General features: G+C 35.8%; 1 protein-coding gene across 2 annotated transcripts; it reads right to left on the reverse strand.

The window, feature by feature from the left end:
• Positions 1-4,796: 4,796 nt before the first annotated feature.
• On the reverse strand, positions 4,797-27,914 carry LOC105051300 (actin-related protein 3). Of its 2 annotated transcripts, XM_010931655.4 has the most exons (10): positions 27,643-27,914; positions 24,551-24,785; positions 24,241-24,465; positions 20,416-20,562; positions 17,797-17,889; positions 14,502-14,621; positions 10,297-10,407; positions 10,084-10,209; positions 9,868-9,966; positions 4,797-5,153 (listed from the first exon to the last, which is right to left on the reverse strand). In XM_010931655.4, the coding sequence occupies exons 1-10, from the start codon at positions 27,687-27,689 to the stop codon at positions 5,073-5,075; spliced, it is 1,284 nt and encodes a 427-aa protein (XP_010929957.1). In that variant the 5' UTR covers positions 27,690-27,914; the 3' UTR covers positions 4,797-5,072. The 2 variants fall into 2 exon arrangements, with proteins under 2 accessions (XP_010929957.1, XP_029122347.1); XM_029266514.2 differs by lacking the exon at positions 10,297-10,407.
• Positions 27,915-72,089: the final 44,175 nt, after the last annotated feature.

A 72,089-nucleotide genomic window follows, 5' to 3' on the forward strand; every position in this document is an offset into this window, starting at 1 on the left:
GGTTTGATCGAATGTGTAATGAATAGATCTGAAACCAGTGGAGGGAAGGTGCCTATATCCTAGTTGTAGGCGCCTACAACCAGAATGTGGGTGCCTACAATTAGTCGTCTTTTTTCTGCATTCATGCAATTTCAGATAGATTTATTTCATCCAATTTGATTAAATTCATCAAATTTTTAAAATCTCGACCAACATCTTAGCTCCTATTTATCTTCTTTCTATCCTGGCTCATGTTCATCTTCTTCTTTCCCATTGTAGGCACCTACAATCATAGGTGCTTTCTTGAAGGCATGAATGATTCATCGAAAACTTAACCATCCCTATTAGTTCACGGGTAACCGCTCCTGTTAAATCATGGGTGCCTTTGACATATAGGCATATAGACAAGAAGTTCAGCTATGCACGTACATCCAAAGATGAACCGAAAACTTCTCGAGATAAATACTTCAAACTATCGAAGATAACATAAACTCTACATAATAAATAGAAACTGCGAATAATAAATACAAATCAAGAGATAAATACAAACTCTATGCAGATAAACAGAAACTATAAATAATAAATATAAACTGTGAATAATAAATACAAACCTTATGCAAATAAACAGAAACTATGAATAATAAATACAAACTCAGTGTCGATAAATAAAAATAAATACAAACTCATGATTAAAAATTAAGTGATCCTAGATCCACCCACGACAAACAACAAGGATAACATTAAGTCCTGCAAAAATAAACATAAAGCAAGAGGATAAACATAAACTCTGAATAATAAACAGAAACTGCGAATAATAAACACAAAATCTGATAAACAAAAAAGCTACGAATGATAAATAAAAATTATAAATAATAAATATAAATTCTGTATTGATAAATAAAATTTTTTTGAGATAAATACAAATTCGTGGTTCAAAATTGAGTGACACAACCTCGCGGTTCAAAATTGAGTGATCCTAGATCCACCCATGATAAATAATAAGAATAAAAATAAATCCTGAAAAAATAAACATAGACTATCGGAGGATAAGCATAAACTCTAAATAATAAACAGAAACTGCAAATAATAAACACAAAATTTATGTCGATAAATAAAAATTATAAATAATAAATGCAAACTCTGTGCCGAAAATAAATATAAACAGAAGGATAAATACAAACTCTAGATAATAAACAAAAACTGTGAATAATAAATACAAAGTCTATGTGGATAAATAAAAACTATAAATAATGAATAAAAACTGTGAATAATAAATACAAACTTTGTGTTTAAAATTTTTCAAGATAAACACAAACTCACGGTTCAAAATTGAGTGATCCTAGGTCCACCCATGATAATAACAAAATAATAAAATTTTAAAAAATATAAATTTTAAATAATAAATAAAAATTATAAATAATAAATAAAAAGTTCATGCTGATAATATTCGCAAACTCTGTACCTAAAATAAACGTAAACCAAGAGGATAAACACAAATTCTGAATAATAAACAGAAACTGCAAATAATAAATATAAAATCTACATGGATAAATATAGATATATATGTGTATGTATGTATGTATATATGTATGTATGTATATATATTGTATGTATGCATGTATATTTATATATGTATATGTATATACAGAGATATATGTGTATGTATGTATGTATATATGTATGTATGTATATATATTTGTATGTATGCATGTATATTTATATATGTATATATGTATATGTATATATATATGTAGATATATATGTGTATGTATATATGTATATATGTATGTATGTATATATATTTGTATGTATGCATGTATATGTATCTATATATACATGTGTGTATAAACACACATATAAATATACATACATATATATACATACATACATATACATATACATATATATACATATGCATACATATACATATATACATACACATGCATATACATATACATACATACATTCATATATATGTATATACACATATACACATGCTGATACATATACATATACAGGCGGCGCGCACATACACATATATACATACACACATATAGCAATATATGTATATAAATAGAAACATATATATTTACATATGTATATATGTATATGTATATGCATGTATGTATGTGTGTCTATACACACACATATATACATATACATATGCATATATATAAACGTATACATGTATACATAGAAATTGTCCATTTTTATAGGCTATCCCAAACCCTCAATAATCCAAGATATTATCCTCACTAAAGCTGTCTTGCAATGCCCACAACTGCAGCCTTCAACAACTCGATATCAGAACTAGAATTCTTTAGGTGTATCATCATGTCATCGGTCTTTTGAACTTTAATCTGCTTTCTCTTCCAATAGAAAATTTGTTTGCACAAATAGCCGATGAGGAGAGCACCACATAATACACGAAAGATGGAGCCCATAATAACTCCTACGGACTTCTTACTTCCGCCATCGTCAGCATTCCTAGAATCTGAAGAATCCGTACCTGGACTACCACCATTCCCAGCATCTTTTTCAATATTCGGGTTCCCATCCATGTTCACCAAAATATTTCTACCAAAAAATAGAACCTTTCTCCCGAGTGCATTATTAGAAACATCCAATTGTTGAAGATATTTTAAATTGGTAAGCTCCGACAGGATATTGCCAGTGAGATGATTACTGGAGAGCACCAGCTTCTGCAGCTTAGGCAGCAACTGAAAGTCCGACGAGATCGTATCATTCAAACCAAATTTTTGCAACATGATAGAGGTGATGTTACCATCAGGATCACATGTAATATCCGCAAAATCTACAAACAATCCACACTTCACTCGCCCACTCATTTGCTCTTGCGAGTGAGAAAGATGGAAAGCGACGGTACTTTTATTTATACGTATATGTATGTGCGTGTGTGTGTATATGCGTGTGTGCGTGTGTGGAGGCCATAGATTCGAAGCCTTTGAATCTCTCAATCTTCCGATTGATGATAATTTGCACTAAAATTGATCCGTCAAATCTAAAATCAAGAAGCTTGAATTCAAGGACCTTTTTAGGTTGGATTAAGGGATCATGGCCTTGGATTCGAGGATCTATGGTGTCATTCATGGCCCACGCAAGTTGATGTTTCTCCCCTCTTCTCTCTCACCACCCTCCCTCTCCCTCCTTTGGTTCCAATGAGCATCCTGTGCATGCTACTCATTCCTAAAGTTGCCAATCCAAAACTCCTCAGCATTCCCATCTCTAAATTGATGATGATATGTACTAAAAGCAACCAAGCTGTCAAACCTAAAATCAAGAAGCTAGGATATATTCGAGGACCTTTCTAGGTTGGGTCAAATGATCAGAAGCTTGAATTTGAGGGAGGCATTATTTATGGCCCAAGCAAGTAGATCTCTCTCTCATCTCTTCTCTCTCTACCCTCTCCCACTCCCTGCCTCTAGTTCTAATAAGTATCCCTCATGGATTGCACATTCCTAAAGGCCATAGATCTAAGGTCCCTTGGCCTCCCCATCTTTTGATCGATAATAATCTACACCAAAGAAAAACCAAGTCATCTAGATCTAAAATTAAAAAATAAAAAAAGTTTGGATTCAAGATTTTTTTTTGGATTAGATGGATGGATCGAGACCTTGCATTTGAAGATCTCTCTGCCCTCGAAGGAGGCATTGTTCATGGTCCACGTGAGCTACTCTCTCTCTCTCTCTCTCGCCCCTCTCTTTGCCCCTTTTAATCTTTCCATCCTAGTTCCGATATACGTTAGACCAATAGAGTATATACTAGTACACATCATGTTAGTATATTGCATTGAACTAGTTGACGACCAATACGATCTCTGATACCAATTGAACAAATTTTGGCAAAAGATATTCTTGGATGTAATCATAATTACTTTTGTTATTATCTTATCATTCTATAATTTGGCCTGCACTTGTTGCTCAATTTTTGGTTGAATCTATATCTAGTAATTTCTTTCTTGTGAGGCTTTAGGCTTAGTTTCTTGGTTTCTTTTTTGAATGATAGGATGTCTATTTTTTTCAATAAAATATGCATATATATATATATATATATGTATGTATGTATGTACACACATATGTGTTAGGTGTGTGTCTTAGATGGATGATGGGAACCAACTTCGTGCCAACACTAAATGTTGATACATGACGTGAATGAATAATAACTAAAAACCTTTGTTTTAACAAAAAAATTGGCTATATTCTTAGTAATCTCATGTGATTCCTTGGCCTCAAGCTATTTATATGTGATGCGATGGACAAAAAACCCTGATTATTTGATTTATTTTATTTTATTTTTTCTGTTGTGCATTGGTTGCACCTTAGTAAGATTACAAATGAGTTGGACATCTGGCCTGTCCATTCCCTGCGATTTAAGTTGGTTAAACCAAAAACAAGGGTAAGGCAGTGATATTTCTAGACCCCCACCCAATCTACCATCGGAGATACTCTTAAAACCATTAGATCTGCTCCTAATACTGAATGACATCTTCCAAAGAAATTTGGCGACAGATATCAGCAACCTGCATATATGTGTGAAGACAGTCTTGTATTTGAGATACCATCCAGCAATTTTTGCAATATTGATCAAACATTATGCAATCCAGAACAGTAAAGATCACTTGATGCAAAGGCCGGTGTTGTTTTCAAGAATGTGGATTAGGAGTCCACAAAGTTCAGCTGGTTGTTTAGATTTACTTGCAAGAGATATACTGAAAAAATGGTGTTGAATTAGCCATGCCGTGCGCTAAAAAGCCGTCCAGCTCGGGGTTCTTGCTCAGCATCTAGTAGTTCAAAGTATTGTACCTGGATACAAGTGGGAACTTCCCCTTGTCTTTATCTTCATCTTCATTTTCAAATATATAAATACTTCCGTGAAATCAATACACAATCAATTGACAGCACTAAACCTGAGGCTTTCTACTGATACAACATGTATAATATTGTACAGCTAATATGAAGGCCCTCCGTCCATGCTCTTCTCAGCTGTACAGATGGGGATGCACCTGGGAGCTTCGGAGGAGAGTAATGTTGTTTGCCGTGGCTTCACAGAGAAGAGATGAACCTTCTTCTATTTCAATACATTCCTCTGAAGACCGGATTTGTTCGACATATGCTTGCCCCATATTCTTCATACTCTGCTTTTGTATGGCAAGCCTGCATAAATACAAGCATCCTGATTATATCCAGCACTATTAACAACAGAAGCAGGCAAGTGGGAGGATCAAGAAAACAAAGCGCAGCAAGGATGTAGTAAGGAGAAGTTTGATGTTCCGCAATGGAAAGCAAAGGCAGACTGAACTCCTAAAATTCATAATAACACATTAAACATTTAAACCTTGGGAGCCAGCCCAAACATGAACGACCATATGTCATGATGTTGATACACGATATAGCATTGAGTGTTGCAGCCCCTAATAAATATTAGGTTTATAATTACCAGTGCCTTTGTCAGATCAGTCTTTGTAAGTGTTGCATTTTAAATCAGAAGGTTTGCTAGTAACCAAAAGACAATATATATCTGACATGATACCATATAGGTTTCTATTGAAACTAGCTTGCATCAAATTCACATAGAAAAATCATTCCATACAAACTTGTCAGGAAATTTGAATACCCTCCTTAGGATGGTTGATTATGGTAGTTTCATCCTACTGTGATGAACAATCATATAACCCCACAACCTCAGTTGAAAGTTGCAAACAAGCAAGAACTGTAATGGCTTGGCTGGGTTGACATAAGTAGTTTAGCAAGATCCCTCTCACCAGGCCTTGGGCCAAACAATATATGGTCTGGGTTGGGCCCAGGCCTAAAAACTAAGACCAGAATCAACATTAGACTGGTTCAAGCAAGCCTGGGCCCAGCTCAAAGCCCAAACATGACAGAATATCTAATATGTTAGACATATCATATACACCATCAGTAGATGTCATGAATTGAATCCTGGCCATTAATTGAATGGATGGCTAAGATTGTCCTTAGCCCTAACTGCCTCATTTTTTGCCCCATTCCCATTCCCACCAGCCATGGTCATCCTTACTGCTCTGATCCCCATGACAAGGGAAACCCAGTGATTCACCACTTATCTAAGATACCAATGGCACCACTTGCCCAACATCCTTCAGCCAGTATGCTTGCCTTCACAATCTTGCCCACCCAAGTCCACGGGAAGGGGTGATTGTAATATTCCCACCGGATCATGATGTTTATAGATTTGGAGATTCATTGGGCATTGTATGTAATGTCAATGTCCCCATGTTCTAAACATAATCAATGATAGACAGCTCCTTGAGCCTAGTTTCTTCTCTCCCATTCAAAAGAAAACCCTATTTCTCAATTTTTGTTTCTATTATCCAATCTAGAATTTGACTAAGAAGGATCAGGGTTAGGGATTACAATGAAGAGGACCAGTAGAGTAGGACATGGGATGCAACAAAGATGCTAATTCTCCCTTGTCAGGCTCATTTGGGCCTCTGCTGTGGCAGCAAGGCCTTCCAAAGATTTTCAGGCTCAGTCCTGGCCACAGACTAATTAAGTCGGCTCATACTTGGGTAATTGGTGGGCTGATCCAAACCAAGACCATCAAGAGCTTCAGGCTCAACCCTAACCTGGTGCTCCCTAGCATACAGAGTTTGGTCTTAGCAGACCAAAATGCTGCAATACAACTTAAGTAATAGTATAAACCAAGATGTATATCAAACTCTTATTAAAATAATCAAAAATGTGGATGCAAAGATTCACTGTATGCAAGTGTGCATTCACATGTATGTGCCTATGCATCTCTAAATATTTTGTTACATTTGCCTTGGTTTATAGCATCATTTTCCCTCTCTCTCACGTCTAATAAAATTTCAAAGTTTCCTCTAGGTTGCACATGCTCAAGTTTTTGAAGTTGCTTCGACGATGCACACGCTAAAGTGAGTCTCCCTATCCACAATTTATCCTCCAAAGTTTCATAGCAGGTCCTTGTCTTACCCAAGGCACCATTTCGTAGAAGGTTGATGACTTAGTCATGAAAATAAGAGCAACCAATCCAATAGAACCTCCTCCTCATCCTCAAGCTCATCATCATGATGATGACGATGACCACGACGACAATGACAACGATGATAGTGATGATGATGATGATGATGTAGGTCTGATCTATACACAGCTCAATGAAAAACTATGCCTGAATTACAGACATGGCTCAAGCTATCAGTCTCTAGTTGACAATCCATACTTGGCTGAAGAAAGGCTAGCCCTAGAAACATCTCCAGTCATCGTAATCCACTGACATTCCTATTATAAGTGGTTTATGTTTCATGCAATAGTAAAGAATAGATAAAAACAATTGATTGACACAAAAGATGACTCAGATGTACAAAAGGCAAAAGAAAACATTTGTATTTAAAGTATTAAAGGTTTTCTATTAGTTAATATCTCAGCTCTACAAAATGCAAATCAAAATGTGAAAAGATTCTCCATTTAATTGTTTTTGTAGAAGACAAATGAATAGATGGTTATTTGAGATGAATTGATGGTGATTTAAGGGTTTCCTTAGATACCTACCATACATGTATTTCATTCTAATTCAAATATAAATAAGTTATCCACCTGGGGAAGCATTTCAAGAAATTATTATTCGATCAAAGTTCCATAAATTTTATTACTACTACCCATAATCAAGCGCACATACGAACTCTACAGATTTTTATAACATGAGCTACATTATATTGTTTTAACCTACAAATTAGGCAAACATAAACATGGGTGGAATTTCTCTCCCCTTTAATATCACCATAACATCAAAATGCCACGAACACTAATCAATAACCTGGAAATGACATCTTTATCACTAAAGTTTATAAAAGTTGATGAGTTTTCTCCTTTTCTCTTACTTTCTTTTGCTCGCCTCTTCTATTTTATGTCCCATCTTCCTTCTCATCACGGTTTCTCCATCATCCCTCATGCCAATGACAGCCCAGTTTGATATTGTACCAAACTATACAGTGCCAAGTTAGTAAAATATCTAGCCATGCATCAAGGCTCATAACAATATAACAATGTGCTGGTTTTATGTCTGTCGATGTTGATATTGCTGGGAAGGGACATACCTAGTATCATGCCTTAAATGTTTTGATACAGTACATGTCATACAACAAGGACTATCATGTCTCTTCAATCCATGATCCCATACCAGTTACCATCTCAAGTTCTCTGAGAGTACTAATGCCCCCTTCTTTCATCTAAGACACTGTAGAAATTGCTATCAAGACCTGGCCTAACAATCAGCTCCTCCACTCTTATGTGATAATCGGCTCCATTAGTGCCCTCAAACTCTAGGTCAGTGATTTCGTGGTCTTTCCAATCTTGATTTTGCTTCTTCATTTTAAAAAAATTGGGCTCTCCGAAGTGAGTAGGATAAGTAGAAATTGTTGTTTGGTCAATAACCGATGGTGATCATATTTGGGCCAAGGCTTCAAATAGATCTAGGTAAAGGGCTTGGGGTCTGTTCAGCGAGAGATTCCACATGAATCTCCTACATTTCCTCCATACATTTGAGATGGAGAGGTTTTGAGAGGTTTCTGAGTAATGGCCAGGTATAATGCCGCACTTGAAAGGCAAGCCAATGAGAAATGAGGAGAGGAGAACAAACATGCCCATTACAGTCAAAGTGTGAAATTCTAAATATTGTATGTGTATACCTCATCATTAAGGAATGGAAAACTATAACTAAACAATCTTCATCTTTTACTGATAGTATATGAGTGCAAACAGGAGATGGATGACAGAGCAAAATGAAAGAGGAAATGAGTAGAGCAACTTTCTTTTAGGTTAATTAGGAGTAGAGCTCTTAGTCACTTCCATACTGTTGAATGGGATGGTAGCATATTTTGATGGTACAATGATGGCATAGGTAGGAAACAATTAAAAAATACAAAATATAAAATTCTATAAAATCTTATTATTATATTTTTGACCTATGCGGGCATGTGTCTAGTCCCATATTGGTTGTGCAGTATGAAAATCTTAGATACTTATATAAAGTTAAGGAACTAAAGTAATACCTTCTAACTAGTTTTTTTGAATGAGATCTTAAATTGTTATAAATGGTACTAGAGTAGACCTAGCCTGACCTATTTATGACTAGGAGACATTGTAACACAAGCTCTTTTTGGAGCTGAGCATAGAACAATCATAGTGTTTGTGATTGGATTTGCTTGGATTTGGATCTTTAGACTAACGAGGACATCAGGACTCAAATGAGAATTTTTGTGAGGACCCAGGAGGGCATGTGTTTAATTCTCTATTGGTTATGTACCAGGAGGATTTTGGATACTTATAAAGGACCAAAGAACCCAAATAATATCTTCCAACTTGGGTGAGGTCCTATTTGTTACACTAATGAAACAATAAAATTCACAAAAACTTCTTAGGAGCATCCAACTTCAAGATATGTTCATTCCAACCAAGTGACAACACTACCTCATGGTCACTTAGATCAAGATCTAGGAAATGGGAAGTTAGGACAATCACTTGGATCACAATTGCATCATGGGGGAACTGTTGACCCATGACCTCACCATGGAAAAATGTCGGTTCAGTTTGATGGTTTTAAAACACTGATTCAAATTTTTTGATGCTTAAATTTTATTTCTTCAAGAAATATTTTAGGACTACGAACATCATGTTCAATGTTCATGCAGCAACATATCTGCAACATAAAGCTTGTAATCTATTTTCCTTTTTCTACTAGGTTCTATCAGTAATTAAAAAACATAGTGAGCCTTTATTTCCCCCTCACAAGGACATACAATTCAATATATTATAGCAATATGGAGAGAAAGAGGGGGAGAAGATAGAGAGAGAAGGTGGGGGGAGAAGATACCTCATAAAATTCAGGTGTGGATGCAAGTACTGAACCTCCAAACCAAACGGCGAATCTCTGGATAGGATGGCTGACTACATTAACTTCAATGGGCTGAGACTGGAACAAAAAGGTTAAATAATCAGCCCAGCTCACGCACATGCACGCATGCATGCGCGCATGCACACACACATATATATAGTGAGAGAGAGAGAGAGAGAGAGAGAGTTTGCCTACCTTAACATCTCCACCAAATCGAGCATCGGATGCAACAATTCGTGTATCCACTATCCTTTTTACATCTCGCTGCAATCTTCTATGGAAGTCCTTGAACATGGTTGATCCTCCAGATAACACTATATTCTGGTACAGTGATTATAAAGACAGTTATGAAGAACATGAACGCTTAGATATAAGACTATGGTATGATGGTATTATCATCTCATATACCTTATACAAGGCCCTCCTTGTGTCTATTGGGGATGACTGGATGCACTTATCAATTACAGCAGGTAAAGGAGTGGTAAAATCACTACTGTATATCTCAGGATGGAAGAAAAGCTGCATATAATATAGAACATTAAAATATTTTGTGTTGGAAATCGTTAGCAAGCATTATAATTTGTGAGTTTTATAAATGTAAAATCTAGTAATATTCCGCAAGTAAGATCAAGCAATAGAAAATAAAAATGATTGCTCAGCTTAATGGTCCACTTATATGCTTACGCCAATGACTGTTTCTCTTTCGCAATAGCAAGTGCAATGAGCAAAATGATTAATTGATAGCTTGATACATATTTTTGGGAGAGAATTGTTAGACATACTTGAGAAAAAATTCTGAAAATGATTGCAGTGTACTGGAAATATTCTTAATCAAGATCAGGACCTACCTTGAAGGGTCTGCTCTTGGTGGACAATGTAAATAACCTAATCTCTTCCTTTATATATTAATATAAAGAACAACCAAAGGTTGTCATCAACCATGCAGAAAGGGGTTTTGGTAAAATTTTAAAACTTCATGTCAGAGACATATGCCTAGCATATTGGGCAGAACACATTCGTTTAAAACCAAATTGTTTTGGTTTTAGGTTACAACTTTGGCAAATTTAATTTTTTTGTAACCTCCAGACTAGGAGAAATTTCTAAAACCATATAAAATCAAGAAAATTAAAAGAAAACATATAACAATGTTTATATGATTTGATGATGTTTTGTTAAAAGAAAACATATAACAACGTTTATATGATTTGATGATGTTTTGTAGGTTCTAATTGCATGAACCGTAATACAAGGCTTCAGAAATACCAAGTATTAAAAGTTTAGGATAAGAATTATAATTATTATGTATCACAATTAGAAATATGTGAAATTACATGGATGCCTTTTCAAATCATTATTTACTTGTGTATCCTTAAAATGATTTTCATTTTGCATGTCTATTCCCACCATCACAATCCATCAAGCAATGCTAGTTAATTGGGTTTTAACGGGGTTCAAAATGAACAGAAAATTTGAATGACCATTATACCCTTGATATGGGATTTCAGTTTGACCTTTTTCCTTTATATCTTTCCACAGCTCCTTAAACTCAATATCCATGACCTTCCTCAAACCCTCCATCATGATCATTAGCCTTGGAGTTGCCAAAGCCAGGAAAGGATGGAAGTACTAGGGAAGGAGGAATAAAAGAAGGGGGACTTGGGTTGAGATTAGGACTGGATCTGGCCTGGTTGGATAGGGAGAAGACAGGGATGACAAAGGAGGTGGTGGTGGGAGGTGCCACTGAGGGCGGAGGAGAAGGGGTGTGAAAAGGATTAGGAGACAACAGAAGGAAAAAAAAAGACTTGGGTTGGGATTAGGACTGGATTTGGCCTTGGTTGGATAAGAAGAGGAAGGGAATGGCAGAGGTGGTCATGGTGGGACAGGCAACCATAAGCACGGAAGGGGTGCACAAAGGAGGAGAGGAAGGTGGGTGGAGGAGATGGTGAAAGGGGTTGCCATGGGGCTTGGCCCAGACAATTAGGAACCATGCAAGGTAGAAATGAAAAGGGTGCAGCTCGAGAGGCAAAAGAGGTGGGTGGGAGAACAAAGAGTTAAAGGAGTGAGAAGGGGTGGTGGTGCGAAGGCTTCCATGGGCAAAAGAAAAAGCATGTGAGCAAACATGGAGAGGAAGGAGAAAAGGGGAGATGAAGGTGGGTAGTAGGAGGAGCTGCCATGTGCCTTGGCTCAAATAGCTAAGATTCTGTCAAGTAGCTCTAGAGCAGAGTGATCTCAAGGAAGTGGGCCGATGAGATGTACGAGGCAGTGAAAGACATGGTGGTGGAAGGAGTCAACATGGGCCATGACCTAAACCGTAGAGATTCATGCTAGGCAATAGTGGAGAGAAACCATCTAGGCAAGGGACTTATTGAGCAAGGGACGTCTAGGAACGAGGAGAATAGGATGCACCAAGGAGAGGGTGGAGTGGAAGGGGTACAATAGAGGAGGTCATGGAAGGGACCAAAATGGTTGTCAGCTTTGCTTTCAAAGGAATGGAAATGTGATGATGCTAGCACAAGGAGGGCCTTGATGCTGTAGAAGCAGTGGGCACGAGCAATGTGACAAATGGCAAGTTTGATAGCACCTAAAGCACATTAAGGGTCACTGAATGGGCCCGTAATGGATGAGAGGATGGAGATTGGGTCATTATTGTCATTCCAATTACAAATAACTAATCTCTAACATGATTGTATGACATGTGATGGCAAGAGCAAATTTGTAACAAGAAAAAAATTTATAAGTATATACAAGAAATAATTATGTTGAAAGGGCATCCATAACTCCTGCAATTTTGCATATATCAAAGCGTCTACTTGTAAAAAACTTTTTTTTTGAAAAAAAAAAAGCATCATTGGCTGGGCTCATATTGAAATCAGGTCATTTGGGTTAAAGAAAAACATCTTATTCTTTCTCAAATTTGATTGGGCTTAAAATAATTTGTTAAAACCAATTCCCTATCCATACATACAACTCCCGTACAAGTTGGTTGGTTTAGCATAACTAGTATACAAAACTTTGGTTAAGATGCATCTGATATTGGATATGGAGTTCTCATGCAAGTATGGATCGCCTGCATAACACTTTAGTTGCTTTAGCGAAAATTTCAGCAAATAATCTAAGCCATGTTTGTAACAAATTTTATGCTTTAGTTTTTCATAAGTTTCTTCTACTAAGGCAATCAAGAGCTATATAAGGCTTAATAGATCCCTGATTTCTACTATCATATGTAATCAACTATTCCTTTCAGCCTATCTTTTGATGATTTGGCATGTTGGCAGTTTTTCTGTATAGGTAGTAAAAACAAGACCCATAATGCCAGCAAACCTAGCCTATTATCCCATTCCCTACTCTACACCCTCTGAATCCATGAAGCAACAGTCCTTCCCCTTCCTCCATTTCCATCCAAAACTATGAACCAGTCAGATTCTCTCTCTCTCTCTCTCTCTCTCACATATGAGGGTGGGTAGGACAGCAAGCACAGATATTAAGTGGGTTGGATGACAAGCAAAGATTTTAAGTCATAGCTCCCCTAGTTTAGAATCTGCTTTGAAGACTTCATGGAACCCTAATCAAAAGAGACTATACAAGCTGATCGATGTCATATCAGAGAAAACAAAATCCCTTATCTTTACTCCATTCATCTCTTTTAACACCCCGAGAGAAACAAAGTGGGTTTCGAAAACACGGAGATTGGGGAGCAATAATTCCAAATATGTGTAAATCAAACATACCTTTTTGGAAGAACACGAAATGGATGAATAACATGCCAAATGACTAAAATTATTTTTTGACTGGACTCAATGCCAAGATCACAATGCTAAATGCATGGATGGATTATGGTTTTCGTGAATAGAATTTTCACTACAGTTGGTGCAACCTTGCACTGAATAAGGTGAATAGAGTAAACTCAACATACCACCAGATCATCAAATATTGCAAATGATACTAGCATTTAGAAGCAAACATCTAAGAAAGTGCAGATATCACACATCAGTGATAACATTTCTGCTGGAAGCAAGCAGAGTAGCAGGAAGCAAAACAGAGCAGCAAAGAGCACCTAGGAACAAACTAGCCAGCTTGGTGGCAGCACACTAGCAGTAGCGGTGGCAGCTAGTGGTGAAGGGGTGATGATTATGGTGGCAGCAGTAGTGCCAGCAAGTGATGGTCTGATGCAGATCTTATGTGATCAAAACAGGAAATTAAAAAAGGAAAAGATCTTACAGGTTTGACACTAAAATCCATCTTGACATACGCATTTTGATACCCAAATCTGTATATATATTCAATTACTGGACATTAAAGTTCCCAGTTGCAGATTTTATTGGGTTTCCATGATTTACCTTTGGCTCAAATGACTTTTTGTTTGAACTTTAAGAGAAATTTACTGAATACCCACTGCAAATTACAATGGATGAAACATGCCTTAAATTAAATATCAATAACAAATAACTCAAGCAAGGCCTGAAAGAGATAATCCTCTTTCGTAACACAGTAAATTTCTGTCAACTGGATAACTAAAAAAGAACTGAAAACTTTTTCATATAAACATATATAATTTCATACAAATAAACATGCTGGCATGGGGTGGATACAAGACAATAAAATGAAAAGCCTACCTCAGGCCCAAGAAAGCGCTCATATCCTATATCACAGGAATATGGTGCTCCTGTCTTTGGTTTAACACCAGTCCAACGCTTGATGTACTTAGAAGGCTCCTTATCATGCTTATTGAATTCCTAAGACAATATGATGTAAATAATCACTAAATAAAGTGCTAGAGGTTTTTCTTCTGAGATACTATTAACAGTAAATCTTTGCATTGTGCTCAAGCTTATTAGAAGCAGATGCACAAATTGCTTCTGAATATACATGTACTGATAAAGAGCTGATCCATCAGGCAAAGCAATGTGTCCAAGTAATATTTAGTCAATGGAAAGTCCAAAAGGGAAAATAGGTCAATGATATTAACCCGGTAAGGGACTGGTATAACAAGCAATTCTATGACATAACATTAGATGACAAGTTAGGTCAACAAGTAAAAGATAGTGAACAAAGACAAACTATACTAACACATAAACCATAATAACTTATCATCCCATACAGAACTCATGCTGCTGCAGATATTATAACTATGCATGTTTAGTGAGTAAATTTTTCTTCACTAATTTGATAACAAAAACCCATTAACATGCTCTTTACGATGATAAAATTGGTGATAGCAGAGCAAAGTACTTTTGTGGGCAAGGACCACTAATTAAAAGTTTTGGAACCAGAAAAATCTACTGGTTAATCCATGACCAACAAGCCTTGCCCCTTCCACTTGGGAATGAATTTAAGGATCAGGTCAAACGAAGAAAAGTCTTGAGTCATTTTGCTACTTATGCATAACCATAATCAGAGATATGAAAATGTGTCTGGGCATTATAACCAACATAAAAAGAAGTATTTCTACTATATTATAAATAAACTATTTTCAAGATGTAACTACAAAATGACCTCCATGCCGGAATTATACTTTATATCGAGCTCTGTGGGAAACTCTACCTAGAGAGGGGAAAAAACGTACAGGTAGAGGTACAGAAACATTCATATAAAGTAAGAGTTAAGAAGACCCATCAACTTCAGACACTGAAAATATTATGCTTATGAAGTTTAAAATCTGAGATGCTGATGACAAGGTATGCTTGTCATTTAAGTTTTGCAGCTAAGAGAGGGCTTTGTCACTTTGGTTTAAAATCTGTGGAAGGTTTGATAGGCAAAACAAAGCTGCAGGATTGTATCAGCTTACCATCAAATTCAGAAGTTGATACTGTAAATTTGTAAACAAATGGTACGAAGTTGATATAGCATTGTCCTAAATTGGATGTTTACCGAAAATCGAGATCCAAAAAATAATAAGAATTTAGATCTAGTTTTCTTAATATTTTGCTGAAAATTTGCAGCAAAAAGGAAAGCTATGATATATGAGGTTTTATGACTTACCATGTTGCGCAATAAAGAGGAAAAATAGATTAGTTTAACAGAAATGAGAATTTAATGTGGTGGTATAAAAATTGGAAAGAACAGTGCAAGGAAGAGACAAAACTAAGCACCTGTAGGAGTTGCAATAATTGAAAACAAAATGACGGAGCCAATTTAGATGTTACGGCCATATATAAGGAAAAATGTAAGGAGGCTCCAGTATTCAGAATTAGTAAAACCTATGTTCAACAGTTTAGGAAGAACATAGAAAGGTAACATGGATGAAAGTAATAGGAACGAAAACAGAAAAGCTTAAAAATAACACCAGACAAAAAATCTTAATAAAACTACCAGCGAAGCAAAACTGTAAAGCTGATATCAAATATTCAGGAGAAGGCTCAATGATTATGCCCATCGTCTATGGCAAGAATTGAAGTCCCACACCAATACCCACCCTGGTTAGGTCCCGAGTTGATATGGTACTGTGACAGGTCAGGACAAAACAGAACAACCACTAACAATAAGCATGAAGAGGGGAAAAATCAGAAATAAAAAAGATCTTGGGGCCCACCACCATCCCAAGTGTGAAGGCATAAATGTCCTGGTCTATCCCAGTTGGCACGACATACCAATTAATCAGCAATCTAGAGTCTTAGGGGCATACTGGGTACCATTTTTTTCATTGGAGCAGAACAATACCAGCAGGATGTGCTGGGACGCACTGCGACATAAATCCTCGACTCTTTGGTTTGTTTGAAACCAATTAGGTAACAATTTAACAACAAATACTAGAGTACTTACTTCAAGACATCTCAATCAATAAAAACATTTCAAATTATACAAAAAGCTTCTGTCTGGTTAACTATTAACATAAGAAGTTAAGACTGGAACCTCTAGCAGTAAGATTTGCTTTAGCTAGTAAAATGTCGGATTGACTAATTACAAATTCTGTAGCAACCATAGTGATATCCACCAAAAAACAATATTATTTATCTTCAACAGATACAAGCTCAAAGATATAACCACGGTTTTCCGTACCATGCCGAACCAGCCGGTACACCCCATATTGTACCGGACCGGCAGAAAACCGGCACGATTCGATCGGTAAATTCAGTACACCGACGGTATCGGGAGGGAAAGAGAGGGAAAGTGAGAAAGAGAGAGAGAAGAGGAGAGGGAGGGAGGTGGAAGCCACCGGAGGCCGGCGGTGGCCCGCTGCGGCCACTGGAGGCCTTCCGAGCCCCATATCACCCGATAAGACTTTCAAGAGAGCGAGAAAGAGAGAGAGAAAGCGCTCGGAGGAAAGGGAGGGGGCGACTATCGGACTGACGCTGCCTCCATCGTGAGGTCCTCAATGGCCGGCGAGCCCATGCCGACGGGCCTAAGGGCGGTCGAGCGAGAGGAGGGCCTTCGCGGCTCCGCCGGTCCGCCTCCTTCGAAACAAAATTGGGCCCGTAGGAGGTTTTTTTTTATTTAAAGACATGAAGTCAGCAATCCAGTTGCGGACTTCACGATTTTTTTTTAAAAAAATAGTGAAGTCAGCAAGTGGTTGTCGACTTCACCTATTCACGGGTTTTTTAAAAAAATCCGTGAAACAGGGGCCGATGCCCCTGCTTCACGCTCGGGGCACCGCCCGTGTGGATTGCACCGTTGGGCGGCCACGGTGGCAGCTGGACGCCATCCGATGGCCCCGCCCCCTCCTTCCCCTCCCTCCTTTTCTTTCTTTCTTCCTCCCTCTCTCTCTCTCTCTTTTTCTTCTCCCGATTTGGCTCCCATTTTCTTCATCCGTTCGTCTCAGTTCAGTATGGTACGAAATCATACCAAACCATACCGTCGGCCGTATCAGCCGGCGTACCAATTCAACAAAACTTGGATATAACAGTGAAAAGTATATTTTCGTTATAAAAATAAAAATATAATAAATAAAAACATTATGACAAGAAAAATTACCTTGACTATGTCTGAACAAGTGTAGCAATACATTTCTTTCACCTTCCGAGCTACTTCAAAAGAGTCTTCTGGTGGTATATGCTCTCCCCTTTCCTACAAATGAAAAAATTAGCCAATCATGAGCACCAAACCATAAATATATAATGTGCATCTCAAAATAAAAAGGCAGGACTTTCCTACCCAACAATAAAGTAGTTTGCTTAAATTAGTACATGCAAATGAACCATCAACCACTAGATCAATGCTGAACATCAATTCCCCATGCAAGCTTGCAGATATAGAGATAGAAAGAAGGGGGGAGAGTTTCTTTTCTTTTTTTTTTCCTCATGTTTGAGGGGGGTGGGGGTGGCTGGTCTATAAAGGTTGACCAGTCTGGTAGTTAGATTTATGTGACAAGGTTGTTTCATGTTGTTTTCAACTTTTCATTAATTCTATAGTATAATGTGAACTGTTGGTGAACTGTAACCATATTCTTTCCCATTTGTTCCAGCTATTTTTGTATATGTCATGCGTATTAAGGGGGAAATGCTTGAATAACATTTGCTTCGTATGGTAATTGTTCAATGGGTTGTATGATGCAATCTAAGGCCAGACTGAGCTAAGAAAATCTCTCTTTTCAAATTACTATGAATTTTAAAGATCATGTTTTTACAGTTTTTGTTAAGTAGTGAGCAGTAAGTAATTTGCTGAGACCTCAATTTGAAGCCAGCAAATCTATCAAGCTAGGAGGAAATCATATGTCCTCTTTTTTGTTTTCTCTTTTACCTTTGTCTTTTGGACTTCTCTCCTTGCATGTCTACCAACATAAGCTCCACATCACCATGATTATAATTAGACCTTATATAGGAAACTTGAATAATAGATGTGGATTTATTCTTAATTAACAAGGATAATAGTTTGGGGATTTATTCTTAATTAACAAGAATACAGATCAAATAACTGACAAAAGCCCCTTTATTTGGTGTAATTTTTTTACTTTTGAAAATTAAAAATTTCTGTCTATCTTCTCTTCACCCATCAAAACTAGTGGATCTCCATGTCTTTTAGTAGAATAAGCCTTTGGACTTGAGAACATACTGGTGTTAAATTGTAGAATCAATGACAACCCACCATCCTTCAATTTTCTTGCATCTGATCCACAAATTAAACGAAATCCTCTTTTGAGATGTGGTCATCCATATCTATTCAGAGCCCTAGGAGACAGAGAAATTCAAAGAAGCCTGGGAGCACTACATAGAAAAGCACAAATGGGACTCCATTATATTCTTGAAGTCCCTTCCACCAAGACCCATGTCTGAAAAAGTTTTGAAGTTTTGACAAGAAAATCAAAAAATTTTCAAAAAGAACAAATTGCATCTGATCCACAAATTAAACGAAATCCTCTTTTGAGATGTGGTCATCCACATCTATTCAGAGCCCTAGGAGACAGAGAGAAATTCAAAGAAGCCTGCGAGCACTACATAGAAAAGCACAAATGGGACTCCATTATATTCTTGAAGTCACTTCCACCAAGACCCAGGTTTGAAAAAGTTTTGAAGTTTTGACAAGAAATTCAAAAAATTTTCAAAAAGAACAAATACAGATACATACATACATACACTTCAGTAGTTCAAAAATTCATTAAATTTATCAAGAGTAGAGCTTTTGAATGCTTAGTTTATTCAATTTTCTTCATCATTTTCTAGTAAATTTTATAAATATTTACAATGTGGGCATTTTTTTGTCATATTTCAAGGTTGAATGGTTATTTAATTGAATTCACATAGTTATTGAATGTTATAGTTATTTTCACATAAGAAAGCAGAATCTATTATTATGAAAAATGTTGTTTCATGCTTAACTGTCCACATTGATATCTTTTTTCTCATTCAGCATTCATGTAGTAGTCTTTAAGAAGTATCTTGGCCCTTTATGAAGATTTCAGATATATCAAGAAGGAAAAAAAAAACACCCAAAAGTGACCGTATATAGCCTCCCCACTTCCTGAAATAAAGAAATGGCCACAGTATGATGTTTATCATCCATTTCCTCTTTTCAAGCAAATAAACAAGAAAGAAAAACCAACCAAAGTTGACATCATATACCTTAAGAAATAACGAAATGACTCCAACATGACAAACGGCCAAAAGAAAAAAACTTCAAAAAAAGAAACATCTATGGCTAGTTTAGCTTAGTCTTGGCCAAACTGATGCAAACCACTGAAACTAAACTGAAACCAGCAAAACTAGATAGAAATCAAGTCTTGAGTGTCAGTTTTGGCTCCATTCCAAATTCCAACTGAGACCAACCCATTTCAACAGAAATAGATCAGTTTTTGACCACAACTTCATACCTTGATCAGGAGCTCAAGGAAAAGTTGGGCAAGCATAATCAAAATTAACATGTAAAATTGAACACTTCAATGAGGTTTCAAACTGTACTTGATATAGCAAGCCAATTTATATGCCTGATCTCTTATCACTGGCCATATACAAGAAACTCAGTTAAATTGGCATGCATTTCATAATAAGATTTTTTGCTTGCATGTGTATGAGCTGCAAATGGCCCATGGAAATTAGGCAAACTGCAGCTCTAATGACTTCTAAAAGGTAGAGAGGATTAAACAAATGAGCCTCATACTTTCAAAAGCTGCTGAATAAATTGAGTAACATCCTTGCCCGCAATAGGAATGGATTTGATGCTACTCCCAATCACATAACCATCTGCAACTGGTACAACATGTGTAGCTCCATCTCCCACATCAACTACAACCCCTGTCATTTCACACTGAAAAAACAAACTGATCAACTTAATCAATAATATACAACACAATATTGATGTCAAAAAAATAAAAGGAAATGTAAAGAGAAAACAGTTTTTTCGAATGAAAATGTGTGCACCTAAAATTCTAAGTATAGCTATATAACAATGTGCAGATTCATCATAAGAAAAATAAGTTGAAAGACAACAAATTAAGTTATGAAAATCGATAACCTCAAGTTTATCAAATAGAAATTACCAATTACATTTCTTTTTATTGGATACTATTACTTCCTGTATCATGTACATGAGAGAATGTATACGTGGCTGAATCACCTGCTAATGCAAAGAGATAGTTTGATTAGACATGTATTGCTTTGCAATATCAACATTTGGTGCCGTTTGCACAGCTGCAGAAACATTTGTACGGCTAAATTGGGCATGTTTGGTGTTGCTTCTGCTTTTACAGAAGTTCCTTCTTACAAAACAAGAAGCTAGAAGAATGGTTATCCAGCTTCTCCTAAAAGTGCCTTTTGAATTTTCTTCTTGTGGAAGCACTCCTTAGAAAATATTACCAAATATTTGCTTTTTAGTAAGTAGTTTTTTGTGTTAAAAAGTAAAAAAGTACTCTCTTTAAGCAGCACCAACATCACCCTAAATGCTAGTGGGCCTACCCAAATACATTCAAGCTTTCCTAATATCTATTTCCATACTGGATACTGGAACTTCCAGTGAAAACATAAATGTGCAGTGATACTGATTTGGCTGTCTACTACTTGATGATTGCCTTAGAAGAATTCAGAGAAGAGTGGTTCATCAACATCATTTCAGCATTCTCATCTAATGGATATAAGATATATTGTAGGAAATTAGGGAGAAAACCCATTTTTGGATTTTTTTTTTTTTTTTGTTGCCTTGAATAAAGATAACATGTTCAGCAAAAACCTCAATTAAAAATGATCCTGATTGCCTATAATTTTCTTCTTTACTAATGTGAAGGGGCACCTTAATTCAAAATCCTTTACAGAAAGTTAGCAGATATTATGGTAGAATAACCAAGATGAGAGACATAAGTTGCCACCAGACATATACTATCTATTTTTCCCACTTTATTTGATCTGCCCAAGTCATATTATTCACTTTAAGGGCATTGAAACCCACTCAACAGATAAATACAATAGCAATGAAATATATACAAAACCATACACAGAATCAAGCTAGAATTCCGTCCACACAATTGCCAATGGCTTATCGCATTAGTACAAAATCAATGATGGAAAGTAAAATTTATTAATATTAGTAAAACATGAAGGAAAGAACTAGCTTACCTATCGGAAAGGAAAAAAGAATAAGGAAAAAAAAAAAAAAAGAAGACAAAATACAATCAGTGAAAGATTGAAACAAATTGACAGATTGAGAACTCTATTTAAAACTGTTTTTCTTAGGTCCAAAGAACCATAATTTCTTTGCTTTTGACTCAGGTCTTGAGAAAGCAGTTTTTCAGATAGCAATCTCTCTTTTCCGGCGAAACCAAACTACCTCGTGTACCAAATCTTATAATTTCAGTTATGAAAGATTCACACCAAAGCAATTTTTTGGCTTAGGGTTCTAGGACTCATGCTTGCTTTTTTCTGTTTCCAGTGTTCCAGTTTTAAGAGTGTTAGTGTACTTCAATTGTAGGTGATTTTCTGGCCCACAGTCAGCAAAGATGAGAATGCATGATGAAATCTTATTGAATAAGCAGCTTGTGCTCACTTAGTTCTTAAAGCGGTCCTCATTGTTAACTAAAACAAGTTTAACACTCTATGAAAAACAGTGCCACTTGCCATATATGCATCAGCCCATGCACTTGGGGGGAAATAGGAACAAAATGAAATGTGATAGTTCTACAGTCTAGAAGAAAACTTTCATGTTAAATACTAGGCTTGTCTTGTATTTGACCAGGGATTCCAGGTTTACTAGAAAAGAGATAAATATGTAGGAAGGAACAAAGTTGCTCAGCAATAAGATAGTCAGATCTGCTTCTATATCATCAATATTTAAGAAAGAATTAGAAAAGAAAAACAGAACAAAGAAATGGAAATAAAGTAAGAGAAGAGAGTAAAATTCTAATAATTGTATAACAGATGTGTCTACATAAAATGTAAAAGCTTAACAATTAGATTATGGCACATAAGAAGAAAATTAAGATACACATATCAACCAGAGCCCATCAAACATATATTTAGAGAAGGTAAACTCTAAGAAGAACTTGATTAAATAATGTATAAGATGACATACATTACCATGATGTATAAATATGATATAAAGTTTAAAAAATCGGATATAGTTTGAGTCATGTAACGTTTCTAGATGCTTATGGGTTGGATCTTTTATCGAGAACTAGAACAGGAGGAAGACCAGCTTAAATAGTGAAAGAGTCAGATCAACCCACGTTACTGATAATATAATGCCCAGTGACTACACCAACTCAACCAATTAGAACTCGCACTTATATGTTGAATCTAAAGACATGCATTTCCAAGAATTGAGTACCAAAAGAACGGGGAAGGAAAATAAACTTGTATTGCTAAATAAATGAAAATGCTTTAGCAACCACTCGCAATGCTAAATTGGAAATACTAAAACACATTCTTGCACTTCCAAGCCATGGTATTAATCATGCAACTGCTTGCCAGCAGGCATGCTTCTTAGAATATCACTATGTGCAACAGTATAAAATATAAAGAGGAACTAGAACCCATGCACACTAGTTTGAAGTTCTGAGGCAAGGACTGCCGAACAAGAACCGGTGGCCATGTCGGCCGGCCGGCCAGCGATACGGTTTCATATCGTTTCATGCTGGGCCGAACCAACAGGGCGGAGAAGGGGAGAGAGAGAAGAAAGAGGGAGAAGAAAGAGAGGAAGATAGAGATGGGGGGAGAAGGAGAGGAAGAGGGCCTTTGGCGGTCGCTGGAGGCAGTGCCGAGGGGCCTAAGGGTGGCCGAGGCCAGAGGAAGGCCTCTGCCCTCCTCCCATGGGTGAAGGCGGCAACAGTTTTAATGACTTCGCACGATAAAATCCAAAAAAAAAAAAAGTTGAAACAGGGGCGAACCCCTGTTTTGCACAAGATGAGGGCAGAGCCCCTCCTCTAGCCTCAACCGCCCTCAAGCCCCTTGGCACGGCCTCAGACAACCTCCGGCATCCCCCCTCCACTCTCTCTCTCTTCCTCTCTTTCTTCTCCCTCCTTTCGAGATAGCCCGTACTATTTTCCATGCTGGAACTGGACCAATTTTTCGCTAGTATGGTTCGGCACAATTCAGAAAACACTGTTCTGAGATGATAGAGCATGTAAATTAAAAGAGTATTTCCAAATTTGACAACCATAATAGTTTTAGCATATTAGGATTTAAATAAATAATATAAACAACATGTTCCAGCAGATATTAAAAAAGGTGATATCCTCACAACCACCACAAGGAACGTAAATAATCAGAGTATTTGCTGTGATGCAGTTATATATGAGAAAATGCATCCTTAATTTGCAACATGATAATTAATCCAATATATACACTTTTATGCATACAGGTCATTAACTTGTTCAAATTAGAGTGCGATAGAATTCTACCAAGGCTTATTACAGTAACTGTCTTAGCTGCAAATATAGGTTAATAAATGTTGCTACATGAGGAACAAACAAGCCTTTGTTTAGCTGTTGGAACCAACCTTGGAAGTAGTATATCCAGCAGCAAGGGCAAGGACAGGCTGGACTGCAATATACAGCCCAGGGACGTTAAATGTCTCAAACATGATTTCTCCTGTGTATTCACGATTTTCAGGAGCAGTCAGTGGGCTCTCGGTCAATAGAAAATAATGATCTTCAGGATCACAACGCAAGTAATTAAAAATACACTGTTGCCAAAATCGTTCCATTGTATCCCAATTTTCTACCTGTAAAATGGCATTGTTAACTCAAAAATGTTCACAAGGACCGCATAAATTGGAAAACATGACAGTTAGATAGCAAATATTATACCTGACCATGATGTATAGGATAACTAAGATTATATGTGCTGCTAGAGCGAGACCGTGATAAAGCCTCCTCTCCAATAAAAAAATCAAGATCAGCCATTACACCTGCACTGTGCTGTGCTAGCCAATTTCCCTTACTAGAACTCCTTGATGGGTTTAAGAAAGACTCATTGACCGCAACTACAGTAGGGATGATGAAGCATGGCTCAACATTGCCAGCAAATCCCATTTTTGTGTACCTAAATGCAAGAAACATGTGAAATAGTCAAGATAAACAGAAAGATTGATTGTTAAACCAACAAGCATAAGCAATACAAAACACTTGCTTATGAACGTGGACATGTTGGTGCAAGAAAATGAATGAACTTATAGAAGAGATCCAAAATGTCATTCGCTCCAAGTAGTTAAGCGTGAAATATTAGAATCGCCCTCTAAATCATTTATGCAATAGGGTGATCAGTAAATAGGTAAATTGAATCCCCCTCTCATCTTGATAGCAGATCAACATTTTCTAGGCAAATTTATTCATAATATTTCCTGGATTTGAGATCTGGAAGCAGTCCTAAGACAACTTTAATGCCAGTGTTCGGGATATGCTACAGCAGATGAGCCTCCCTCATTTAGAAAGGAAAATTAGGGTTTTATGATGAAAGTAAGGAAAAAAAAATCCTTACTATTTTTTGAGCAATGTCCTTAGGAGTTAGGCCTACTCAAACAAGTGAACAAGTTCATTGAATACTGAATTTCTTGCTCATCTAATGCCTTCTTATTTAGAAGCATCAAGATACAATGTATCAGAACACTCATATTGCTTCTTTGTTTACAGCTGCACTAGAAAAATGTAGAGAATAAATGGAGAGTTTTGGGAGGGGGATCTATTTGTAAAAAGTCCTTTCCCATGATGAATATACTTCATGTTCATAGTTGGGGAAAAAAAAGTGTGACATTGGAGAAAGAATCAAAAGTTTAGATAGCAAGGTTCGCCATCTTGGTATCGGACCCCAAACTAATACTATCCTATTATAGTGTTGGTAAGCATGTAGTAAGAGATGGCAAGGTGTACTGAGTATCGGTATGCTATGGTATATTTGGTATGGCACGGTATTGACAGATACAGCAAATCTTAATAGATAGCATACTCTTAGTACTAACAGCTCTTGACCGCATCTTCCCAAGGTTTTTGTCTATCATGGTTGATTACCATAACTATTGTGATGTACAGCCATGATGCACTAACTCCCTTAACTTTGCCTTAACAAACTGTCCTTTAATTAAGAAGTGGGTGGCCTATTTAATTTCAATGCTCTTCCCTGCAGAATTCTGTGTTGATGCCTCAATTCAATCAACTAGCTATGCACAAATATGAATAATGCAGACAATCAATTCAACCAAAGATGTTCAATTTGCATTATTCTGCATCAATCAAATATGATCTTGCCTTTCCATCCTGCCAGTTTCTATTCAGAATTTTCAACAAGGTTGATTTGTTCCCTGCTCTAGGTTTTTCAAGGTGTAGTATACTCCAAGACAAGCAATGAAGAATGGCAAAATGACTACCACATAGCAGCAAAATGCTAAAAATTGTTTGGTTTCCTAAATCAACTCTAGACAGGATTATTCAAAATAAAAAATTTCCAAACAGCAATTCAAATCAACTGATAACTTATTAAAGATTGCCCCTTGGAACCCAAGATATAAAATTCCACAGACCCATTAATGTATTGGAAAATCACTAGTTAGTAATGGGTTTTTTATAGTGCCAATTTTGGGTTCCAACCTGGTAGGTTCCAATTTGCGTTTCACATTGATCCATGACTATTAATTGCACGAAGCTTTACAATTAAGGCAAGTGGGTTCAAAACAGATGACAGTTTGGTTTGGTTTAATTTCAGGTGAACTAAATCCATCTGCAGCCCTAAGTAAAAAGCTATGAGGAACAAACAGACTCTAAGGATTAAAATAGTGGCGCAAAATGAAGTTTGATACAGGATTTAGTTAAAAAATAACAAGATACGTTTTAGATACAAGTTTACATGGATAAGTAATGTTCCAAGGGGCTTTTTTTAAAAAATGGATTCGACAAATCACAGAAGAAAGTACAGGAACAATTGCATTCCTTCTAGGATTTTACATGAAATTTAAAGCATTTTTTCAATCATTTCACTCTTTGACAATCCGCTTTGGGTCTTTTCAGGTTTTCTTTTGTAGTTACTCATTCTACCCAATTATATGAGGTCCAAGAAGTTGTTCTGGCAGTGCTCCCTTTGTTCATACTGTAGACTGAAAGCACCTTTCGAATCCCTCCTCCTCCATTTTATAGCTTATCAATGTTACCCATGGAGCATCAAGGGTTACTGCTAATGTTACCATGCATTTTAACAACTATTAAGCTGCACTGAAAAACCACAAAACACATTGAATCTTCTCAAGCAAAATTCAGATCCTCTATGGAATATAACATATGAAGGATCATACACTGTACAGAAGCCTCAACACCTTTGCATGCTTTCCTTCTTTAGAAGCAAGTCTCCACTAACTAACTGCACCCATATTGCAAACAAGTTCAAGAAAGTGACACTGACAGAAGTGCAGCAGCAACACGAGTTCAATATATCCCATATGTCGCGAACTCAATAGAAAATGGCAATCCATGACATCTAACCTAAAAAATCACTTTCCCCTTGCTAAAGATCCAATTAGTTTCATTTGAATACCCTGTTTGATCCTTCCAAAAGAATGAATCCAGTCTCAAAATCATACCTCAGCGTCCCCAGATCCAATAACTCTAGAGTCTCATTCCAAACTACACCAACCACACAAAGGACTCCGAACCAGAAACCCAACGTGCGTTCGAGGAAAAAACAATAAGAAGGTCAAGTTCTAACTAGATCTTCCACATTCCCAGCTCCCAATCCCCGACGACCATTGACGACCGTTTTAAGTCACAAAAAAACAAATAATACTAACACCAATCCCATGCTCAAAGTACCAAAACAAGAGCAAAAACTAAAAAAAAATGGAGAAAAAAATGAGTCAATCCAAGTCAACTCCACATTACATGACCAAAAGAGCTCTAATCGGGGAAAAAGAGTTTACCCGGTTCCGTTGTCGATGACAACGGCGGGCCGAGAAACAGCGTCCATCGGAGAGCGAGGCGGGGGTGGATCTGCCGACGAGATCCGAGAGGTGGCGCCGCCTAGGGCATCCGCTCATGGTAGTGGCCGCGTGCGGCGGAAGCAATGGGGGCGGGCGCTCTGGCCGCGTCGGCGAGAACCACAATCTCGCTAAGAGGGGAAGAGAGAGACGGGGGAGAAAGAAAGAGCAGCAGAGAAAGGAGTGGATCGGAAGCGACAGCGGCGGCTTAACGAGGGCGGAGGGCGTGGATCGGAAGCGACCGCGGCGGCTTAACGAGGGCGGAGGGATTCTAATTCCATCCGTGTGGTGGGGGGTCGGCGTGAGGCCCCGCCACGTTGCCTAACAGCGATCTGGACTTCGCAGCGGATATCCCAAGAAATATTAAGTACTGTGGACAGCGATGTTCCCGCTCTGGGTCCGTTGGGCGGCTCTGCGTCCGTGCGTTCGCCTTTCCCGTGGCTACCGCTTCTGCCTCTGTCACCTCTCTCTATTTTGAAATTGGTCGGGTCGGGCCAGGCTGGGCTGAGGGAGGAAAGACGGGGGATGTAAGTCTGGAGCCAAAGGCCAACGCAGTTCACCCATTAACTTCATAAAATTCTATAGAAATTTTTTATGCACCCCTGCAGTACAAAAAATCTGACATATGAAACTATCATTTTATTTTATTAAATTATATAATTATTATTTTTTAATATATATTTAATATTTATAATTTTATTTTTTATTTAAAATTTTGATTGATAAAAATATTCTTCTTAAAAATTATAACATCCTTCTAAAAATTATGACATCTTTTTTCTTTAAAAAAAAAGTTATGACACTCATTCCCAAAATTATGACATCTCTTAATAAAAATTATGATATTTTTTAACAAAAATTATGACATCTTTCATAAAAATTATGACACCCCTTTTCTTCCAAAAAAAAGTTATGACACTCATTCCAGAATTATGACATCTTTTAATAAAAATTATGACATTTCTTCACAAAAATTATGACATCTTGTGAAAAAATTATGATATTTTGTACAGAAAGTCATAATTTCAACGTAAAATATAACAACATCAGCACAGGATATCATAATTTTTTCGAAATGAAAAGATGTCATAATTTTTATGAAGAGATGTCATAATTTAAAAAAAATATATTTTCATCATTCAAAATTTTAAATGAAAAAATAGAACTGCTAACATTAAATGCACGTTGGAAAATGATAGCTATGTAATCTAATAAGATGAAGTAGTGCGCTTCACGTCATATTTTCTACACCACAGACAGTGCACAAAAATTTCTATAAAATTATATCTATACAAAATTTAGTTTACATGTTTCGCCTCGTCTCTTATTTATCTTTTTATCCATGCACTTTCACCCTACTAATATTTACTTTTGTTAGAAGAATCTTTCTATCTTTGTAGAAACTTTCTCTAATCTCTCCCGATAAGCCTTAACCAATCTTACCACTAGACCAACACTCTAATTTGCCCCCAGGCCAGATCCTATAGATATACTATAATGCTGCTTTCTGGTTATCCGTTAAAATAAATTGCATTCTATATAAACCTCTTTTCAAGAAAGAGATCGAATTAAGTCTTGAAACTCATAAAAGTCACCCTTGTAGTTTAACTCTTAAAATTCTCAAACTCTCTCCATGATTTAGCCTTTTTCCTTCCATTATCCTCAAAATGTTCATAGTTTCACTCCTCAAAAGCCATAAACTTTATAACCTCAGTCTCTTACCATCCCCTTTCTACCTTATACTTTACCAGCAATCCGAATATTAATATCTATTGAGGAATTAATCTTGAAGTAAAGTTAACATCCAACTCTCAAGAGTTTAATTTGAAACCCCTTGGTTATTGGGCTAGAGCTTCTTTCCAACAAGCATCGTTAGCTGCAAATGCTCCTATATCACTTCTTTGCTTTCCTCTTCATTTTTATTCCTACTTATCCTTTACCTTTTTTTTTTTTTCACTTGCTTGCTGATGTCAACTAATTATGCTCTTTTGTTAACTTTGATTTACTTATTAACTTAGTACCTTCCTAACTTCTTGTTTTTTCTTGCATTCTTACTTGCAATATTATTTTTTTCTATTTGTTTATTTGTTTGTTTTGTTCCATGCACTATTTGTATTTTTTATATATTTTATGTATATTTTAGTAATATTAGCATCGTACATATTTAAGGATGACAATGGATCAAATATGAATCAAATAAGCTATTACTCGTATCCACCCATACTTGCCTCAAGATGGAGATGTGCAAGTAAAGTCTTAAGGTGGGGCAAGCCGAGTAAAATGAGATGGAGTCATTTGGATGGAATGGATAGAGTAAAATTATAAAAAATCTTTTTTTATATATAAATCATTGATTTTATAACCATAAGAAGGAGATTTATGAAGAGTTACGTATATCTGGATCAAGTTCAAGATAGATTTTACTATTATCCATGTCTGTCTTGGATCCTTTGTAGATCGAAAAATATCTGCTCCATTTAGATTGTGTCGAATAGCATATCTGATATGGTAGAGTAAATTACCGCCCCTATACGTACTCTAAATATCTATTGTAGTATAAATGTTCTGATCAAATTTGTTTATTTGCTTGGGATCATAGAAAAGTGGTGCTAGGACCTACCAAAATTCAAGATGCAGTATATTTACATTTATTGGTACCCTTTTTTCACCCCATTCATCAATAAGTCCTATTGTCATTTAAATCATCATTAGATTTATTTACTTTATAGCCATACTTGATAGGGGCACTAGCACTAGGAATGGAAATATGTTACCTATCTGGTCGATTTCCATGTTTAATAGGGTTGGTGTACTACAATAAAAGCATTAGAGACAATTTTGAATCTCTTTAAAATAGATCAAAATATTTAAGGTGAGATTGTGTGTACGTAATGGTTTAGAAATATATGGTAACTAAAAAAGAAAGATTACAGCATCAACCCTATCCTTTTAACTTAGGAAGCTCGTCTAAAATTGAGGCATACATGAGTACTCTAACAGATTTTTGGAACTAAAAAACTTTCCTTTTTATTTAGTCATTAATTATATGCTTGCTCTTAGGAGTAGAACTATTGTAAAGAGGAGTTGACGAGTCCATTCTCTTACCAATAAAATGTAGCAAGAAATTTAGCAGCAGGAAAAAGGGAGATAGATGACAATTAACCTTCCAAGTCTTATTTACTGTATGTAATATACATTAAATATTTGTATCCACCTCAACACCATCTCCAGTCTTAGCACTCCATCACTGTCCCCTTCTCATCCTCTATAGATGCTTCTTGGTCCCTAACCTGACCACCCCAGCCTAATGTAGGGCACACTACCTGCAAGTTCAAGCATAGCTAATCTTGATATTAGTCTAGATATGATATATTGGGCATCTATCGGCCTAAAAATTTTTCAAGCATAGCTTATCTAGATATCAGTCTTAGTTGCTTTAATATAAAGTCTTTAGTTGATACAAGTCAAAGTGGTTATTTAAAGTCTTGTAGGAGTCTTGAACAAAGATATGAGCAAATGTATCAAGCCCAGTGTAAAGGCTATAATTGGAGTGAAGAAAACATTATAAAGCCCTTACGCTGACATGGGAATGGATGAAAAATTTATTAAAAGCATAAATTTTATATGCTAATAATAATCAACTATTATTTCAACCATATCAGTATTGCAAGCAATGGGACCCAGTGTGAAAGCCTATTTAGGAAGATTGTTTATATTTGGCCTCACATATTGATTTTTGCGATTGGGTTATAGCAAATTATCAAATTTTTGTGGTGAATTGAAGCTTGCAATCCATGATAGGATCTTTGCTTAGTGTATATGGATAATTGATAAAGCAATTAGGTCTATAACTAGAATAGAGGTGTAATTGGAGGGACAATGGAGCCAATCAACAAGCAAAGCTATTACAAGAAAAACCTCATGTGAAGTAGCACAAATTCAAAATACGATTGCCTTTCCAGACCAACTCTTACTACTTAAAACTTGAGATACACACAGCACGCCTACACTTCCTATATAAAAAAAGAAAATTAACCTTGGTTTCATCACCTTTATGCCTTGGACCACTGACCCTTCATTAATAATCAAGTCAATGATGCATGGAAGGATTCAAACTAAGAGATAAATTTTTTTTGAAACTATTCACATGGATTTTTTTAATGAAAAACTTTTTGATCTGTTTGCAAGCAAGAAATTTTTTTAAGGTTTTTTTGATTTAATTCTAGCTATTCAAATAATTGATTTTATTTTTTCTAGAATTTATCTTCTTTCTTTGTCTAATTTCAGTTGTTAAAACATAAAGCTTCTCCATCTCCTATAAATATTTGAACAATCACTACCAAACGCAGGCATATTGTTTTAGTATATTAAAGTAAGCTATAATTGTTTTATTGTACTTCATTAATAATATATTTATTTTTTTGATTCATTAAAATCATTGTTGATGTTGCTAGTTTTTTGGCCTATAGACTAATGGATTACATTTTTTCTACGAATTAGTATATCATTCCATTACTCTGATAGTAGGACTCTAAAAAAGTAGTATTTTTTTTGTAAGTTTGCAGGACAGTTTTCATGCATGTATTTCAATTTTTTTTTAAATCTAAAGCAATGGAAAACTCTAGATTAATCATATTAACCTAGCATGCAATAGATCTGATCTAAAAACTACCTAAGCAAGGATCTTGTGACACTACATAACATGCATAATCTGAAATCAAAAACATAAATCGTACCTATGATGCAGATCATATCTACTATAAAATTGAGATCAGATCTCAATACCTGAGCACGGATCGATCTTCACTGTAGCTAATAACCATGGATTTGTCAGTTGCTTCTAGCCGCACAGACATCCGATCTTCACAGGTATCCATACGAGGCTTCTAATCCGATCAGAGGTTCGACAAACTCTCCGAGGTGCTAGCTTTCTTGCAGAGTTTCCTCCTGACAGCTGATCGAGCTCCTTCTTCAGATCACTCAGACTCTTCTAGGAGGTGAAGAAGGACTTGGAGGATGATGAGGTGGAGATAGAAAATGAAGAAAGAAAAACTATTTCTCTCTTTTTTTTTCTCTCTTCCAAACACCCACCCTTGGATGAACCCTAGCCCTTTTCCTCACAACAAGATGGGATGCCCCTCACTTAATTTCATGCACACCTAGAATCTTTCCTCTCTTGTTCGGTGGTAAATCTTATTCACGCACAAAAGGGAGAGGCTTCTTATGGTTGGCATCCAAGAGTGGTTGAGATAAGGATTCAAACTTGAATTCAAATCAAGTTTGAATTCAAGTTTCAACCTAATGTTATCCAATCTATAGGGCATTGAGAAAGGGGCGACAAACCACCATATTGGTGTGAAAAACATCACACAAATTTAGAATTTGTGTGAAAGAAGAATGGTGTGGAAGAGGAGTTAAGGATGAGAACAAATTCTCATCAAGATGGGGATTAAGTTTGAACTTGAATTCAAAAAAGATTTGAACTTGAATTCAAATCAAACTAATCCTATCCATAAGAGGACGACAAGGGGCCTTATGGCATGAGAAAATCTCATGCAAAATCTAGATTTGCGTGAAGAGAAAAGGCATAGAGAAAGGAGTTGCGCAAGGGAAGGAAGTCCAATTCGATTGGACTCTAGGTTGATCCAATTTGGTCTCTATCAAAATCTAATTTGGTTAGACCCAATTAGATAACCTAATCTAATTAGACACCTAACCTTCTTAATTTAATCTATATATAATTAAAAATTAATCGAGCCTAAATCCTGATCCAATCAAAAATAAATCTCTCTTAGTGATTAGATCATCTTATAACCTAATCAGGTCAAATATAATTGAATCTAATTTAATTAAACTTAATGCAAATCTTATTACTTAATCAAATTGAGCTAACCAATAATCTAATTATTAATTTATCCTCCTATAATTCACTAACTATTAGTAAATTATTTTATCGTAACTTTTGCATAAAGTTAATCATCAATCATATTGACGATTATATCTTTGAACGATTCATAATCGTTAATCAGTCATCTGATCAGATAGGAACCTCTATTATGTGTGACCCTATAAGTTTGAACACTAAGTCGGTAGTATAGAAACTAATTTCTATACTAATCGAAGTGACTATCTAGCAATGATATTCGATGTTTGGATAGGTTGAATTGTTACCGAGCAACGTTCAAGAATCTTGACATATGGTTACCGTATAATTCATTCGTTTGACCCTCAATGTATAGGACGATCTTTAAGTTAAACTGTCAAACTCTTAATCAGTCATCCATATTGTATTTCAACCTTATAAATCCTATGACTAATCACAAGGATTACCCTAGCCAAGGTTCTATTAAATTGAAATGCAGTGTAGTATTATCTTCAATAACCTAAAGCGATCAATCCCATCTTAACTCACACACAGACCTTATAAGTACTTGACTATGCCTAAAAAACTTTCGTCACTATATTAAAAATACAGATAATCCAACATCAAAGTACAGTGAGTTGCTTGCAAGTCATCGTGGTGATCTCATATTGGAGAGATACTTATATCCTATTCTTTGCGAGCAGCTCTTGATAGCAGAGCACTCCACAACTGAGTCACATTCAGTGAAATGTACTCTTACATTTTACTTGCATACTATATCAGTGTCTCTATATTCTTTGGTTACGAGGATAACCAACTCATATGACACACAATGATCTATACTTGATAAACGTTATCGTCATAGTAATAACATATCATTTAGTCATGAATAAGATTTAAGAACTATTCGATAGATCTTTTTTATCAATTGATAATAGTTCTTAGCACTTCATCATAATAAGAGTTTTATAAGGAAGATGAAAAATTATGATGAACTGCCAAATAATTTTTATTAATATAATTTATTTACAAAAAGCACAATCATCTACAGTTAGACAATTAGCTTTAAGACACAATTTTTAACATTTTGAGTACTTTATATTTTTGATTCTCACAATCTATATTTACTTATTTGAATATTTGACCGCATAAGAATAGAAAATATTTTAAGTTATTTTTGAAAAAAATAATTTAAGAATAACTAATATAAGCCAAGATACTATTTATTGCAAATTACTTTGTAAAATATAATATTATTTTTTTATTTTGAGAATATTTTAAAATTTAATAAATATTATTCCTTAGGTTATTCCCTCAAATTAATGTGCATCATATATAACTTATTACCAGTATTCTTAGAATATGTCATCCTAAATTATTTATATAATAATTTCAATAACCATAAAACATCTTTCCACATACCTATATATTTCTCTTTCCATGCTACTAAACTAAACTAACCCATTCATCAAAATTAAGTTTCCCAACTCCTATATACAGCAACTTATTCGTTAATGGATCATAATAGGTAGCTCCTCTATATGGGGGGAGGATCTTACCACCATCTTTTGTTCCTTTTGTTGAGGTGGTTGGTGTCTGGTTGGAAAGCTAGATAACTTTATCATTATATCATGCTATATAATTGTAGATTGGTGGGGACTCGATTACTGTAATTTGATGGATTCTTTCTCTCCTTATGTTGCTTTTTGAATTGATTTTGATGATTACAAAGCATTTGAGGGGGTTACTAATAATTTTGGCTTGAAAAAAGATTTATTATTTTTCAGAGGCAAAATCATAATTTTATCAAGTTCTAATTCAAAAGCCTCAAGAGCAAGAACAGAAGATTTGTGATCCATTGGAAGAAATTTCATAATTTTTGGATGTATATTTTGAAAGAAAATAATGTTTATAAAATTGAGTCGACTCCATGAGTCGACTCATGTCAAATGGGGCTGAACGGCACGCTGTTTTTTGACTGGCACACCCAATTGAGTTGACCCCATGAGTCGATCCCTATACATAAATCGACTCTATGAGTCGACCTCTGTTACTGTGCACGTCAAAATTACAGAACAATCATTTTCTGTTCTGTGCCATAGTAGTCGACCCCATGAGTCGACTCATGTGTATGAGTCGACCCTATGAGTCGACCCCTGCGATAGAAAAATACCGCAACGATTAGTTTTTCAGCTCGTTTTGACGTATTTAATACTCATTTAATAATCTCCAACGGCTCTAAAACTACCCAGATCACTCTCCACCATCATTTGAAGCTATAAAAGATACTTAAAGGAGGGAATAAATAAGATTTTTTAAGCATTCATTTCAATCCTAAGCAAAGAGCCTTCTTGAAGTTAAAGAAGCTTTCATTTCAAGTTCACCAACCCCTCAAGAGCTCATTCAAGTCTTCAACAATCTTGAGAAAAATCAGAAAAACTTCTTCATTGTTGTGTAAAGTGTATTTAAAGCTTTATTTGCTCATTAAAGGAGCTACATTTGTATTTCCGTGTGATTAACTGTTATACTCTATTTTTGAGTTGATCTTTAGTTTTGGAAGGATTCCAAAACGTAGAAAGATTGATCCGAACTTTGAATCGGATTATATTGAGTTGGCTTGTATCCGAAAAATAAGTGTTCTAGCTTGGGATAGCTAGAGTCGGAGGTACTGACGTTGTATTCTTATTGAATACGGTTTAGTGGATTTGAATTCTGAAGTAGGAGCTTGGAGAGTAGATGTAGGTACAAGATTGGCACCGAACTACTATAAATCTTGATTGTTTGTGGGTACTTACTTATTTTCTATCTTATTTTCTTTTCCTTCTTGCACTCTTGCATCTAATATCTTCATTTTGCTTAAATCACTCACTCCAACAAACTTGCCTTTTATTACTTAATCCTTGTGGTTCTATATTAATTTTAAATTTTCAACAACCCAATTCACCCCCTCTCTTGGGTTGCATAGCTGGGCAACAAGTGGTATCAGAGCCCAGTGCTCTAGTCCTACTTTGATTTAACCATCAAAGAGCTAAAGATCTATGGCAACCCAAGTTGGTGCTTCACTAGCCGAGGGGCAGTCCACAAACCGACCTCCACTTTTCAATGGATCAAATTATACCTATTGGAAAGCTCGGATGAAAATCTTTATTCAAGTACTTGACTATGATATGTGGAGTATCATAGTAAATGGACCACATACATCCACTAAAATAATTGATGGTGTGGAATCAACCAAATCCGAAAAAGAATGAGATGAGGTTGACAAGAAAATGGCTCAACTTAATGCAAAAGCCATGAATATTTTATATTATGCTCTAGATGCTAATGAATTCAATCGTATTTCAACATGCATGTCAGCTAAAAAAATATGGGATAGATTAGAAGTAACTCATGAAGGAACTAATCAAGTGAAGGAATAAAAAATTAACATCCTTGTGCATAAATATAAACTCTTTAAAATAGAGCATAATGAATTAATAACTGAAATATTTACTCATTTTACTGATATTATTAATGGTCTAAAAAGTCTTGATAAGTTTTATTCTAACAGTGATCTCGTGAGAAAGATTCTTAGGTCTTTACCAAGGACTTGGGAGGCAAAGTGACCACAATCTAAGAAGCCAAAGATTTGAATATCTTATCCTTAGAGGAGCTTCTAGGATCGCTAATGATACATGAGCTAAGCATGAAACAACGTCAAGAAGAAGATGTTAAAAAGAAGAGGACAATCGCCCTCAAATCCACTGCTCAACTTGATAAGGAATCTGATGATACGAAAAATAAAGAGCAGGATGAAGAAATGACCCTCATTACTAGAAAGTTTAAGAAGTTTTTAAAGAAAAGAAGACAAAGAATGAGGAAGAGGCCACCTACAAAAGGAGAACATAGCAATAAGAAGGATAAGGAGCGACCCCTTATTTATTATGAATGTAAGAAGTCGGGACACTTTAAGTCTGAATGTCCACAACTTAAGAAGGATCCCAAGAAGTACAAAAAAAGACTATGATGGCTACATGGAGCGGAAGTGATGAGTCAAGCTCCGAAGAAGAAGATTCAAATGAACAAGCCAACTTGTGCCTTATGACATATAAAAATGAGGTAAACACTGAAACTCCTAATGACTTTACTTTTGAGGAACTTCATGAAGTATTTTATGATCTAATTGATGAACTAAAGAAGCTAGGGGTAAAAAATAAAGAATTGAAATCAAAGAATCAATCTTTACTAAAAGAAAATGAGATTATTTCAAATGAAAAATCAATCTTGTCTCAAAAAAATCTGAACTTAAAAAATAAGATTGCCAAGTTAAAACCAATGGTTGAAAAGTTTACTTTAAGTTCAAATAAACTTCAAATGATACTTGATCATCAAAAGACCATTTATGATAAAGCCGGTCTTGGATATAACCCTTTAAAGAAATAAAAATTTCTGAAAAATATCTTTGTAAACTCATCATGCAACAAGTTTTTAAATATTACTTGCTTTAAATATGGTAAAGTGGGACACAAATCCTATACATATTTTTCTAACAAATCTGAAAATTTTAATGTGAAGAAAATATGGGTTCCAAAAGGAACCATTGTGACTAACCAAAGAGGACCCAAGAAAACTTGGGTACCTAAAGTCAAAACTTGATTTTTGTGTGTAGGTATGTCTTGCATCCCAAGGAACAAATCGAAAATGGTATCTTGATAGCGGGTGCTCAAGACACATGACTGGTGATAAATTCTAATTCATCACACTTGATGCTAAAGATGGAGGGATGGTCACCTTTGGAGATAATGGCAAAAGAAAAATCATCGATATAGGTAACATTGGTATCACTTTCTTCAAGTATATTGAAAATATTTTATTAGTAAATGGTTTGAAACATAATCTATTAAGCATCAGTCAATTTTATGATAAAGGATACAAAGTCATTTTTGAATCTTCATTGTGCATAGTAACTAGTCCTATTGATGAAGGTATTAAATTTGTTAGGCATAGATACGGTAATATCTATATGGTAGATTTGAATGATCTTTCCAAAATAAACATTCAATGCCTAGTAGCCTTGAATGCCAAGATTAATGAGACTAATTGGCTTTGGCATCGTAGACTTGCACATAATAGCATGCATTCACTTTCAAAACTTATTAAAAAAGAATTGGTTATCGACTTACCCAAATTAAATTTTGAAAAAGATAGAATTTGTGATGCATGCCAACTGGGTAAACAAACAAGAGTCTCATTCAAATCTAAAAACAACTTCTAGGTCATTAGAACTATTACACATGGATTTATTTAGATCGATTAGAACTACTAGTCTAGGTAGAAAACAATATGGCTTTGTGATTATTGATGATTTCTCTCATTTTACATGGATCTTCTTTTTGACACATAAAGATGAAACTTTTCATGTGTTCTCAAAATTTTATCGAAAAGTTACTAATGAAAAAGATTTTTCAATTCAAAATATTCGAAGTGATCATGGAACCGAATTTGAAAATCAAGATTTTGAAAAATTTTATGATGAAAAAGGTATTGACCACAACATTTCAGCATCTAAGATACCCCAACAAAATAGGATAGTAGAAAGAAAAAATAGAACCTTTGAAGAAATGACCCGTACCTTGCTATATGAAAGTAACCTCCCAAGATATTTTTGGATGGAAGCAATTAACACGGCATGTTACATATTAAACCATACTTTAATAAGACCAATTTTAAAGAAAACTTCCTATGAGCTTTGGAAAGGAAGATAACCAAACATTACATATTTTCATATTTTTGGTTGTCGATATTTTATTTTGAACAATGGTAAAGAAAGACTAGAAAAATTTGATGCAAAATTCGATGAAGCTATTTTTCTTGGTTACTCCCCTTCTAGCAAAGCTTTTAGAGTTTTCAACAAAAGAACTTTAGTAGTAGAGGAGTCAATACATGTTGTTTTTGATGAAACTAACGATCTTCCTTCAAGGAAGAATGAAAGTATTGATGATGCAAATCCTCTTATAGAAGGGATGAAGGAGATCACCCTAAAAGACTCAACAATTTAAAATGAAGAAGAATATGAAAACAAATAAGAGGATGAAGGTGAAGAACAACAAGAACAACCTCAAGGCTCAAATGATCTACTTAAAAAATGGAGGTATGATCACAATCACTCCAAAAAATTGATCATTGGTGATCTTACACATAGAGTAAGAACTCATTCCTCTCTTAGAGATGCGTACAATCATTTTATATTTGTTTCTCATTTTGAACCTAAAACCATAGATGAAGCTAAAAAAGATTACAATTGGATAAATGCAATGCAAGAAGAACTCAATTAATTCGAAAGAAATAATGTATGGACTTTAGTATCAAGATCTAAAAATTATCCACTAATTGGCACAAAATGGGTATATAGAAATAAACTGGATGAACATGAAAATATAATTAGAAATAAAATAAGATTAGTTGCAAAGGGTTATAATCAAGAAAAAAAATTGATTTTGATGAGACTTTTGCACATGTTGCTAGATTAGAAGCAATTAGACTTTTACTTGCATATGCTTGCTTTATGAATTTTAAGTTATTCTAAATAGATGTCAAAAATACTTTTCTAAATGATATATTGCTGAAGAAGTTTATGTAGAATAACCTTCTAGTTTTGAAAATCATGCTTTTTCTAATCATGTTTTTAAATTAAACAAAGTATTATATGGTTTGAAACAAGCACCTAGGGCTTGGTATGAAAGGCTAAATAAATTTCTACTTAATAATAATTTTTCAAGAAAAATATAGACACAACTCTTTTCATTAAAAGAAATCAAAATGATATCTTAGTTATACAAATATACGTTGATGACATTATTTTTGGGTCTACTAATGAAACTCTTTATCAAGATTTTGCTAAGCTCATGTAGAGAGAGTTCGAGATGAGCATGATAGGAGAACTTATATTCTTTCTCGGACTCCAAATCAAACAAACAAAGGAAGGAATCTCCATCACTCAAAGCAAATATACAAGAGAACTACTCAAAAGATTTGGAATGGAGGGTTTCAAAATAATTGGTACACCCATGAGCCCATCATGTAAGCTTGACAAGGATGAAGGAGGTAAAAATATAGACTTAAAATTTTATAAAGGCATAATTGGTTCTCTATTATATTTAACTGCTAGTAGACTAGATATTATGTTTAGTGTACATCTTTGTGCTCGCTTTCAATCAAATCCAAAAGAATCACATTTGAATGCAGTTAAAAGAATCCTTAGATATTTAAATGGTACACAAATTCTAGGACTATGATATTCTAAGGACTCATCAATTGACTTAATAGGATATTCAGATGTCGATTTTATGGATATAGATTAGATAAAAAAAATACTAGTAGAACTTGCCAATTCTTTGGAGTTAACTTAATCTCTTGGTTTAGCAAGAAGCAAAATTCGGTGGCACTGTCTACGGTCGAGGCCGAATACATTGCAGCCGAAAGTTGTTGTGCTCAAATTTTGTGGATTAAGCAACAACTTGAGAACTTTGACATCAAATTCAATAAAACTCCCATAAGATGTGATAACACTAGTGCTATCAATCTAACTAAAAATCTAATTCAGTACTTTAGATCAAAACATATTGAAATTAGACATCATTTCATAAGAGAACATGTTTAAAATAATAATATAATTCTTGACTATGTATGTACTGAGAAACAATTGGCTGACATTTTTATCAAGTCCTTAAGTGAAGATAGATTTTGTGAAATTAGAAGAGAACTAGGAATCCTTGATCCATCAGCTTAAGTATCTCTCTAATTCCAAGTTCTTAATGTCAAAAATTTATTGAACTAAATTTTTTGAGCTCAATTTTATCTCTTCTTTTCTCTTAAAAGTTCAAAACTGTACTTCACATGATCAATCTCTAGGTAGATACTTTTTTCTCAAAGTTTCAGATTTTTTCAAATTTTTTATCATTCTTATGAATTTTTCTATGCCATGAGTCGACCCCCAAGGTCAACCCTAGGGTAAACTTGTAATTCTGTCAAAACCTTCAGGCGCTCTCTTCTTATTGGGAAATTTTCTTTGAGCCGACTCAGCCCTTCTTCTTCTTCCTCCCACTGAACCAAAAGCTCTCCTTCTCTTCTCTCTCAAATCGAAGATTTCTCTCAAATCTCTCTTCCCATCGATTTTCACCCTTCAAATCGCCTGTTTAGGAACCAACTTCCTCTCCTCTTTCTTTCTCGTTTGGACGATTCGAGTTTGCCCTAGATTCTACCCCTCTTCTCCAAATCGATGATTTACCTCTCCAAAATCTTTGCTTTTTCTTCTAAAATTCTTTCCTCTCTACCTCTCATTTAGTCTCCTAAGCTCCTTGCAAGTCTCTTTTGTCTAAATGGCTCTCAAAATAAAGCTACCGCAAAGAAGAAAATCTATTTGCGGGTTGGAAGAGAGTGTGCGCAGAAAAAGAATAGCAGCCGAGCCCTCTCCTACTCCAATCCCAGCTTCAGGTCCTGCTTCAGCTTCTACACAATCTCCAATCAGTCCAAGCAAGGTACCTCTCTCTGATCGAAAAGTGAAATCCGAGAAGAATATAGATTTCAAGTTTTTTGAAAAAAAAGGGTTCTCTATTGGATCGAAGATTAAAAATCAAGGATAGAAGTTTTATTGTTTATTAAAGAAAAATACTTATGTTGATTTGGTCAAAAAATTTTACTTAAATTTGAGTTATTGCAATGGAACGATAAAGTCTACAGTGAAAGGTGTTGATATTATTTTGATCCAGTGCATTTGGGACAAATCTTGCACTTGTCCTGTGAAGGCTATACTAATATGGAGCTCCCAATTAAAGAAGAAGGAATTAATGTTATCTTAGAGAGAACTTTTACTGAAGTTTGAATAAATTAGAAGCAAAAATTCTTTCTGTTGAGATGAGGCTGTTACATCACATGGTAACCAAACTGTTTATCCTTAGGAGTGATAGACATGACCTCTTATCTGGTAAGAATATTTGCATCACGAACCATGTGATCACCCAGACCCCCTTGAACCTTCTGCTTTGATGTTTGAGACCATGAGAGAGATCCTGAATAGGTCTAAGGCTCACTTGCCTTATGGTATGGCACTCATCCTGATCTTTAGGAGGTTCGGAGTCAGTTTTGAGGGGGAGCCAGTTACTAGGTTGTCTCATTCTGACACCATCAACCACCACACACTGCACCGCATGAGTTTTTCAAAGACTGATGGCGGTTAGTCAAAGGGTGTCAAGGAAAGAGTAGATGAGCCAGCTGAGGAGAGAGCAGAGGAGGAGAGACCATCTTCACCTCCTCATGATCACAGAGCATCTCTTGATATTCAGTTCATGTCTGATCACGAGACTGGTCCCTTAGAGTCAGTGAGGAGGCATGCTTCAGTTCCACAGTCAGAGAGTAGGGTACATTCTTCAGAGTTCAGACTTGCAGATGATCAAATTACGCTGATGTCCCAGTGTGTTGCCTCTATTTTATCTCAGTAGTTTGCCACCTCAGTCTTTGCTTAGAGATCGACATCTCAGGATGACTCAGATCAGACTTTGATCCCTCATATCTCTACTATTTTTCAGATGCTCATATCTCAGTCCGTACGATTTGAGGAGCTTAAGGGATGTGTTCTGAGACTGACGGGCAGACTTCTAGATTTGCAGAGATAAGTTTTAGCCTTAGTCCATCCCCAGCCACAAGAGAACATCACAGAGGTCTCAGACCTATCTGTAGAGGCGGCTAGACTTGGAGGAGTTTTAGAGAGTGGATTTGACTTTTTGAGGAGAGAGATCAGGGGCTCCAGTGAGACTATCTCTACTCAGATTGGTGCTTTGATGCAGTCCATGTTGAGAGCTTTGGAACAATTGGACACCATCAGACTTTCTCTTCTAGCACAGTCCGTAGCTTCCCAGGCTCCAAGATCCTCTCACCCTTTTACTCGTGCCGGTACTTCTATCCGTGGCGAGGCAAACGTGGTCGAGGTCGTGCCCATGGATTTGATCCTACATCTCCTCATCATATCTCTGACTCTTCAGATTCTGATCCCTCTAGCCATGATATCTATTAGATCTAGAATAGTTAATTTTTTTTATTTTTGTCTAGGATCTATCTTATGGCCATTGTATTTTGTTGGCTGATTGACTCTTGGATAGTTGTTATTCATGATTTTTGTATGATCTATGTATTTTGACTTAATATATTCAATCACATTTTGATATATACATTTTTTTTATGCTTTGAATTTCAATGAATGTCTTTGGATTAATGTTTATGAATGGGATCAATTAAAATATTTTAATTATAAGATATAAAAAATGACTCATATATGTGTGATGAAATATCATGAATAGCAATATCTTCTAAATGAGCAAATTGATATGTCTTTTATAATTACTATAGTGAGGGGGAGTAGAGAAATAAATAATGAAAGAGGGGAGTAAAGAAATAAAATATGTATCAAAAAGGAGGAGTAGAGAAAATATGTCCTTTATGTTATCTTTTTTTTCTCTCTTCAAAATTTTTTAAGATCTTAATTGATGCTGTCAAAAAGGGAGAGTAGAGAATCAAAAATCGAGATTGAGCAATAAGCAATAGAGAAATAGAATCGAGAGTAATAAGCAAAATGGTCAAAGCAAATGAGCAAAATTGTCAAAGCAAATGTGTTAAAGAACCAAAATTGTCAGCAATTTTCAAAGCAAATGATCTAATAAGCAAATTTTAAATTAATCTTCAAACTACTCATGATGCATTTCATTCAAATAACTGGCTATGATGTTTAAGTGATGCATCTTCATAAATTTAAAATTCATGTTCAATGCTTTATATATGTTATACTCTGCTTTTGCTCAAGTATTTTGTCATCATCAAAAAGGGGAGATTGTTGCTCCTTGAATTGATTTTGATGATTACAAAATATTTGAGGGGTTACTGATGATTTTAGCTTGAAAAAAAATTTATTATTTTTCAGGGGCAAAATCATAATTTTATCAAGTCCTAATTCGAAAACCTCAAGAGCAAGAACAGAAGATTTGTGATCTATTAGAGAAACTTTTATAATTTTTGGATGTATATTTTGAAAGAAAATAATATTTATAAAATTGAGTCGACCCCATGAGTCGACTCATGTCAAATGGGACTGAACGGCATGTTATTTTTTGGCTGGCACACCTAATTGAGTCGACCCCATAAGTCGACCCTGTACATGAGTCGATCCTATGAGTCGACCTCTATGGCTATGCACACCAAAATTATAGAACAATCATTTTTTTTCTGTGCCACAGTAGTCGACCCCATGAGTCGACTCATGTGTATGAGTCGATCCTATGAGTCGACCCCTGCGATGAAAAAACTTCATAACGGCTAGTTTTTCAGCTCGTTTTGGCACATTTAATGCTCATTTAATGATCTCCAATGGCTCTAAAACTATCCAGATCACTCTCCACCATCATTTGAAGCTATAAAAGGCACTTAAAGGAAGAAATAAAAAAGTTTTTCAAGCATTCATTTCAGTCCTAAGCAAAAAACCTTCTTGAAGTTAAAGAAGCTTTCATTTCAAGTTCACCAACCCCTCAAGAGCTCATTCAAATCTTCAACAACCTTGAGAGAATTAGAAAAGCTTCTTCATTGTTGTGTAAAGTATATTTAAAGCTTTATTTGCTCATTAAAGGAGCTACATTTGTATTTTCATGTGATTAACTCTTATACTCTGTTTTTGAGTTGATCTTTAATTTTGGAAGGATTTCAAAACGTGGAAAGATTGATCCAAACTTGAATCGGATTGTATTGGGTTGGCTTATTTTCAAAAAATAAGTGTTCTAGCTTGGGATAGCTAGAGTCGGAGGTACCGACGTTGTATTCTTGTTGAATACGGTTTAGTGGATTTGAATTCCCAAATAAGAGCTTGGAAGTGGATGTAGGTGCAAGGTTGGCACCGAACCACTATAAATCTTGATTGTTTGTGGTGTGCTTACTTGTTCTCTATCTTATTTTCTTTTTCTTCTTGCACTCTTGCATCTAATATCTTCACTTTGCTTAAATCACTCATTTCAACTAACTTGCCTTTTATTACTTAATCCTTATGGTTCTAGATTAATTTTAAATTTTTAACAACCCAATTCACCCTCCTCTTGGGTTGCATAGCTGAGTGACACCTTAGTATTATGCAATCATTGTCACAGGACATTTTGGGTTGGTAAAAAGTTGACCTTTATGCCATATTTCTCATATATGTTGAGAAGCTAATTAGGCAACTAATTGGTTGGCTTCCCATACACTATAAAGTTTTTTGAGTTTGCTCAAATTGCTAGTTTGCCATTATAGTTTGCCCATATTTTTCAAGTAGATGCAATTGGAACTATATTTTTTCTCCATATTTAGAACTTCAATTCTGCCATGTTATCTACTATTCTATATTGTTCCTTCAGTTGTAGATGCTCTTAATTCTAACATGTGCTTTCTGCTAACTATGTGTGTTAAGTTCTTAGAGAGGTTATATTCAAGCATGGGTGTTCTTCTTCTAGTAATGTTGCTTGGGAGCTATATCTCTATTTCATTATATCTGCATCCCATATTCTCTGCTCTTCTGCTGGTCACCAATGACTCCCACAATTGTGCCTTGTATTATTATTGCTTTATTTGTATTGCCATCTAGAGCTTCTTTGCTGAGTTTCATGAGCAATTTGCAGGATTTTGATGTATTATGTTTTGTCACTTGCTATGACACTATACTTGTTACCTGTTTAGTTCTTTATTTTATAAGCCAATAGTACTTCTTAAAATCATACTTCTAGATGTTCTTATTATAGTTTCCTAAGTGAACCATTCTATATGTGGATATGCCTTACAAATTTCTTATGTCACTGACTTTTGTAGATGTGTTGGGATTTTATTTGTTTCTCTATCTTTTCTATCGAGTTTAGGATTGCAACAGCTATTCATGCAGAGTCGAATATCGCACGATGTTTTCATTCTCTTCTCTTCACTTTATTTGGGTGTTTGTCAATTTATGTTAAATTTCTTTTTCTGCTTCCTTAACTAAGTATTCCTTTTCAACTTTGGAGGCCCAATTTGTTTTAGTATATAACTAGTCGGAGATCCACACATTGCGTGGGACCGGATGTACGAAAATAATTTTTCTTCTAGATCTAATTAGATTGAAAAAAATTATATATAAATAATAAAATAATATTCATTCAAATTCTTAGATCACTTTATATTCTCAATTATTTATATAAATAGGCTTTAATTATAAGAATATAATAATATCATACATTAATAACATAATTTAATGTGAAGAAGTGTTCTTTTCAAGTGGCACAACAAAACTCATTTAGAAGCTGAGTTGGCAATACTCCAATACTCCTTCACAGAGTATTATTTTACATATATATATATATATATGATTTGTTGCTTAGTTACTATTTTCTTTCAATATGGCTTATGCTTCTTTATTCATAACATAATTTAATGTGAAGAAGTATTCTTTTCAAGTGGCACAACAAAACTATTTGAAAGTTGAATTGGCAATACTCCTTCACAGAGTATTATTTTACACACACACACACCACACACACATAAATACATATATATATATATGATTTGTTGCTTAGTTACTATTTTCTTTCAATATGGCTTATGCTTCTTTATTCCTAAATAAGAAAAGAGACTAATCCATTCAAATTACTTTGTAAATTCAAAATTTTATCCTTAAATGTTACTATTTATAGAGTATGAAACTTACCTTGATTATGGTATCTTACAAACTTCTAGAAGCTATACTAATCCTTATGGACTAGCAACATAGTCATATATAATTCTATCTATTGTAAATGAGTATTTAAATAAAATATAATATAATATTTACCTAAATAATATTATTTTATTACTTGGTCATTTATTACTTGATCAAAATGGTTTTGAAATAGCCTACTATTCCAAATAGTTTTGACGTTTCAAAATAACCTGTCAGTCGACTGCTTTTGAATTTTCACTATTTTAATTTGTTGCCTTCAATTTGCTTGGCATGCAATTCAATGTGAATTACACCATTGGCCGGCTTTCAATGGCCAATAAACCGTGGGCATTCAATGGCCAATTATTAGCCATTGATTCTCTTTTCTTGTCTGGTCTCTTTTCTCCTATAAATATCAACCCTTTGGCTCTTTTTAAAAGATAAGCTTTGAGCCTTATTCCATACTCTCCAAAGTTTCTTTGTGCTGGGTTATAGAGTTCAATCTCTGCTGATTCCTGCTTCCCTTTATAAGAAGAAGAGCCCATTAAATCCTAAGGAATAGCCATTTGTATCGAAATGATCCTTGAGGACAGTGCTTGCATGCCTCGAGCTAATCGTAAATTGATCGTAATTTTCTAATATTCTCAAGGACATTGGCTTCTTCAAATCCTATTGACGATGTCTCCATTGCTGCTACCGAGGGTGCTTCTGTTGTGGCTGCCAACATCGCTACGCAACCTACCAATGCTGCCATATCGATAGTTCCTATCATGACATTCGTCAAGCCATTCCCTGACATATCCAAGATTGAGATTTTCATGCTGGATGTATGTCCTAAAAGTCAATCTTGACTGATGCTCAGCATATTACTAGGACATAAATTTATACTTAATGGATATTTATATTATCATTCATATTTTATGTATCCATAAATCATCCAAGGGATTAACAAGATGATGACATATATTCTCAAAGAGTTGAGAATTTGAGACATATGTCATTGATAATTAATTCCTAAATTGCTCCTGATCATAGGATCATCATGAGGATGATGATTGATCCAGATAAATCAGTGCACGAATCACTTCTTCGGATAGATGAGTCTCGAGTCTGTGGTGTAGTGATACTAGAGTGAAAGTACAGATGGTTGTTGGAGAACAACTAGCACTGAACGTGACCAATATGAGAAGTCACATGGATGTTTGCTCACTCGTTAGTGACTTTCTCGATGCTACAATAGTGTGACTGATCTTTTGACCTGCGATGCTACAGCTATTCGTAATGAGACTGTTGGTGTTTGACTACACATAAATGTTGACTCAATGAGTTTTATAATGGATGTTGATGACAGTTGGTCCACTGTAGGAGTAGAATATGCATCTAGATGGAATCTATCGATCCTAGCAAAAGAGAGTAATCCTGTGAAATTTAAGAAGCTGAGTCCTTAAGTCTATGATGATAGCAGTGTGATTGATAGAAAAGAGTTTTTATGAGAATTACACATGAACTCAAACTAATTCAATCTATCATATGATCGATGATGAGATTTGATAATTTATCCATGACCTACCATCTGATCGGAACTGACGATAGAGGGATTATATCATACGTTAACTGTGCCTAGAGGTTCATCATCTTTTATTCTACTGGATTACCACTACATACTGTTGGTGTCACTGGTGGATTGTGAGATCCACGAGCATTATCTCGATGATCGATGATCTTTGACAGGCAGAGTTGGAATGGTTTCAACCCATTGAAAGGAGTTTCGATGATATTGGGATAGGGATCACAATATATCTCACTATCAAACAGAATAGAACCTATGGAGTCACACATAAAGAGATTTTTGACTGATCAGATGGTTGAATTACGATTATGAATCATAATAGAATTTAATTATTAATTTGATTGATGATTAATTTAATGCAAAAGTTGTAATTAAGTAACTCGCTAAAGAGTTAGTCAGTTATAGGAAGATTAATTAGCAATTAGATTGCTAATTGGCTCAATTTGATTTAGCAATAGGACTTACATCAAATCTAATTGAATTAGATTCAATTTGACTTGATATGGGTTTGATTTGATCAAGCCTAATTGGGTTATGCGATAACCAAATTGCATGGGAGAATAATTTTTTGTTTGATTAGGATTTGGGTTTAACTTAATTTCTAATTAGATTAGGATCTAATAAAGAGTGTGTGGGTTTCTATTTGAACTAAAAATTTTTCACCTTCATGGTTATACTTAAATTGAGTTGGACTCATGTACTAAGAAAGAGTCCAAAAGGACTAGGACTCCTCTAATTAGTGACATCTAATTCCTAATTGGATTAGATTTTAATCTAAATAGTTTGGACTCTTAATCAATTAAGATTTCAATCTATTTGGATCTAATTAATTTTTAATATGATTAGAATTGGTTAGAGTTTTAATTGATTTAAATCAGCCACTTAAGAGGAGTCCTAAGTGGTTAGGACTCTCCCTCTCCATATGCCATAAAGAACCCCAAGCCTACCAGATTTTGGACGCCACAAAATATCCCATGCCCTATTTACTTTGTGCGATGAAAGCTCTTCTCTTTTTTGCCAAGGGAGTTTTGGACTCTTATCTCCTACCTAAACCCTATCTCTTCTCCTATTTAAACATGGGATCATAAGGGGCATGTAAGGGCTGATATGATTAGGTTTTTGATGCAAAAAAGAAGAGGAGGCGTGCGTGGAAAAATTTCAAGGGAGAGGGTGCAGCATGAAGGTCCAAGGCATGAGGTAAGTTATCCCTTATCTCTTCTTTCTTACCAACAACCAAAGGTTGGTTCTTAGGGCCTCTTCTCTCTCTCTTTTGTCCTAGTTTGGATATGAATTTTTCTCTCCTCTTTGTCCAAGAGTTGGACATATGTTCTTACATCTCTAGCATAGAAATTTGGTGCATAGATTTTAGGAAAAAAAGAGAAGAAAGTGTACTTCTCATGATCTCTAGTGCAGATATCATCATCCTCCTATTTTCTTCTTCTTTTCTAAGAGTGTCTTGAGAGAAAATAAGATTTTAACCATCAAGATATGATCTCTCTAAGAGAGCTAGCACTCCGATGAAATCAAAAAGCTTTTGATCAGATCAAAGTCTCATGTGAATATTCATAGAGGTCGGACACTTGTGCGGCTTTAAGGGATCTTTGAAAGACATCTGCTATCATCAGTTTATAATGTAGATCGAACCGTACAAGATATGAAGATTAGATCTTCTCTATTTATTTTTTTCTATTTGATTTTTTATTTAAATTCCATCTCACATATGTCGATCTTATTTTATAATTTTAAAATTTGATCTTATGAATGCTTAAATTAAATTAGATTTAATCTAAATTTTTAAATTTCACTACGTACTCATTTTGAGATTTTTTGTATGCATAAAATCATAAAATTTTAATAGTAGTATCAGAGCCACATCATATGCATGAGATTAAATTTTTTTTAGATCTAAAATTTATAGAAAAAATTTTTAGATCTAAAAGTTTTTGATGTCGTTCTGACATAAGGTTGTCCTAGCATAATTGTTATGCTGTATGATTGTCCTAGAAGATATTAAAATTTTTAATTAAAATAAAATTTTAGATCTAATTTTTTATCATATATGTAATATATTTTTATTATTTAGATCTGAAAAGAATTTTGAGATCTATTTTGATTCGTATATGTTGGGTATAAAATACCCCCCAGCCGAAGTTCGTGACGGAGGTGACCCTTCGGGGATCCAGCTGACAAGCTTCGACGGGCTCCTACAGGAGCCAGATCTCGTCTCCGACTCCAGCTACAGACAGACTTAGTCCGGACTCCTACGGGAGCCGGACTTCGTCCCCAACCTCAACTGCCGGAAGGCTTCATCCGGACTCCCATGGGAGCCGGGCTCCGTCCTCGACCTCAACTGCGGGAAGGCTTCGCCTGGACTCCTATGGGAGCCGAGCTCCGCCCATGACTTCACTTACAGGTAAACTCCGTCCGGACTCCTACGGGAGCCGGACTTCGTCCCTGACCTTGATTGCATGTGGACTTCGATCGGACTCCCACGGGAGCCAGATCTCGTCTCCAACCCCAGCTACAGGCAGACTTAGTCCGGACTCCTACGGGAGCCGGACTTCATCCCCAACCTCAACTGCTGGAAGGCTTCACCCGGGCTCCCATGGGAGCCAGGCTCCGTCCTCGACCTCGACTGTGGGAAGGCTTCGCCCGGACTCCTACGGAGCCGAGCTCCGCCCATGACTTCACTTACAGGTAAACTCCGTCGGACTCCTATGGGAGCCGGACTTCGTCCCTGACCTTGATTGTAGGTGGACTTCGATCGGACTCCCATGGGAGCCAGATCTCATCTCCGACCCCAGCTACAGGCAGACTTAGTCCGGACTCCTACAGGAGCCGGACTTCGTCCCCAACCTCAACTGCTGGAAGGCTTCACTCGAGCTCCCATGAGAGCGGGCTCCGTCCTCGACCTCGACTGTGGGAAGGCTTCGCCCGGACTCCTACGGGGGCCGAGCTCCACCCACGACTTCACTTACAGGTAAACTCCATCCGGACTCCTACGGGAGCCGGACTTCGTCCCTGATCTTGATTGCAGGTGGACTTCGACCGGACTCCTACGGGAGCCAGATCTTGTCTCCGACCCCAGCTACAGGCAGACTTAGTCCGGACTTTACGGGAGCCAGACTTCGTCCCCAACCTCAATGCTGGAAGGCTTCACCTGGGCTCCCATGGGAGCCGGGCTCCGTCCTCGACCTCGACTGCGGGAAGGCTTCACCCGGACTCCTACGGGAGCTGAGCTCCGCCCACGACTTCACTTACAGGTAAACTCCGTCCGAACTCCTACGGGAGCCGGACTTCGTCCCTGACCTTGATTGCAGGTGGACTTCGACCGGACTCCTACGGGAGCCAGATCTCGTCTCCGACCCCAGCTACAGGCAGACTTAGTCCGGACTCCTACGGGAGCCGGACTTCGTCCCCAACCTCAACTGCTGGAAGGCTTCACCTGGACTCCCATGGGAGCCGGCTCGTCCTCGACCTCGACTGTGGGAAGGCTTCGCCCGGACTCCTACGGGAGCCGAGCTCCACCCACGACTTCATTTACAGGTAAACTCCATCCGGACTCCTACAGGAGCCAAACTTCATCCCTGACCTTGATTGCAGGTGGACTTCGACCGGACCCCTACGGGAGCCCGATCTTGTCTCCGACTCCAGCTACAGGCAGACTTAGTCCGGACTCCTATGGGAGCCGGACTTCATCCCCAACCTCAACTGCTGGAAGGCTTCACCCGGACTCCCATGGGAGCCGGACTTCGTCCTCGACCTCGACTGCGGGAAGGCTTCGCCCGGACTCCTACGGGAGCCGAGCTCCGCCACGACTTCACTTACAGGTAAACTCCGTCCGAACTCCTATGGGAGCCAGACTTCATCCCTGACCTTGATTGCAGGTGGACTCCACCCAGGCTCCTACGGGAGCCGGACCTCATCCCCGCAGCTTCAACTGCAGGCAGACTTCGTCCGGACTCCTACGGGAGATGGATTCCACCCGCTATCCCAATTGCAGGTAAACTTCATCCGGACTCCTACGGGAGCCGGACTTCACCCTCAACTGCAATTGCAGGTAGACTCCGTCCGGACTCCTACGGGAGCCGGACTTCGCACCTGACTTAAATTGCAGGAAGACTCTATCCAGACTCCTACGGGAACTGGGTCTCGCCCCCAACTCCGGCTGCAAGAAGACTTCATTCGGACTCCTACGGAAGTCGGACTTCGAGCTCCTCTCAGACGGGTGGCTAGCCACCTCTCCCCGCCAGACACTCTAGCCGAACTTCGGCCGACAGGCCTAGGCCCACTGGTAGGCCACAGCAACAGCCACGACCCTGCTCCACCTCCTGCAACAGATTCCGCACGGCTCCATCACTCCCTGGCAGGCTGCAGTGATGGCCACGACACTGCTCCACCTCCTGTGATGGATTTTGCGTGGCTCCATCACTCCCTGGCAGATCACCATAATGACCATGATTCTGCTCCACTCTCTGTGATGGATACCGCACGATTCCTCCCACCTCCTGGCAAGTCGCGACAACGGACGCCGTTTCACTACCCGCAACAGACTCCACGTGGTACATTCCGACGGTGGCCACGATCCCACTCCACTACTCTTCGCAACAAACTCTGTCTGACTCTGGGCAGTCCACTGCCAGACGGTTACAGATATCGCTATCAGTCTACTACCTCCTTTTCGTCTATAAAAGGGAGCTCCAGATACGTTATTCTCTAAGCTTTATTCTCTATCCCAAAATTCTGCTAAAATTTTCATTCGAGCACTCCATTCTTGTTGAGGCAGAGAACTGACTTGAGCATCGGAGGGTCTTGCCGGAGCAACCCCACCTTCGGTTCAGACTTCTTTTGTAGGTCCCGGTGGTGACCGCGACCCCCACAACTCCAGCTTCTCCGACGCAAGCAGATTTTTGCACCAACAGTATATATGATATATGAAAGTATGTTTAGGATTGAAATCAGTTTCTATGACCCAAATTTTATTCATGTATATGATATATATTTGTATGTATCATCTAAAAATTATTTTGAGATCAAAACATACTTGTTATGTAAAGAATTTAGATATAAAAATTTAGATTTAAGATATGAAATTAGTATTTGTGTATGAGGGATTGGTCATTGATAGATCAAATTAGGTCATGTAATTGGATTACATCTAGAGTTTTGATTTGATCATAATGGGTCTAAATCGATTTAGCAGTTGATCAAATCGAATTAAATATTAATTAAGATTAGATCAATAGAGCTCAAGATCATACAATTATTGTTGATCGAATCGATTGACACCTATATATAGAATCGATTAGCCTAAGGATCTAATTCAGCTCTATGGCTTGAATCTGATTCACCTAAGCTAACCTATTCGAACCAATTAACCAATTGGTGTCCAAGGCAAGTAATTGAAAGATGATTATTTAATTAATTTCATTCACTGATATGGTCAATTTATTGTCTAAAAAAGCAACGAGAGGACCCCCACCAATCTCCACTTATCTGCCTAATTTGGAAGATTGAGTCTCAAATATGGTTGCTTGGTAGTTTGATTTAACCCATACCAATTTTGATCAATTATATGATAATTGATTAGATGAGACCTAAACCCAAATCTCTCCATAAATATTAAATCCAATGATCTTCTACCATTATAAATGTGCGGACGTGCTACCGATGTTGATTGTTTACGGTTGGTCACAGTGGTTCAGTTGTATCGAAAATACATAACCACTCTATTAGCAAAAAATTGCTCTAAGATAAAGATGGGGTTGGGCCCAATAACTGTTAGGTGAGGGATCCAATGACGGCTTTGTACCTGCTTGTGAATGGTGGGTCTAACTTAACTAAAGAGTGTGGGCAATAACTGTTAGGTGAGCCCACATGACTTAGAGACCAAGTCGCTGCAACATACTTAGAGAAGTATCTGGACAAAGAGTTATCCATGCATCAATGTTCATGTTATTAATAACTATTAGGTGAGGTGCACGATATTGGTGAGACCGTAGCATCCGCTAGAAATCCAATTATCACGTTAGGATTTTCGTTTCTCCATTCGGAGAGTGTGAGAGATCTGATAAAATTATGGGAGTCTTTTTTGCATCTAAAAATTTTTAGAGTAAATTATAAAATAAGTACAAATATCTAACAGAATCTTTGCTCTCTGCTGTTAATTATATCAGCTTCCAACCTTCTAGCTCAAATCCTAGATATCAACCGATTAACCAAAATTATTTACATAGATTGACTCACAAACCTAAGAATCATTCTTAATTTTAAAAAATTAGACAATATTCTCTATCCGATTATTCTAATATTAACAGTCTGTCCTACCCAAAGTCAATAAGCGATACTTGATGAGTGGATAAACAATGACAATAAAGATAGGTACTATATATTGAAGTCCATATTAGATGAACTCCAACGTATGTATGAGCATATGTTCACTGTCAAAGACATATTGATTTAACTATAAGTATTGTGAGGTGATCAGAATCATATAGCACATGAGATGTGCGATGAGCAGTCAGTCTATGATTGTTATTTGATAATAATCAGGGACATTAAAGAGCTTAAAAGGCTCAATATGACTATGCACAAGGAATTGCTGATGGATTTGATCCTGTGATCCCTTTTTAGTTTATATGGGTAGTTTATGATAAACTACCATATGAATGACCTTTCTGGCATCTTATCTGAATTGGTCAAATTGTTGCTAATTAAGGAATCTTGAAAAATTCAGAGGTTCATACTTGGGGAGCCTAAAGAAATAAAGACACACCTTGAGTAGGCTTATCGAAATTGCTCAATACTATCCTTACAATTTTTTCTTCTCTGAGTTGAGTTTAGACTCTAATATTTTTATACACTTGAGTATAAAGTCTATGGAAAGGTAGAGGGCTAAGAAAGTAACCCATAAAATTGACAATAGGACAGGTTGCTCTGTAATGGTATCTATCTTGTGATTATTGTTTGGATTTAATTCTTAGAGGCAGTCTCTATCATTTGCATAATGATGCATCTGTGAACTTAATTGACCAAGCAGTGAATGCCATTGGATCTGAGAGATCCAGGGTTGAGATAAACCTTAAATATATGTGGTACTTTAGGCAAAGTCGTATAGGAGAAAAAATGATTAACAAACTGAAGAAATATAAACTTTTGAGCTCATTGATTGTTGAGTCACATCTAGTTTGTACATCATCTCTTTGAGAAAAAATGATAAAGCTACTCTTGTGGGATAAGAAAAAAAAGACTACTTAGATACTTATCCTAATACAGATTTGATGTGTGTAACCCATTTGATGTGCTAATAAAGGGAGTTGTCTCTACTTTGTTATATTTATCGATGATCAGTCATGGTATGGATAAGTATATGAGATATAAATCTGAAATTTTTGAAAGATTCAAAGAATTCAGATGTAAAGTAGAGAAGTAAATCAAAAATTTTTAAAGGTACTTCGATTGGATCGAGGATGCAATATCAAAGAAAAAAATTTTGGTTATCTCATAAAATGATATAATTTTATATTGGATCTGTCTTAGTACATCTCAGCTCAATGAGATAATTAAGAAGAGTCATGAGCCTATATGAGATATAGTCCGGTCCATGATAGACATCACTAATTTATTTTTATTTCTTTAGGGGTATGCTTTATTTTTATGGAATTGGATTCTTTTTAAATCTATTTCTACCACACTGTATAAGATATGACATGATAAGAACTAAATCTTGATTATTTCAAAATTCAAGAATGTTTGGCCTGTGTCAAGGATAACAGGTGGACATGTTAGAGGATAGGTTTATAAATCTCATTCTAAAAGAGTTAGGATACCACTGCTCTTCTGAAAGGATCATAATATGATTGTGACCCGATATGTTATCTTCTTGAAAAATTATTTATCCAAGATGAAGTAGTGGGAGAAAAGTTAAACTCAAAGAGAGTATCTTTAAAGAGCAGCAGCCATAGGACATACAGAACCTGTTCATGATGAGCCAGTATATGTATATTCCTCCTCCACCTCATAGATATAGTAGGATCTCCCATCCTCTTGAAAGGTACTTGGATATGCTTAACAGAGGTTGTAGAAAAAAATTATTTCTCATCAGAGATAGGGAACATAGTGATGATCCCAAAATCTACAACGAGATGATATTAGACATCGACTCCAAGAAAGGGATGTGAATTAGTTTTTTTGACTCGATATCTTTTGAAGATTTTTATATGGAGTAGCTTATGGATTTTACTTTTCATGATAAGAGATCACAAAATCTGCAATAATCTTGGAGTTGGAATATTCATTCCGATGATATGATCAAATTATTTGATCAAAAATGAGGAATTATATATTTTCAAAAGGATCAGTGGGAGTGTCCAATACTGACATTAGTTAAAATATGATTGTATATAGAATTTTCCATGAAAGACATAAAGTAAGCATCCTATATTTTGAGAATATAAAGATCTATAGAGATAGATGCAATTGGATGCTTGTATTTTCACAGATAAAGTACAGAGAATAGACACTGAAAATGTTCAGCATAGAAATCTCGAAGAAGAGTCTGCTACCCTCTTGGGCATAGTTGTATACCCTGTAATATACTTGAACTGATATAGTTAATGCTGTGAATGTCATGAGTAAATATCAATTGTATCCAGACTGAGAGTGCTGGATTGCTGTAAAATATTCTTAAGTACTTAAGAAGAATTAAAGATTTATTTTCAATTTTTGAAGAAGAGTCAAAGCTAGGAGTGGGATGATGCACCAATTAGATTTTATATAGAATGTTAATGGTAGAATGTTTACATCATAGGTGTAATCATGTCGATATCTTGAAAGAATTTCAAGCAATCGATCGATAGAAGCTGAGTGCACTAAACGTGTAGGATGCATTCTGATACTAATGATAGTTGTAGAATTGAATGTCATACCATCAGATGCCATGACACTAAACTGCAAAGACAATGGTACCATAGTCCTTGCTAAGGAGCCTAGGTCTCACCATATATCTAAATACATAGAGCAACAGAATATGCAACTACCTAAAGTAGAAATACATAGAGATGCAGAGAGCAAACTCTACATGAGATGTGTTAACCCACTGGTAAGTCACTTAGCTGGTCGAAGACTAAAGCCTGTCTTGAGAAGATGGGGCTTGGTATATGGCAGATTGGCTTTAGTGCAAGTGAGAGATTGTTGGATGTATGTCCTAGAAGTCAACCTTGACTGACACATATCATATTACTACGATATGATTTTATACTTAATGAATATTTATATTACCATTCATATTTTATGTGTCTATGGGTCATCCAAGAGATTAACAAGATGATGACATATATTCTCAAAGAGTTGAGAATTTGAGATATGTGTCATTGATGGTTAATTCTTAAATTAATCCTGATTATAGGATTATCCTGGGGATGGTAATTGATCTAGATAGATCAGTGTACAAATCGCTTCCTTCGGACAGATGAGTCTCGAGTCTGCGGTGTAGTGACACTAAAGCGAGAGTACAGATGGTTATTAGAGAATAACTAGCACTGAACGTGACCAATACGAGAAGTCATATTTATATCTACTCACTCGTTAGTAACTTTCTCGATGCTGCAGTAGTGTGACTGATCCTTTGACCTGCGGTGCTACAGCTGCTCACAGTGAAGCTACTGGAGTTTGACTACACATAAACATTGACATAATAAGTTCTTATAGTAGATGTTGGTAATAGTTGATCTACTGTAGAAGTAGGGTACATATCTATATGGAATCTATCGATCTTAGCAGAAGAGAGTAGTTCTATGAGATTTAAGAAACTGAGTCCTTAAGTCTATGACCATAGCAGTGTGATTGATAAAAAAAATTTTTCATAAGAATCACATATGGACTCGAGCTGATTGAATCTATCATATGACCGATGATGAGGTTTGACGATCTATATATGACCTGCCATCTAATCGGGACTCACGATAGAGGGACTGTATTATACATTAACTGCACCTAGAGATTCATCACCTTTTATTCTGCTGGATTGTCACTACATACTGCTAGGTGTCCTGGTAGATTGTGAGATTCACGAGCATCATCTCGATGATCGGTGATCTTTGATGGGTAGAGTTAGAATAGTTCCAACCTATTGAAAGGAGTTTTGATGATATTGTGATAGAGATAACAATATATCTCACTATCAGACAGAATAGAACCTATGGAATCATACACAAAGAAATTTTTGGCTGATCAGATGGTTGAATTATGATTATGAATCATGATAAAATTTAATTATCAATTTGATTGATGATTAATTCAATATAAAAATTATAATTAAGTAACTCACTAAAGAGTTAGTAAGTTATAGGAGGATTAATTATCCATTGGATTGCTAATTGGCTCAATTTGATTGAGCAATGGGACTTGCATCAAGTCTTATTAAATTAGATTTAATTTGACTTGATATGAATTTGATTTGATCAAACCTAATTGGGTTATGAGATAATCAAATTGTATGAGAAGATAATTTTTTGTTTGATTAGAATTTGGATTTGAGTTAATTCCTAATTAGATTAGGATCTAATAAAGAGTATTTGGATTTTTATTTGGACTAAAAATTCTCATCTTCATAGGTGTACTAAATCATAATTAGATTAAGATTAAATTGAGTTTGATTCAAGCACTAAGAAAGAGTCCAAAAAGACTATGACTCCTCTAATTAGGTGACATCTAATTTTTAATTGGATTAGATTTCAATCTAAATAGTTTGAGCTCCTAATCAAATTAAGATTTCAATCTATTTGAGTTTAATCAATTTTTAATATAATTAGATTGGTTAGAATTTTAATTGGTTTAAATTAGTCACCTAAAGAGAAGTCCTAAGTGGTTAGGACTCTCTCTCTCTTCATGCGCCATAAGGAACCCCAAGCCTACCAGATTTTAGATGCCACAAAATATCCCATGCCCCACTCATTTTGTGCGATGAAAGCTCTTCTCTTTTCTGCTTATAACGTGTAAGAGAGAGGTGCACAAATAATAGGAAGGTGGGCAGCTTCACATTGAAGAGTCTAAGGGAGTTTAGACTCTTATCTCCTACCTAAACCCTATCTCTTCTTTTATTTAAACATGAGATCATAAGGGGCGTGTAAGGGCTAATGTGATTAGGTTTTTGATGCCAAAAAAAAGAGGAGGCATGCGTAAAAAATTCCAAGGAAGAGGGCGCGGCATGAAGGTCCAAGGCGTGAGGTAAGTTTGACCTGATCTCTTCTTTCTTACCAACAACCAAAAATTGGTTATTAGGGCCTCTTCTCTCTCTCTTTTGTCTTAGTTTGGACATAGATTTTTCTCTCCTCCTTGTCTAAGAGTTGGACATATATTTTTATATCTCTAGTGTGGAGATTTGGTGCATGAGTTTTAGGAAGAAAAGAAAAGAAAGTATTCTTCTCATGATCTCTAGCGTAAAGATCGTCATCCTCTTATTTTTTTCTTATTTTCTAAGAGTGTCTTGAGAGAAAAGAAGATTTTTCAACCGTCAAGATGCGATATCTGTAAGAAAGCTAGCACCTCGATGAGATCAAGAAGCTTCTGATCAGATCGAAATCTCGTGTGGATATCCGTAGAGGCTGGACACTTGTGCAGCTTCAATAGACCTTCGGAAGACATCCAGGATCATCAGATCATGGTGTAGATAGAACCATGCCAAAGTATGAAGATTAGTTCTTCTCTATTTTTTTTTTCTATTTTATTTCTGTATCTGAATCCTATCTCACATGTGTCGATCTTGTTTTATAATTTTAAGATTTGATCTTATGCATGCTTAGATTAAATTAGATTTAATCTGAATTTTTAAATTCTGCTGCATATTCGTTTTGAGATTTTTTGCATACATGAAACCATAAAATTCCAATATTTCAATGGTGCCAACTTCAAAACATGGCAAGAGAGGATTTTTAGTATCCTCGATAGGCATGGAGTTGCTTGGGTTCTCTCCGATCCTAAGCTAGAATCGACTGCAGAAGCTTGGATCCTTGCAAATAAGGTTTGTTGGCACACCATCTTAAGTATTCTTTCTGACGAGCTCTTTGACGTATACTATAGCTGCAAAGAAGCAAAGGAGACTTAGGAGTCGATGATCATGAAGTACACTGCTGAAGATGCTAGCAAACAGAAGTTCATCATAGGCAAGTTCTACCACTGGGAGATGACTGACGACAAGGATATGAAGGTACAAATCAATGAGTACTATAAGCTATTGGAAGACTTGAAGGCTGAAAAGATCATTCTCCAAAAAAAAATTTGTAGCTAGTGTGTTGATTGAGAAGCTGTCTGATTCTTGAAACAACAATAAGCAATAATTGAAGCCACAAGTAATTGTCACTGGCGAATTTGATCACCCACATTATCATCGAGGATACCAATCGAAAGGAGATGTAAGCTGCCATATCAAAGGAGATGGTGTCTAAGGCTAATCTAGTGCAAGGAAAAGTTCATCAAAAGCGATACAAAAATTAGTTCCATGATTATAAACCTTAAGCCACTAACCCCTCCATTAAGAAAAAGAAAGGGTCCTACTTTGTTTGTGGCAAACCAAGCCATCATGCACCCCAATGCAGGAAGAGAGTTAGAAATGACAACTCTCCTAAACCAAAGGCAAATTGGGTCCAAGGAGATGACATAATAGCTGCGATCATTTCTCAAGTAAACATGGTGACCAACACCAAAGATTGGGTGGTAGACTATGAAGCTACTAGGCACATTTGTGCCAATAGAGATACCTTCACCTCCTACACCCCTGTGGGGGATGGGAGGAGATAGTCTATCTCAGAGACTCAAGAATTGTGCAAGTTCTAGGTAAAGACAAAGTCTTTCTGAAGCAGACATTAGGCATCACCTTGGCTTTAAATGATGTGCTATATGTTCCTAACATTAGGGCAAATTTGATTTTTGTAGCCCTATTAATCAAAGTTGGGGTTAAGGTGTCATTTGAGTCTGACAAGATCATAATGACAAAGAATAATATTTTTGTCGGCAAAGGGTATTGTAATTAGGGACTCTTTGTACTCAATATTTCTGGTGTAATTAATGAGAATGCATCTTCTGCCTATTTGATTGACTCATATGATATATGGTATGCCAGATTAGGACATATTAGTGTAGGTTATATAAAGAAAATGCAAGTATTAGGTTTAATTTCTGGTGTTTAATTTTTGGTATTAATACAACAAGCATGAATAAGTGTGAAATCTATGCCAAGACTAAACAAATAAAGAAATCATGTGTATCTATTCATAGAGAAACTAAATTATTAAGTTTACACAGACCTAGGTGATTTAAAACAAACAATGACTCGGGGTGGTAAGAAATATTATGTGACCTTTATAGATGATTGCTCTAGATTCACTAAGATTTATTTGCTTAGGAATAAAGATGAGGCATTTAATATGTTTTGGTTATATAAAGTCGAAGTAGAAAATCAATTGAATAGAAAGATTAAAAAAGTTAGCTCTTATAGAGGTGGTGAATATTTTTATATGAATGACTATTGTGAGAAAGAAGAAATAATTCATGAAATTACTCCTTATTCTCCCGAGTCTAATGATGTAGTAGAAAAAAAGAATAGGACATTAAAAGAAATGATGAATATTATGCTTGTTAGTTCTTCCGCTCCTGATAACTTATGAAGGGAAGCTTTTTTATTTACATGTCATTTACAAAATAGAATTTCTTATAAGAAAACTGGAAAGACACCTTATGAATTATGGAAGGGTTATGCCCCTAATTTAAAATACTAAAAAATATAGGGGTGTCTTGCTAAGGTTATGTTGTCTGATCCTAAGAAAAGGAAAATAGGCTCAAAGACCTCTGATTGCGTGTTCATTGGTTATACTGAACATAGTGCTGCATATAGATTTCTTATTTTATGAAGTGATATGCTTGATTGTAATACTATTATTGAGACAAAGAATGCTGAATTTTTTAAACATATTTATCCACTTTCTGAAAAGATTTCTCATGCACCTATCGATAGAAATACTGATAAAAGTATTGATGAGAACCCTAATGAGAGATTGAGGAGTAAGAGAGCAAGGAAAGAATTTTTCTTTGGAGATGATTATTACACTTATCTTATTGATAGTGATCCTGTGACTTACTCTGATTCTATCTCTTTTTCTGATGTCCTGCTTTGAAAAAAAGCTATTAAAACTGAGATTGATTCACTTTTACAAAACCAAATCTGAGAGTTAGGTGATTTGCCTCTCAGAGCAAAACTTATTGGTTGGAAATGGATTCTCAAAAGAAAATTTCTTCCGAATGGTTTAATAGATAAATACAAAGCTAGGTTAGTTGTAGAAGATTTTACACAAAAATAAAATGTTGACTATTTTGATACTTTTGCCCTGATAACTAGAATTTCTTCAATACATATTTTGATTACTTTGGCTTCCATCCATAAATTTTTCATACATCAAATGGATGTTAAAATGACTTTTTTAAATAGTGATTTTGAAGAAGCGATATATATGATGCAACTTGAGTGCTGTATAGTTCCTGGACAAGAAAATAAAGTTTGTAAATTAAGAAAGTCTCTATATGGCCTAAAGCAAGCATCAAAATAGTGGCATGAGAAATTTGATCAAGTTCTGTTAAGTGATGGTTTTTCATCAATTGGTGTGGATAAATGTGTTTATTCAAAAATTCTTGATAATGAATGTATGATCATTAGCCTGTATGTAGATGACATGCTTATATTTGGTACTAATATTGATATAGTGCATAGTACTAAATATTTTCTAGCTTCAAAATTTGATATGAAAGATATGGGTGAAGCTAGTGTGATCTTCAATGTCAAAATCATAAGGAGAGACGATGGCATAATGTTGTCACAAGAACATTATGTTGAGAAACTTCTTAGAAAGTTTGATAATTATGTTGTGACATCTGTGAGTACTTATAATGCAAACACTCAATTAAAAAAAAATCGAGGCAATGCGATTGCTCAGTCTAAGTATGCTCAGATTATTGGGAGTCTGATGCATTTGCTAAACTTTTTTAGATCTAACATAGCTTATGCTATGTGTAGGCTGAGTAGGTATATGCAAAATCTCAATCGAGATCATTGGGATGCATTAGTCAGATTAATGAAATATTTAAAAGGTACTATAAACTATGGTATTCTATATAGTAGATTTCTCACTGTACTAAAAGGTACAGTGATGCTAACTGGATTTCGGATTCAGATGAGACCAAACCACTAGTAGTTGTGTATTCACTCTTGGTGGGGGTGCAGTTACATGGAAATCAACCAAACAAACTAGTATTGCTAGGTCCACCATGGAGTCAAAATTTGTATGTAGCTTTAGAGTTGGTTGGTTGTAAGGCTGAGTGGTTAAGAAATTTTTTAGCCGAGATGCCTTTGGGAATGAAACCAACACCTTCAGTGTTTATACACTGTGATTGCCAAGCAGCAATAGTCATTGCAAAGAACAAAGCATTCAATGGCAAGAATAGACACGTTCGATTGAGACATGATGTTGTAAAGCAGCTGCTAAATGATGAATCATATCCATCAATTATGTAAAGTTAGAAGTGAACTTGGCTGATCTTATGACTAAACCATTGAGAAGGAGATTAATTATCGAAACATGGAGGGGAATGGGACTAAAGCCAACTTAAGAAATCAACAATGATAGTAACCCAACCTATGCATGTGATTGGAGATCCCATGAAGTAGGTTCATATGGATAATAACAAGTCAATTATTGATCCTAAAGCACTATAAATTTATTAAGTCCCTCCTATGATGTGTGATTAGTGCTTAACTATAATCTTTGAGAGTGAGGTAAAGCTAAGTTCTTAATGAATCCCATATCCCTTATGGGTGGTGTATAAATTAGCAGTGTACATTTGATAGAATCACCTATATGAGTGTGGAGTAGGGCCACTTCTATGAGATTATGGCAAAATCTCTAGAGCACTCATGAAAAATCAGACACGCGCACGGCCTATTAGTGCAAAACCGCATCAAACAGCAGAGATTTGTGGGGTGTAATATGATTAGTGAGATCTCTAACTTACAACTAGAGTTGCTGGTTCATAGAAGCTAAATGCTTCATTAATAACTCTGTAAATTATATCTCATTTTTTCTAAATCTAGTTCATAGTTTAAAAGACACCAGATTCGAGGCATTTACATCCATATCTTTAGCCCGACAAAGTTTTATTTTTTATTTTATTTTTTAAAGTATATGGGGGATTGTTGTAAAGGAGTATTTAAAAAAATAAAAATAAAATAAAATAAAATATTTACCTAAATAATATTATTTTATTACTTGGTCATTTATTGCATAATCAAAATGATTTTGAAATAGTCTACCATTTCAAATAGTTTTGACGTTTCAAATGAGCCTACCAACCTACCACTTTTGAATTCTCACTATTTTAATTTGTTGGCCTTCAATTTGCCTAGCATGCAATTTAATGTGAATTGCACCGTTGGCTAGCTTTCAATGGCCAATAAACTGTTGGCATTCAATGGCCAATTATTAGCCATTGATTCTCTTTTCTTGGCTGGTCTCTTTTTCCCTATAAATATCAACCCTTTGGCTCTTTTTAAAAAATAAGCTTTGAGCCTTATTCCTTACTCTCCAAAAGTTTCTTTGTGCTAGGTTATAGAGTTCAGTCTCGGCTAATTCCTACTTTCCTTTATGATAGGAAGAGTCTATTGAATCCTGAGGGATAGTCATTTGTGCCAGAATTATCCTTAAGGACAGTACTTGCATGCCTCGGGCTAATCATAAGTTGATCATAATTTTCCAACACTACCCACATCTCATCATAAACTATCTATGAATCATAGAAGTAAATTAGAAGATAAAATAGAGATTGTGAAAATATATGCATACAACAATGATAGAGTAGGTGCCTAAAATAATTAAGAGCAAAAAAAGCATGGCAAAATGGTGTCAAGTAGATGATATATTCAAATAATTCATTTTTCTCATTCTTTTTGAGTTATTATATTTTTAAAAAAAATTATAGAGATATTCCTTAAAGTTTGATCGTTTTATACTTAGATCCCAAAAGAAAAAATTTTTGCCACCCATCAAAATTTTAAAAATATTACAACAAGCTCTAGCTGTCTGTCTCTATTAGGCAATATTATAATGTGAGAGTAACTAAGAGGTTATATTTCATGAAATATCATAAATACCCTTCTCTTTTAATTACTTTGGAGAATGGAAAAAATAGAGAAAAAATTGGGAAAAACATAAAAAGAAGGGTGGAAAAATTTTTCCTCTTTGCCATATAGATTGATCAATTTTTTTTCTTTTTTCCATTTTATTTCTCATTTCTTTCTCTTTGTCAGAGATTTATGGAAAGAAAAGTATGGAGAAAGATAGGAGGGAAACATTGATGCCGATGAGGACGTCTGTGAGGGTGAAGGTGAGGGTGGAGATTGGCGAAAAGCAGACGTCCATGAGGAGAAAGATGACGGTAGAGATCGGTGGGAGGTGGGCATCCATAAGAGGAGAAGGCCGACATCAGTGAGGGTGTCCGTGAGGGTTAAGGTGATGGCAGAGACCGGCAAGAGGTGGGCATCTATGAGGAGAAAGGTCAATGTTGGTCAGGGCATCTATAAGAGGGAAGGCGATGGTGAAGGCTGGCGGGAGGTGGGCATCCATGAGGAAGAAGGACGACATCGATGAGGAGTCCATTAGAGGGAAGGTGATGGTAGCGACCAGTAGAAAGTGGGCATCCACAAGGAGAAAGGTGACGGTGGAGACCGACGGAAGGTGATAAAGTGGAGAGCAAGGAGGTGGCATCCATGAGAGGGAAGGCGATAGTGGAGACCGACGGGAGGTCACGGTGAGTAAAGCAGGGAGGAACCATTTCTTCTCCTTTTTTCTTATCATTTCTCTCTCTTTTCTGTGATATATGGGAAGGAAAGCACCTGAGGGGGATCGGAGGGGAAGGTTGACGCCGATGATGATGGAAAGGAAGGCGACGGTGGAGATCGATGGGAGGGGTGGCGAGAGAATAGAGAGGAGGTTGGGGAAGGAGAAATTATGGCATGTACTGAGTCCAAGTGAACAAGCACAAATCTCAGAGTATATGCACATGCAGTGGATAGCATGCATTAGGCATTGATGGAATACAAGGGGTAACGTGGTGTGTTATCCACTGTGGGATTTCGCACGGCCCAATTGCACTCGAGGATTCAAAAAAAATGAAAAAAAAATTAAGTGTAAACTAAGGGTATTTTAGTCATTTCATCTTTTCTGTTAATGTTGTTAGCCAAAGATAGACAGATGGAGCTTTTTGCAACATTTTCAAAGTTTTGATGGATGGTTAAAATTAGTTTTTCTTTTAGGATCTAAGTGTAAAATGGTCAAACTTTAAGGAATATTTCTATAATTTTCTTTATGTTTTATTGTATTCTTTTTTTGAATTTTATTTTATCAAGAATTCTAAATCTTTTTACCAAGATATAGCATTTGTTTTTCTTGATCAACCATAAATGTTGGATTGACTTGTTCCATTTGACATTGAGATCCTCAATTTGTAGATTTATATTTTACAAAAAATATTTTTGGCTTATCCATTGGGATGTAGTGAAATAATTATGGTAAACAACACTGGGATAAAAAATATAAGTTGAAGAAACTTTCTGCAGAAATAATCATATTCAAACCACAATTGATGAGCATGAAAAATATCCTAAATGAGATGATTTTTTGTCATTATAGAGAAATAGTAGAGAAGAAATTTCTCATTCTTATAAGGAAGTGTTGATCAATTCTTAAGGTTAAATAGCTAAAACTTCTTACAAATGCTATAAGTCTGTTAGATGTATGTCCTAGAAGTCAATATGACTGACACATTATAATAAAAATAGGACATAATTTCGTACTTAATACATTAATTTGATCAATAAAAAGATAAATTTATTTTTTATTCAAGTATGATGTGTCCTTGAATCATTTATAGAATTAATATTTCGATACATATTCTTAAAGTGTTGAGAATTAGAGACATGTATTTAATTCCTAAATACTCTCGATCATAATATCATCATGAGAATGGTGATCGATCCGGATAGATCGATACACAGATTGCTTTCTTCGGTATAGATGAGTCTCTAATCTATAGTATAGAGACACTGAGCGATGAGTACGGATAGTTGTTAGAAAATAACTAGTACTGAGCATGACCATACGAGAGATCACTTGAATTTCTACTCGATCGTCAGCGATTGTCTCGATGCTATAGTTGTGTGAATGATCTTTTGATTTATGATGGTACGATTGCTCGTAGTGTGACTGCTGGAGTTTAACTGATACATAAATATGATCTCAAAGAGCCTTGTAGTGGATGTTGGCGACAGTTAGTCCACTGAGGAGTAGGGTGTGCATCAAGATGGAATTTATCGATCGTGATAGAAAGGAGTAGTCCTATGAAATTTGAGAGGCTAAGTCCGAGAGTCTGTGACCACAGTAATGTGATTGATAGAAAAGACTTTTCATAAGGATCACAATTAGATTTGAGCTGATCAAATCTATATATGACTGATGTTGAGATTTGATGATTTATCCATTATCTACTATCTAGTCGGAACTCACGATAGAGAGACTGAATCACACGTTAACTACACTTTGAGATTTATTTTCGATTCTAATGGATTGCTACTGCATACTGCTAGGAGTCACTGGTGGATTGTGAGAGCTCACTAGGATTGCTCAATATCAACAATTCTTGATGAGTTAGAGTGAAATTATTTCGATCTATTGAAAAGAGTTTCAATAATACTATGATAGAGATCATTGTATATCTTACTATCAGATAAATTGAATCTATAGAGTCATATAACAAAAAGATTAGATCTGAAATAAGTAATTGGACTTATAAAGTCTCAATTGGGTTTAGAAAAATCCTATTGGGTTCAGAATAACCTTGCTTGCACATGGTTGGACCTAATTTTTTCTTTATATTTGAATTTTTTATTTAATAAGATTAATTAAACTAAATTATTTGTTAATAATCTAAATGAATTAGATTTATTGGGCTCCAATTATTGGGTGCCTAAGATTTTGAATCAAATGAATTAAGAGTGAAAGTCCTTAATTAATTTTCTTGATAGTTTTGATTGGATGCCACTTGATTTGATCAAGTTGGACGTGTCCATCCATTAGAGGATATGTGGATCCTTTATGGGACATCCCATGGGTGTAAAGTGGGGTGTGATTTTATGGGTGCAAGGGCTCCAATAGTTGGCGCCTAATAGGTTTCCTAAAGGAAGTTAAATAACTAAAGGTATAAGGAAACCTAATGCAAATAGGACTTATATTAAGTGCTTATTTGGTTTTGAATAGGATTCAAACCTTATGCCTATTTAAAGAGGCCTCTCCTAAGATCCCTATGGACTTCAACCAGTAGCCCATGCCCCTTAGGAGAGTCCCCATGCCCTCTTTTCTTCTCCCCTCTCTTCTCCCTTGGAGGTCCAACATCCCAACCTTGGACATCCTCCATCTTCACACCCCAAAGGGGTTTGGGCATTCCACTTGATTGATGATTTCTACTCCCTGGTTGCTTCATTATTTAGGAAAGCAAAAGCAAGAAAAGAAGAAGATCAAGAAAAGGATCAAAGAGTTGATCGCGATCCAGGCTTCGTTCCGATTCGCAGGCTGATTTTTCTTAAAAAAAAAATAATTTTAAAAAAGCTATTCCAAGTTGATCTGAGTGGATATCTGTAGAGATCGGATACTTACGCGACTAAGAGAGAGAGCCTTTTCTCTTTCAGATCTAGATTTAAAGAAAGAAATTATGAAACAGGTATGTGATTCGATCACATATTCAATTTCAGCATATATTTAATTTCAGCATATGAAGTAGATCCTAGTAGTTTATATTTTATGCATACATGATATCGATTAAAAAGAGTTTAAATCTTTATTTTACTGATATATTTAGAAAAAAAAATTGAAACATACATGCATGCCGCGATATAGAAATTCCAACAGTGGTATCAGAGCTACGGGTTTCATATGCATAAAATTGACATACATATTTTGAAAAAAAATTAAAATCTGATTTTTTTTTAATACATGAATATATAGATAAATATTTTGAATCTAAAATTTATTTTAGATTTAATTATAAAATATATAGTTAATATGTAAAAGCATACATAGATCTGAATTTTATTCTAGAACGGTTTCTAGTTCATAATTATGTGATATGTAGATGCATGCATAAATCTAAAATTTTATTTGGCATAATTCATCATTTATATATGAGATATATAATTAATATTTAGGTCACAAAATTATTTTTAATATGATTCATGATTTGTATATGAGATATATGAAATCATGTATTGATCTAAATTTTTGTTTAGATCTGAATTATATAAACATATATGAGATATGTATTTATATATTAAATCTGAAAATTAGTTTCATGATTTCAAACTTATCTTTTATGTAAAAATTTAGATCTAAAATTTACTTTTAGAATCTAAAATTTGTATTTATACATGAGAATTTTGGTTATAAAAAAAATCAAAAATTAGGTCATATAATTAGATTGCATCTAGGATTTTTGATTTGAACATTATGAGTTTAATTCGATTAAGTAATTAATCAAACTGAGTTAAGTATTGATAACGATTAGATCAATTAAGTTATATGATCATACAATTGTTGTTGATCAAATCGATTAAATCTCATATATAGAATAGATTAACCTAAGGATCTAATTCAGCTCAATGGCTTTGAGCATGATTACTTGAGCTAACCTATTTGGATCAATTGATCTATTGGTATCTAAGGCAAGTAATTGAGAGATGGTTATTTAATTGATTCCATTAACTAACCTGATTAATTTAATGCTGTCTAAGGAAAGCAACGGGGGACCCCACCGATCTCCATTTATCTGGTCAATTTGGAAGATTGAGTCTTGAATAAGGTTGTTTGATGTTTTGATTTAGCCCATGCCAAATAGATCGATCATATGATGACTGATTAGATGAGATCTAAACCTAAACTTTCCATAAATATTAAGTCCATAGGTCTTCCACCATTGTAGATGTGCGGACATGCTACTGATGTTGATTGTTCTAGCTGGTTACAGTGGTTCAGTTGCATCGAGAATACGTAACCATTTTATTAGCAAAGAGTTGCTCCAGAGTAAGGATGGGGTTGGATCCAATAACTGTTAGGTGAAGGACCAATGACGGCCTTGCACCTGCTTATGAATGGTGGGTCAGGCTTAATTAAGGAGTGTGGTTAATAACTGTTAGGTGAGCCCACATGACTTACAGATCAAGTCGCTGCAACATGCTTAGAGAAGTATTTGGACAAAGAGTTGTTCACGCATCGGTGTGCATATTACCAATAACTTTAGGTGAGGGACATGGCATCGGTGGGACTGTAGCACCCACTAGGAATCTTTTTATCGCGTTAGGATTTCTGTTTTCCATTCGGGAGTGGAGAGATCTAAAAAATTAGTGGAGTCATTATTTATATCTTAAAGTCTCTAAAATAAATATAATTTTAAAGTATAAAAATTAATTTGAATCTCTACTCTCGTAGTCAAACAATGTCAGCCTCAAATCCTCTAGCATGCATTCTTGGATCCAATCGTTTGACCGGTACAAACTATAAAGACTGGCTAAGAAACCTCAGGATTGTCTTGACTTTTAAAAAACTAGGTTATGTACTCAATCAAAAATCCATAGTGTTACCAAACCATCCTACTGCTAAGCAAAGAGCTGCTTATGAAAAGTGGACGGATGAAGACAGTCGGGTTAAGTGCTATGTGCTGGCTTCTATATCAAATGAGTTACAAAGTTAGTATAAGAATATGCCCACTGTTAGAGCTATGATCACTCACCTACAAGAGTTGTATGGTGAGCAAAGCCGTACAGCGTGCTTCGAAGTGTCCAAAAAATTCTTCAATTTGAAGATGCGTAAAGGGCAGTCAGTCCATAAGCACTGTATGATAGTGATCAAGGACATTGAGAAGCTTGAGAAGCTCGGACTTGATATGCAAAAAAAATTGCATATGAATTTGATCTTTCAATCCCTTACGAGTTCATATAATAAATTTATTATAAATTTTTATATGAACAAATTTGATTGCACTATATCCGAACTGATCAATATGTTGGTCACTATGGAAGGGATCTTGAAGAGTTCAAGGGGTACTGTTTTCACTGTAGAGCAGACTTCTTCTAAGAGAAAGTCTAATTGGAAGAAGAAGATAAG

The sequence above is a fragment of the Elaeis guineensis genome, chromosome 9 (assembly GCF_000442705.2).
Source record: "Elaeis guineensis isolate ETL-2024a chromosome 9, EG11, whole genome shotgun sequence".
Lineage (NCBI taxonomy): Eukaryota > Viridiplantae > Streptophyta > Magnoliopsida > Arecales > Arecaceae > Elaeis > Elaeis guineensis.

Bases quoted from the DNA above. Each gene is read 5' to 3' on its own strand.
- LOC105051300 (XM_010931655.4), bottom strand. From the start codon at position 27,689: ATGGACGCTGTTTCTCGGCCCGCCGTTGTCATCGACAACGGAACCGG. The intron at 24,786-27,642 runs GTAAACTCTTTT...TCTTGCATTTAG, and splicing joins GTCATCGACAACGGAACCGG to GTACACAAAAATGGGATTTG. The intron at 14,622-17,796 runs GTAATTTTTCTT...ATATTGTCTTAG, and splicing joins CTTGTTCAGACATAGTCAAG to GAATTCAATAAGCATGATAA.